General features: G+C 44.8%; 1 protein-coding gene and 1 non-coding gene across 2 annotated transcripts; both read left to right on the top strand.

The window, feature by feature from the left end:
* Positions 1 to 6,827: 6,827 nt before the first annotated feature.
* Positions 6,828 to 6,912, top strand: LOC130153318 (small nucleolar RNA SNORD45). Its single transcript, XR_008823322.1, has one exon. It is a non-coding gene; the product is annotated as a small nucleolar RNA SNORD45 (small nucleolar RNA).
* Positions 6,913 to 13,507: 6,595 nt separating this feature from the next.
* LOC130152367 (aprataxin and PNK-like factor) lies at positions 13,508 to 34,094 on the top strand. The gene is given in 10 exon segments (XM_056345847.1): positions 13,508 to 13,650; positions 13,652 to 13,734; positions 13,737 to 13,809; positions 13,811 to 13,906; positions 24,858 to 24,960; positions 24,962 to 24,984; positions 27,566 to 27,612; positions 28,909 to 28,926; positions 28,929 to 28,946; positions 33,671 to 34,094. Coding segments are annotated over 10 exon segments (795 nt in total). The 3' UTR covers positions 33,862 to 34,094.
* The last annotated feature ends 37,810 nt before the right edge of the window (positions 34,095 to 71,904 follow it).

Here is a 71,904-nt window from a genome sequence, read left to right as displayed (position 1 = left end):
ACTGCACCGCTTCACTGTGCTGCTGCTGGGCTGCGGATGCAATTGCACAACCATCGAAGGTGCATGGGGGTGTGAACAGGCTGGAATGGAGGTGATGAGGGGGATACTGGGTATTGCGAGAAAACAGGGGAATTCCCCACGGAGGGCTCCTGAGGCGGGCACTGTGTGAGGTGGGAGTAGGACCAGGCAGTGCAGTATCCCACTCTCCGTACATTTTAGCTGTGGGCTCCTGGGTAGCCCAGGTCCTGTGGCAGGATTTTGCTCTGTGATGTGGACTCACTTGCACAAGCTACTTCCTCACTGCAAACGGGGCAATTAGAGCCCCTCTGCCTCTGAGATGCACCCCTTCCCCCAGGCCTGGCTGGGTACCCCTGCTCCAGGCTGGTGCCTCGTGGCCATACGGCTGAGGTGGGAAGCAGGATCAGGAAAGCAATACACAGAGGAGGCAGAGACTTGCCTGGCCGACCCTGTCTGTAATGCGGTGGATGTCTCTGTCCTGCAGGGCAATGGGTGGGAGTGAGCCATCACCACCCCCCCGCCCCCGCCCCCATCCCCCCGGGCAGCAGGCAGTGAGCAGCAGGAGCAAAGGCATCTGGGGGGGCAGGAGAGGAGCGGCAGCAAACTGCTCTCCCTGCCTGAAATCCTGAGGCTGCAGAGCAGGCACAAAGGCTCTGCAGAAGAGTTTTACTGCAGGTCGATGTTTGAGCGTATTCAGGTGAGAGAGTGGCTGGGGAAATGGTAGGTGAAGAACTAATTGCTTAGTAAAAAGGCTGCTTATTCCGTCTGACGTGCGGAATTAAACTCCGTAACCCAGGGTAAGTTATAAAGCAGGTGTGTTTATTGCGGTGCCGGGTGCAAGGGGGTCGCTCCTCCTGACTTGCACACGTAGTTTTATTCACAATACATATTTACACAGTGAAGTTGGTTAGTTCTGCCCAAAGTCTACACCTACGAGCTAATTATTGGTTAGTTGCATTCTCGCTTCAATTTAAAGGTAGAGTTCATTTTAAATTTTCTCCCCGTGCTCCCCAAGCGGGGGGATTCACTCTCTTCGGGGGGCCCATTTGAGTAGGAGGTCGGGATCTCCCCCTACCACAGTGATTTTACCCTGGTGTCCTTGAGCCTTACCTCTTCAGCAGCCTGTTTTCTTTCAGCAGCTAGCAGGCCCTTGCCAGCAGGCTCTGTATTTTCACGCCGGTGGGGCTCAGCTCCCCCTGCCCTGGCTGCCCCCCGAGGCGCTGAGCGGGCTGAGCCCCAGCCCTTCTCTGCAGGCAGGGAGGCTCCTGCCCGCCTGCCGACGGCTGCTGGCCCCGGGGCGGCTCCTGCCTGCAGCCCAGCTTTCGGGGGGCACCGCACTGTCTCGCATCAAGTCCCCCCCTTTTCTTTTCCCTTAGGAAATTCTTTTGCTTAAACAATACCATTCTTAGTATGGATTCTGGTAAAATATTTCCCATCTTCTAGCCTTTGTCTTAGCCCTTGTTTCTTCCATTCTTCATAACTGCTATTGTTATTTTTTTTTCACATGCACAGAAAGCATCGTAACGTAATACAAATCAATAATTCTAATACAATAATTATGATAACTACAACAAAGGGCTGCTTCAGCCACATAAAATGAGGTAGGCAAGAAGTAAACTTTTCCCAGAGGTCAGAAAATCCAAAGGAAGTGTCATCTAGGGATACTTGATGTAGTATTTTGGGGGTTATCCAAATTTGTTGCAAATCCATTGCAATACGTTTTTCTTGGTTAACATAGACACAGCAAGTTTGATTAATAACAATACATAATCCTCTTTCTTTTGCTAAAAGTCTCTTCAGACCCATTCAGTTTTGAAGTACTACATTTCTTAATGAAGAAACTTTGTTGGACTCCCTGTACAGCGCCTATGGTGAGTTTTTCCATTTGTTCTATTGTGGCATAAATATTTATTATTGCTTTTTCTAACTCACCCCTAATGAAGGAAGATGCCATCTTGCAAAACTATGGAATACTAGGGGGCTTTTGGGTCATCAGGGGGTTATTAGTTCCTCATTTAACCAATTTCCATGGGGATCTCAAAACACCCGGTGGAGGATGCGAATGATTAAATATCCTGCCTTGGGGAACTCGTATCCTACCCCAGATTCACCTTGCCGTCAGTTAGGTAGTCTTTTCCTGGCCCTGCCATCTCCACATAACCACCATAATACTTGATGTAAGCAACTATAGGTCTGATTAGCGAGCATATCTAGATGTACTTTCCCACATTTCGGGGTAATACTATATTTTCCTTTTGTATTAGTTGGTGTTAGAATTGGCGGGCCACATACACTCCAATTCAGAGCAGTATAGTTTAAACTGAGCCATCCTGTCAGTGGAGCATTCATTCCCATCATTCCCTCTAATTATTGTAGAATTTCCTGATTTCTGTACTTCATATCAGGGTCCTGCTGTACTATCTGGAGATTTGTAACAACCAAATCCTTTATGATTAAATGGCCAGCTCCAATTTGCCTGTGATACCATTACACCATACAATGGAAATTCTGTACTACCTCTGGAAAATGCTGAACATACCCAGCAATCTGCCAGATTCAAAGCATTCGTTACATTATGGGTTAATTGTACAAACAGATTCTGGTCCCAAGAATGAGTTCCTACTGTACAGAACATTGTTAATATACAAACAATCAATGGTCTTTTTGTTGGATCCGAAGCCGCAGAGGTCTGGTAGGTGTTGATTTCCATTGTGACTTAGGGGCTGCCTTCGCTCTGGTGTGGCGGATCCAGGATGCTTGTTCCTTAACTCTGACTGCGGTATGGGATGTAAGCAGTATTTGGAAAGGACCTTCCCACTTCTGTTCCAGAGGTGAACCTGAAAGAGGTCTGACACATACATAATCTCCTGGCTCCATGTTATGCACAGGTCCATCAAGACCTGGAGCTCCAGTTCCTAAAACTACGTCTCGAAGCTGTTTCTGCATGCTTCTTCCATAATCAGTAAGTACTTCATTCTCAACTCGGGCTGACGCTCTGCTCCTGTTTGTATAATAAAAGGTCTCCTATACAATATCTCAAAAGAATTTAGCCCTTCTTTAGCTCTGGGCTTGGTTCTAATTCTCAGGCGCGTCAGAGGCAATGACTGAGGCCAAGATAAACCAGCCTCCTGTCCAGGTTTTACAATTTGCGGCTTAATTAGGTGGTTCATTTTCCACTTGACCACTTGCTTGTGGATTATATGGGGTGTGTAACTGCCAGTCTATTCCAAAAAATTTAATAACTTGCAGAATGACTTTTTCAATGAAGTGTGGCCCCCAATCGGATGAGATTACTGCTGGAACCCCAAATCTCTGTACTCTTTCTTGTAATAGTACTTTGGTTACTTCTTTAGCTTTGTTGGTTCGGCAAGGGCGTGCTTCGGGCCACCCTGAAAAGGCATCCTCAATACCTCCTGCATGACCAGCAGGTATTAGGACCCCCCCTTTTTGGGTCGGTGAGCCTGGATTGCGATGACGGTGCCACCTTGTCCCGCGGCCCCACGGGGATTTCAGGAGTTCACCTGGCTCCCGGCTCCCCCTTCAGCTCAGCTGCCCCCTGCCCCGCACCCGCCCCAGCCCCTCCGCGCCCCGCTGGGGTCTCCTTCATGTGCCCACATGCCGGGGGCGTCCGTGCCCTGGGGAGCCCGTCTCGGCGCGGGCACGGAGGGGAGCGTCGCAGAGCCCCCCGGAACGGCGAGCGCGGCTCGGGGAACGCCGGCCGAGGCGTCCCGGGGCAGGGGGGGCGCGGGGGCCCCCAGCCCCGCAGCGGGCTCGCTCCCCGTGCCCCGAGTAACCCCCCGCCGCCCCCCCCCGGCGCCGGGCGAGGGGCTGCGAGGGAGCCCGGGGGACGGGTCGGGCCAGGGCCCCTTTCCCCGCGGGGCTCCGGCTGAGGGCCGGGGGACCCCGGGGCGGGCAGCGGGGCCGGCGGCGGCGGCCCCTCCCTGTAGCGGGGCGGCTGCCGGCGGCGGGGCCGGGGCGGGGAGCGGAGCGGCCGCTGAGCGCCGCCGGGCCGCGGCCGCGCCGGGGCAGGTGAGCGGCGGCCGGGGCGGCGAGCGGCGGGCGCGGGGGAGAGCGCCGGGGGGGCGGCGGGGCCCGGGCCGGGGCGGGGAGCGGGGCCGGGGGGGCCGGAGCCGCGCTGGGGGGCGCGGGGCTGCGCGGGGGGCCGGGGGCTGCGCTGCCGGGGGGCGGCCACGCTTGTGCCGAGAGCGCCGGGCGGTGCCGGCTGCCGGCACTCGGCTGCGGCCGCGCGGCCCGGGCCGTGCCGGGGGCTGGCGGCGCTGCGGGCCGGAACGGCGGGGCCCGGGCTGCCGGCGCGGCGCGGGGGGCGCTTTGCTGCGGGGGGCGAGCCCGGCGGGGGGGGCCGGGGGCGCAGGGGAGGGGAGCGGACCCTGCGGGGGAAGTGGGGGTGTCTCCTGCCCGCTGGCCGCCTCGGGGGGCGGCACGGGGGACTCCAGCCGCCCGCGAGCCGGGTGCGGGAGCGCCGGAGGGTCCGGGGGCTGAGGGGGGGAGGCGGGGAAGCAGGAGGCCGCCCCCCGGGCGCCGGCGCCTCCCCAGCTCGCCAGACCCCCGAGCCTGCCGCGGCCCCGCTCGCCCCGCACCGCTGCCCCCGCTGCAGCATCTCCCCCGCAGCCGGGCCCCAGCCCCAGGTGCCCCCGGCGCTGCCGTGGCGGCGGCCAGCCGGCCCCCCGCTGCCGCTCGGGAAGGGCCTGCGGCAGGAGCGGCTCCGGGCGGGGCCGAGCGGCGCCGGTCACGGCCCCCTGCGCTTCTGTCCCTCTGCCGGGGGCCGCGCCGCCTCGGGCTGGCGGGGGTTGTCCCTGCCAGGCCTCGCCCCCCGCGGCGCGGGTGCGGGAGGGCAGCGGGGGCACGGCCCGGTGTGGGCAGGAGCCGGGCCGGCCGGGGAGAGGCGAAGGAGAAGGAACCCGAGGGCAGGCGGGCAGCAGCCGCCTCCTGCTGCGGGCACAGAGGGCCTGGCCCTGCGGTGGGGGGGGACCAGCCCCGCAGCAGCCGGGTGCCAGCGTGCACAGCGGGGTCCGTGTGTCACCCGCGGGGTCCGTGTGTCACCCACAGCCTGGGGCGGCCCCCGGTGCGCGAGGGAGCGACGCGTGGTGTCCGGCAGGCCGCGTCTTGCGAGGAAGAGCTGTGAGACACCCGGGGGTTACCGGGGGTGGGGGAGCCGAGCGGCCGGCGTTCTGTGGGAGGGAGGGAGGGAGGGGAGAGGGGGAAAGGCGCATCTGAACTGGCACATTTTCGCAGCGGTACCAAAAGCAAGAGCTGTGGTGAGTCCTGGTCCGTGGGACCCTGTCTCCCCTCTTGTGTGCCCCAGGCGCCCCCTGCCCCTCCTCTGCCCCCCCTCCCCTTCCCTGTGCCGCTGTGATTTTGTGGGGGGGTGGGGGTGGGGGGGGGTGTGACCCGGGCTGGACCGAAGCTGCTCTTACCGCTCCCCCTCCTCCGCTGGACAGGGGGGACAGAATATAACAAAAAGCTCACGAGTGGGCACAAGGATGGGGAGGTCACTCTGCCATTACCTCCGTGGGCGAAACAGACTGAACCTGGGGAAATCAGCGCGATTGATTAGCAGTCAAGTCAGAGCAGGAGAATGCGCAGGAAAAGCAAATCTTCAGAACACCTTCCTTCCAGCCCCCATTTCTACTGGGCTTAACTTTACTCCCGATTTCCCTGTGTCCTCCCCGCAGGGGGATGGGGAACGGCAGCTGTGGTCAGTTTGATCACATGTTGTTTCTTCTTCTTTCTCCTCCTTTTCCTCCTCCTCCCCAAACCTTGCCATACAAACCCATCATGTTTTGATTCCCTGTAGCTCTCCATCCTATTCTTCTGTCCTGCTCCCTCTTCCCTTCGGTCTTTCTCTCTCATTCTGCTGCTCCCTTCTCTTTTACTCTCTCTGCTTGTGTCCCACTCCCTCTCCTTCTCCCCTTTTCTTCATCCTCCACCTCTGTCCTGCAGCCCAGGGCTGGTTTTCCTTTTACATCTCTGTCCTCATCTGTATCCGTCTCTTTTTAGGTTTTCTTCTTCTCTTCCCCACCGCCCCCCCCCCCCCCCCCCCCCCCCCCCCGCCTTTCCCTAATGTCTCTGGTCTTTTCCCTGATGTTCTTTTCCTCCTTGCACCTGTACATGCCACTCGGGGTCCAGGGAGTTGTCTGGAGGCGGGGAGCACCTCAGGAAAGTCTGTGTCCAAAGAGGCACTTACTACTGTGGAATTCCTGACTCCCCCCAGGCATGGGAATCTCCCAAGCCAACACCACAACTGACCTTTTCTTGGTGTTTTTTAAAGGTGATGCCATGAAAGGATGGGGTAAGAAAACCTGATGCCCTAAGCATGTCATTTCCAGAGAAACATGTTGCTTATATGCCTTCATCTGGGAGGAGGACAGGTGAGTACATTGTGTTGACTTGTTTCAGCACAGCTGTGCTTTTATTAAGAGGAATAACCTTCTTTTTCTTGTTAAGAGTTAGGGGTTGCTTTTTCTGAGAATTCTGCCCGTCTGTTCAACAATCGCTGATCTGTTGCGTGCTTTTCCCTCGAAAAGGACCCTGTCTCAGTCTTGTTTATTCACCATTGCTCGCTCTGTTGTAGAAAAAATTTCTCACCATAAGGCTACAGCGCTTCCAAACGGCAGCTTGGTGGTCTGCATAATGTATCTGTAGTCCCCTCTCAAGGAATGCGTTAATGGTGTTACGAATTATAAATTTGTAAAAAATTAAAAAGTAAAAAATTAAAAGCTTTCTGCCATAGGAAGACAGTGTGTTGGGTTTGAAACCTTTGGGTAGGACAGAAGGGGGTTGCCACCCTGGGTCAGTGGTGAGTGCTGGCATGTATCGTCTGATCTAGAGCTGATGTCTGTCACCACTTTAGCTCTAGAATTACTCTGAGACGCAGGGAACTCCAGTTCCCTTCAGCTGCAGCCTTGGAGCTTTTCCAAGCAGTGGGATGAAATTCCTGTCACAAGCTGTAACCCAGCTTAAGGAGAAGGGGGCACAGTTTGAGTTTTCTTCCACGTAGGCATCAGGGAGGTACAGTTCTGAGCTTGATACTGCTACTAGGAGATGCTTTCAAGTGAACTGAGTGTGGCTCTGGCGACCCAAAGCTGGACAGGGTTGGCAAATGATCATGTAGAGGTTTGGTGGTAAACTTGACCAGCCTGTCTTAACAAGCAGGCATGTTCTTTGTTTGCAAGCACTGTTTAGTCCTGCCTAGGCATCCCGAAAGTTTGAAGGGCTGTGGTCACATCATCCCTTGGTCACACACAATGAACAGTTGCCTGTGCAGAGTTGCTTTTTAAGGAGCATGCTTGGTTATATTTTCTCTGTTTGGCTTTGCATTTGGGAAATAATGTAACAGTTACAGCTCAACTGAAGGAGCACGATACCTGACGTGGCAGAGACGGAGGTGTGTTTTACTAATTTTTTGGTGTGCATCAGTTTGACCCCAAAATGACATTGTGTCAAAGCTTGTGGCCAGGTTCCGCTGTAGATGTTGACTTGGGGTATGAATGGCTCCAGGTGTGCTTTAGGAGAGCTCTGTTGGTGTAGATGTGCTGAGCAATTGCTCTGCTGTGTGTGCAGCTGTTCTGGTTTGGCTTGCGGGTGTGAGCATGCAAAAGAAAACTCGCAAGTGTGGTCAGCCTTGCTAGAAAGTCAGAACGGTTTCTACTGCTGAGAGCCTCCTGAACATTTCAGGCTGGCCAAGTGTTGTGCCCCGGTGTTTCTGAAAGTCCACAGCTCTGCAGTTCTCTAGGAGGGTGATGCCAAAACGGCACAGAGTAACTGCTCAGAGATGAATTTTGTCTTTAAGCAGCAAAGGTATTTATTTCGTGCAATGCTGGGGAGCTAGCTGGTTCGCACCAGACAAACTAGCCCCAAAGTTTTCAGTGAAAGGTCAGGTAATTTATACAGTTTTCACGAGAGGTTACAACATCTTTACATACATATTCATTTGATTTCATCATCTAATCATCATATTCATAATAGATGGGGTTTAGGCGGAGCTTGAGGTGGAGTCTTCTAGAATTGTCTTTTGGGGAGACTTTTGGGTGGTCGTTCCGTTCTTTGGCTGGAGCTTGCCTCCTGACTCATGGCCTTCTCATCTCCTTCAAATGCCCACCTTATCTTTATTTATGACTGCTAGATTGCTCAGAGTACATTTCTCCTGTCTCTTACATCAGTAGCATCAGCGGAACAGAACAGGCCGTGCCGTCTCTGTTACATCTCAACATAAACAGAGCATCCCCCAGAGCATGGTACCAAACTCATCCCAAATAATCTTTCAAGACTTTGCTCTGTTTCATTCCCCCCTTTTCTTAGGACTTGGGAAGTCTTTTGTCAAGTTCTGAAGACAAAGGGTTTTGGTAGACATGCATCATTGATCACATTATTTGTGTTCTTCTGACTATGATACTTAGTTTATACCACAGACAGACGTTTAAGAGAGATAACAGGATCATTCCTTCCAACATGACTTAACATGGGATGTATTAAATAGTAGAATACTTGTGTTGCTTTGGGGGAATGGCCTGCAAAGGTGTCCCACCAGTGATGTTCTCCAACTTGTTCTGCATCGGCTAAAGATGGATTTTATATTTTCAGAGTCACGTTTCTCCTGTCGAAGCATGTGTTGGGCCGTTCTGTTTATTTCTTGGACCAGTCTTTCTATGTTGGGGTGTCTAAGCATTGCTTTGAAGAGGCTAATGTTCATGCCTATTTGTAATTTAGGTATATCATGATACAGGGTATAATCAGTTCCAATTAACTGTCTGGTAGTTACAGGAACAACATAATCAAAGTCACAGCCTACAATTCTAGTAAAATTACACATACAAAATTTAGTACCATTTGCCATTTCATGACAATTATCAATACTCTTGTTACCAGAAGAAGTTGTAACACATGTTCATCCATTTCCTACATAAAATACTTGTGGCTGGGCTTTAATATGTGGAAACCTTTCAAAAGCACGCATAGCCTTTTTGATATCTAAACACAGATCTTCATTCTCTATTACTGCGTTTTCACAGATGTATCCCAGTTGTTCCCTGGGGATATATACTTCCATGTTCATTGACTGCCACTTGCCTTTGGTCTGACCATAACTTGCCCAAACATTATGGCCTAGGGGTCTGACAGTGACTTTCTACGTGTATGGCTCCTAGTGTCGCAACGGGAAAGATTGCCTGTTCTTTTGCTGCACTAATTGGGAGCACATATGCTTCAGTTTGCTCCTGTTGTGGGTTGTAGGTGAAGTTTACTAGTTGTCACCAAGCCTGGTGATGTTTTTCAAACTGAGTGGTGAGGCTGGTTTTGCCTATTATTTCCCTTATTTCTTGAGATAGTATTCCTGATGTTCCTTCCCTTAACATTCCTGCGGCTACGGATTGTACCCACTGCTGAGTATTGGATAGCAAGTGCAACCTTTTTTGCTAATGCCCCCAGTCTGATGAGATTACTGCTGGAACCCCAAATCATGGTACTATTTCTTATAATAGTGCTTTGGTTACTACTTTAGCTTTATTGGTTCAGCAAGGGTGTGTTTCTGGCCACCCTAAAAAGGCATCCGTCATGACCAGCAGGTATCAAGACCCCCCTTTTCTTGGGAGTTCTGAGAAATCAGTTTGTCACTGTTGCCCTGGATAATTTCCTTCTCCAATTGTCCCCATTTGATTCATGTTCTCGCTACAATTTTGTCAGTCTAAATATTTATACTATGAGTCAGTGCCCCAATGGGTCTTATGATATTCTTCCTTCCTGGGTGACCCTCTTATAACAGCGGGGGCCATTCCTCACATCAAGGTCTGGCATGGCACATGTTCCCACCACTCGGCACCTACTGGCTTGCAGCCGAAAGCAGAATTTAAGATTCTTCTTGGTGGCCAACACAGAGGCCAACCCAGTCGTGCCCTTGACTAACGGTAGGAGGCACCTGACCAACCTTATTCCTTGTACTTCGTTGTCAATGCAGAGTTTCATCTGCGCACCCCATAACAGGTCGCTGCCATGGCAAAACACACAGATTTACATTGGTAGTAGAACTACTACACAGTGCGTTTTATTTCAGTTTTTGTGCCAATATCCCCCACAGCCCTGCTGACCAAGGGATATTGTTTTACCCAAACTGGGCAGGCCCCCCTTTTCATTTCTGCTGTAACAGGTAAAGCATTTTTCGCCTTACCTGGAATTTACTCCCAGATATACCTGGTTAAAGATTTTGGTGAAATGGCATTCTGATTTTTTTTTTTTTCTTAATTTGTACTTCAGACGTTTCACAATGCTTTTTCCTGGCGGCCAGTAGCTCCCACAACTGTAACAAATTCTTTTCTCGCTGAAGTTTAACACCAAATAAGTTGGTTTTGTATTCACTAAAAATCCCACCTCCTTTTTCTCTAGTCCCCAGCTTTAATTTAACCAGTGGATCCGCTAGGGCGGATTCCCCAGGCCTCTCAGTCTGGTTCTGATGCAGTCACTGGAACCCCCTGATGGTTCTTCAGCTTTGGGCAATCTGGCTGCCTGTGCCCACTTCCCTACGATGTGCCCACTGATCCGGGCCCGCAGGGCTGGGTTCGCTCTTTCACCTCTGCCAGGCATCCCTCCTCTGCCTCTGCCTCTGCCTCGTCTTCTCACCTTAGTCCCTCGCCAGTTTTCACTTTTCCCGAAGCCGCCGCCGTAGCTGTGACTACAGCACGACCCAGCTTTTCTTCTCTGACCTGCTGTGCACGTCCATGCTGCTTCTGTCAGCTTCTCTACATGGCGATTACCCAGTAACAATCAACTCAACCCTTTTTCTACTCCTGTTGGGTCATCCTGCTAGTCTTTCACAACCGACTTCCAAGCATCTAAATCTCCCATCACAGATTCGCCTTTATTCCCGCCCGCCCCCCGCCCCCACTGCGTGCCCTGAAGGGGCCAGTTCCCGGGTCCGTCGTGCTGCAAATGCTGCGGCCCTTGGGGTGACATTGTCAGGTCCTTCAGCTCTGGTGTCAGCAACAGCGACCCCCGCCTCCTAGCACTGGAAGGATTTGGGGCAGGAGAGCGCTCCTCGATCTGCAGCAGGTACAAGTGCCTGCCTCTGCAACAGCACCTCTGCTTTAACCCTTTCGAACCCTGAACGCAAATCTGCTCCGTGCTGCTTTAAGTCTGTGTCCTTACCTGTGGTGCCTTTGCCAGCAACCAGCAAACAGCCTGCCATGCATCCAGCCTGGCTCAGCCGCACCTCGCAGCGGTGTGGGGGTTTGTGCAAACTCACCCCAAGACTTTAACCCTTCCCTGGGGTCCTTGACTCCCCCTGCCTCAGGTCCTACATTAGTGCAAGTTTTTATCTCCCAATACGCTTCACCCCAGGAGGAGCCTCAGCCTGAGGCTCTGTCTTTGCAAAACACAGCAATCCTATATTACACAAAAAACTTCAACAAGAACATCTTTCTAGTTTAGGTCTCAGTTTTTCCTTGTCCTTTTCTAGAGCCAAAGTCAAAGGATCAGGTGGTGCTATATTAATCCCACGCTCCTTCTGCCACACTCTGTATGGCTTCTCAATGTGAAAAACAAATCTGCATGCGTCGTCCCATTTCCCTTGTCATCTTAAAAATAACATTAACTGTAGCGAGGTGTTACAATTTCCTGATCTTCTAAGATATATAAAGGCCACCATTGATTATAATATTTTATCAATGTTTGCTTGATGTGTGGAATCAGACTCCACAATCTTTATCAGATTGTAAAGTAGGTATGTTTATTCAGCGCTGGGCAGCACCAGGGGTAGTCCCACCAAAGCCGTGTGCGCCAGGGGCAACAACTTGTCTCAATTTATATAATCAAATGTTGCATATACATAAGATTTCCAAATATACCTATACATATTCATAACCTAGCCCTGCTTCATATTAAAATTAGTTCCAAGAAGTCATTTCCATATGTCCCTCCCAACTGCGTTTGCGTAATGCCTCTTGCTGGTCATGGGGGTCATGGGGATGAAGGCTTGGTAGTCTTCCTCACTCTGAACCTTCTCTCTTTGCCAGACTCAGTTGCTCCTTGGTCTTTGTCCAGACTATAGAGTTGGTTTTAGCTAGTTCTCATCACAAACTGTCCTTCAGGAGGAGCTGTAGACTCCTTGCTTCAGTTAATTTACACAATAGTTAGTAAAACAAAGCATTATTTATCAACAACAATCTAGGTAATCGTTAAGCAATTAGACCTACTAAAACTTCTTTAACCCTTTCCCTCACACTCCCACCCTGTGGTCCTCCTGTATTCTTCCAGTGAGCCAAAATACAACCCAAAGGGCTCATGTTCACTCTTTCCCCACTCTGTTGACCTCCCATTTCACCTTTATGCAATACAGTAAATAATAAAAATTATCACAAGTTGCAGGTTTCAGCACTCGCTTTGTAGCTGAGCTATGTCTCAGTTGCACAAAACACTCGCTCAAAAGGGCTTGTTACACACTCACTCTGCTACTCGGATAGATAGCAACAATACCATTTTATGACGGACATTCCAACCTCAAACACCGTTATGCCACCCCAGAACGTCAAATACCAACAAGAGGTCTCAACTAATACACGGTACCGAATTTTACAACAGATGACAAAATGGCCAAAAGACATTCTTGAAGAGAACCCAAATTGGCCAAAACACACCACTAGGGAGAAAACCTGTTACCCCTCGAGAGGCCCCTTCCTGCTACTGCAGCGAGGAGAGCACCCAAATTCCCACCCCCAGCCTTTCCAGGGGCAAGCACCAGTGCTCTTTACCTCACGTAGGACGTCTCCTCATAACTTACAGGTATCCCCAACCCAACTGCAACATACCTGGTCCACCGATGATGGTCCCTGTCTGTCCTCGCAGTCATCTAGGTGAGTAGGGGAGTCCTCCTGAGAAACCTTGGGGGCACCCAGAGGAGTCCTGTCCTCAGCAGGTCCTACAGCCGGACAGAGAGGGTCTCACCTGGGTCGCCAAACTGACATGCGGAATCGAACTGTACAACTCGAGGGCAGTTACAAAGAGGTATGTTTATTGCAGCGTCGGGTGCAAGGGGGATCGCTACTCCTAACTTGCACGCTGTTTCAACAAGCCAACGGATATTTATTATACAAAGTCATGCAAATACGTAAGGTTTCCAAAAATTCATTATCATAACCTCCTCCCTCTGGCGCCTCTTCAGGATGTACTTTTCATCTTATTGGGCAGTTACCTAAATTTCCTGCTTACCTTTGCATACATTAGCAGTCTGTTGTTTAGTTTCTGTTACCTACTAGAGTTCTTTACACTTCCATCATCTAACCTTTTGTTCAAGTGTAACACATCTGCTGGCTAACGATGAGCCCCAAGCTAATATGTGCCCACGGGGCTGGTTTTAATCTCTATCAAGGTCCTTTCCAGCCTGGGCTCTACTATGATTCTCTCACTTTGAAAACAGGAATGATGAGGCAGAGTTTGACCTTAAAGCTTTTAGTTCTGAAGAATATACATTTTCAGGTCCTTCAAAATGGAACCTTGTTCCACAGAATGCTCTGGATTTCCTCTTGAGAATACCATGAGAAACATGGCAGGGAATGGCAAGACTGGAACAAAATCCCCTGGAAGTTCTCTGGGAAGAAAAGATAGGCAGCGGCATAGTAAATTGTCTAAAAGGTCAGATCTCCAGTAAAGGAAATAGAAGTGAGGAAACAGTAAACAAAGAGCAGATGACTGGTTCTGCAAGCCAACAGGCTCACTGGGCAGGACTTCCTGATCTTTTGGTGCCCAGGAAGGGACTCTTGAGCCTGATGCAAATCTGGATTACAAGACAGATTTCTGATTCAACCAGAAGTGCAGATACTTCAGAAAGCTCCAAACAGAACAAGCGTAAGAGGACACCTTGCGTGTATGGAACGGGCTGTTACAGGTGAAGCAAAAATAAACCCAGCTTAAGCTAGCTTGTTATTAAGAAGTACTGTATTAGCTACCGAAAACAGTAAAGTCGTTACAAGCTTTGATTTGAAAGAAATCTTTTGGTAAATGGGGACTGATGAGAAACCAATGGCATAGCAAGAATTTTAAAAGTATAAAAGGAGGAGCCAGGATGTCTTGCTAACTTCCAATATAACCTAAACAAGGGATGATGTACTTCAGCAGATTAAACGATGCAGAGTTCTAGGAAATAAGAAACAAAGGTCCACTTTAAAAAGGAAAGAAATAAACCCCCCTGTGTGTACAGTACATGTACCGGCAGGGAGAAGAGATGTAAATGACTGAAATGCCCAACATAGACTCCGTAGGCTTGTTTTATTTGCAGCTGAAACTTTTATGAAAGATGAAGTTATTGTATGCTTTGTGATCTGACTATTTAAAATGCTTATTATTTGTTATCCCTAAATAATGGGGAATTACTTCTGTTGTAACTTGGCCAATCTGCACCATTTTTTTTTTATATTTTTTTTTTTTTAAGCATTCAGTCCCCTCTTAAAACCAGAACAAGTCACACTTATAAACTCCTTGTGAACCCTTATCTGGTCAGTGTCTTTGGTGATACTTCAATTGAGGGATGATTTTTATTTTTTTTTCTGCTACTCATATCCTCTCAATTCACAATCTGTCATACAAATGTTTTGTGCGATACAAATGTTCCAGCAAGATGCCAAAAACCCCAGTGCTGAGTGCCTGGTCTCCTGCTAGTTCTTTCTGCCCAGAAAAGATTTGTAATGCCATGTGTTAATATATTGAAGAGAAGATAGGCGTCTAGAGGTGTTCCTGAGGGTAGCAAGTGACCAGTGACCTGAGAACTGCCTTTAGGAGATTTTAAGCACTACATAAATCTATGTACATTGTAAGCACAAAAGATAAGGCTAATCCAGGAAACAGGAGGTCCTGTGATTTTTAATTTTTTTTTTAAATATTATCACTGTTACTACTTTTGTATTTTTTACCTCTTCCCCCAAGGGGCTTGAGTGACAGTAAAAACTTAGGTTGTTCAGCAAACAAGCAAGCACAAGTAAATGGGTTCTTGTGTATGTTTGGTGTGCCTGTTGCTGCAGATAACTGCGTAAAGCTGTTGTGTTCATGAGTACATCAGACTTCCAGTTTTCATGTAGCATTCCTTCGCATATCTCAGGTTTTGCCCTTCATGATTATGAGGAGGACATGGTTCATTAGGCAGCCAAGCTGATCCAGTAGTACAAATGCAGCCTTTAGTTTGCTCCAGCTACTTTTCATTTTGCTCAGACAAGTTTTCCCCTCTGTGGGGGTGAAGCTGATTCAATGCTCTGACACGCTGAAGGATTCCTAATGTTTTGGAAGGCAAGTTTTAGTTACAGGTAACATGCAATAGGAGTCTGCATGTGCACGTTTCTTCTTGGGTCTTTATTCTAAAACATTTGCGGCAGTACTTTTGGGAAGTGTTGCTTTATAAGAAGAAAAGAATGCTCTGAAATAGCACGTAACAAAATCTTACTTTGTTGGAGAAATTTGTAAATAGGAAGTATCAAAACCACCAGCTTTGGTCTTCAGGAAATGTGATGAGACTAAACCTGCTTGTTTGCAAAGAAAGGTGCTTTATCGTCTGTCCTGTATGTGCTTTTAATGCAAGACCACCAAGTAGTCATTCTGCATCAATGAGATAGCTATGTTGCAGTAAAGCAAGCCATTGCAGTTACCCATATTCTTGACAGAAGTGTACATAAGTGTGATGTGAATGGACGCTTTGAAGGAACGCATTGATAGCGTATTCAGTTTTTGATTGTGTAGTGTTTTCCTTGAGCAAAACCTGTTTTTTAGAGTTGCTAAGGAAGAGGAGCTGCTTTGAGTGCTCTTTTGAGTATGATGAGTAGCTGGTTTTTGTCTCCTTCCATTAATCTTATGAAAGGTGTCTTCTAGCACAATGTGCTGTAGGAGTCAACGTCTTAAATGAGGACTGCTTTGGTAACCATAACATTTCCTTACAGTGTTCTTTCTAGGTGAGGTTTCATATAAAATGTCATTTTTCCAATAACTGAATGCTCTTCAGTTTTCTAATCCGTATTTTATAAACTCCTAGTAAGAGATACTTGTCTTCTGCATATGACAGGCACCTTTGGTGGGTGCGTGGTTGAACAGCACAAATGGAAAAGATGAAATGTTAGTTTAGTTGATTTTATTAGATGTCTCTAACACATAGCTGAAATGTTTAGGAAATAACTTTGTAACCCATAGCTCAGTTTCTTCATTTATGAATTTGAAAACACTGCTTTTTGAAAGAGTCAAGCTTGATTCACACTTCTCTCTGCAGAGATTCTTCTTCTTATCCTCCGTCAGTGTGGGATTCTCTTCCTGTGGCAGTCTGAAGCTTTTTCCAAATCGAAAGAAACTGCTGTTACCACTAGGAGGCAAGTGCTCTGTCTGTGTTATATCTGACTATATTTGTTGTCAAGGAACTTACTCTTTGAATACTGTCTTGTGTTCATTTTCTTGTCTGCTGCTCGCTTTTCAGAAGTTAAAAGAATAGGGATTTAAAAATAAAAACAAATCCAAACCCAACCCCCATTTCGAGTTGCGTAGTAGGGGTGTGGTACAGCTGAACTCTCATCTCTGAAATTGTAATTTCACAATTTTTGTCCACAATTCTATCCTTTGGCTAGCCTGTGGTACAGTTCTGTGCTGACTGGGTGTGTGTGAATCTTTCCTATAACTGTCAAAGCAGGGCATGCTCAACCAGCCTTTGGATTTGTATGTGCATTCTTCTAAATACTGAGCTCTTTGTTTATGAAAAGAAGTATTTTTCATTTCACCTTCAGCTTGTAAATCTGGCAGCTACAGACTTGCATCTGTCTTTTTATGAGACCTGTTTTCTAGTAAGACTTACAGTTTAGAACTTATAAACATCTTACACGCACTTGTGGCATTAACTTCAGGCTTGAATACTATGGCTTTATAACTAGTGCTGGTGAGTCATTGCAGGAGCGGGCTGGAAACTAGGACCATGCGTGGCATGCGCGCAGCTTCTGAAAGTGTATAAAAACTCGTGCTTCTGTACAGTAAATTGACATTTGCTTGCATCAAGCTGCGTCCCGTCTCTTCATTCGCCGCAAATTGGTGACCCCGACGTGATGCGTTTAAGGATCTAACGCGAAGGGCTCTCGAATCGCCTAACTGAGTGACATGCAGCGAATCCCACAGAACTTTGAATGATCTGCTGAAAGGAAGCAGGAGCCGGCCTGAAATCCCTCCGGAGTTGAGAGGTGAGCTGTGGGAAATCCGTAATGGGGAATCAGGCTTCGTCCCCAGAAAGAGACGTATATGGACTCATGAAGGGTCTTCTAGTCAGATCAGGGAGTCCGTGCCTCAATCTCCTCAAATGGTGACCCCTATGGTGGTGTTCCGAAGCCTTGGAAGAATAAGGACGGAAAAAAGACAGCTCGTGGAAGAGGGCTGCGTTCCGGAGGAGACGGCTTGGCTGAACGATCGTCTTGCTGTCTGGACCAGGCGGACAACCTAAACCCCGAGGATAACGCCTGTATGCATCGAGACAGGTGAGCAGCCAAGAAACTTTAGAGACTTTGAAAGAATGAAAGTGTGTACAGACAGCAGCCAATTGTATGATGCTGCCGTGGAGGGGAACTCCGTGTCGGGAATGCATTTAGCATCTTGGTGGCAAATTCTGACTACTCTTTGCCAAGTGTGGACTAATTCTACTAACGTTGCTAAACCAGAGGAAGCTGTAAATTCCACCGACAGCGTGACTCTTCTCAAGACACCGTCAGTGATGGTGATTCTGTCCACACCTCCTCTGCCCCCAAAGCTTCTGTCACTGACTGCAGCGACCCTCACAACACAGGACCAAGCACGGGAACAGGACAACTCGGACAATGATTTTATTGATACTGATAAACCTTTTGATGCAGGTCCTATAGATCTGGAAAAGGAGCTAGACCTTTCCCCCACCCCCTTGTCTCTCCTGATGCATTGATTGTATTTTTGGGGAGGGTGAAAGGGGGTCTGAGGGATTGGTGGCAGGAATGCAAGTGGGAAACACTTAAGTGATGGGTTTTGGGAGTCGCTAGGGCATGTTCAGTATTTTGTCAGACAAATCAACCTGCAGAGTGGCAGCCTGTGCAATACGAGGCTGTTAAAGGGTTAAGCAAAGCAGTGCGGGAAGGGAGGATTCATAGCACATTTGCTATGTCCCTTCTTGAAGTGATGGCAGAGCCTTATACACTCACACTGCATGATTGGAAGTTACTGCTTTGTATGGTACTAACTGATACAGTATATGATGTGGTTATCTGATTTTTGTGAGCTATGTGTAGTGGCCTTGACTGAAAACCTTAATCGGGGAATTGCTGTTAACTATGAGCAGTTGGCTGGAGCAATTAACTGTGCCGATTCTGTGACTCAGGCAAGGTATGCCAGGGACAACTGTTTGCAAATGAATGAGATGGCTATTAAGGCAGTCAGGATGCGGGAGTCTTGCCACAGTCTTGCAGGGTCCTAGAGAGTCACTAACTTTAATACTAACGTGATTGATTGGCTTCAGAATATTTTGCAACAAGTCGAACATCAGGAAGCTCAAGGGTTGCTTTTAAAACAACTAGCTGTGATAATGTCAATGAAAATTGTAAACTGGCAACTTTCACAATCGCAACCCCAACATGTGTCAAATGATTGTAACGCAGAACTCACAGCAGACTGTAATTCTCAGGCTGAGTTCTGGAATGCAGCATAACAGATTTTTGCTTCTCTAATCTCTTCTGTAAGAATAGTACACGCTTTTAACTTGCTTAGTAAATTAGGCTGCTAGCTTGCTGAACAAAGTAATACTACAAATACTATTTTTTTTTTCTGGCTTATTAACAGATGTTGATTCTGTCCATCACGTGTTGCTACAGAACCGAGTTGCTGTTGATTTTTATTATTAGCACAGGGACACAAGTGTGAAGACTTTGATAGGATGTGTTACGTGAATCTGAGTGACCGCTGTGAATTAATTTACAAAAGTATACAAAACTCAAAAGCCTTAAAACAAAGATCTGCAACAGAGCCAGGGGCGGGATGCCTTTGGTCTCTTCTCATGGCTGGGAAACTTTGGGCCATGACTCAAAAGTATTACAGGATTTATTATAATTATCTTTAACCACCTTATTGATGTTTGCCTTATGTCTCCCATACCTTTTTTTCCTGTATTTAGTTGATTGTAACATAAATCAGGTCATGGTCACCCAGCTACACACAACCTTTGCATTGTCGCAATTAAAAAGCAAAAAAGAGGAGGACAGAGAATGTCTGAAGAGAGATGTAGGAGAGGAAGCTGGAGAATATTTGACCTAACAAGAGATGAGAAAACAACTAGGTATTTTGAAGGAGAATAGGAAAGATAAACATGGTTGTTTAGTGTTTAATAGGTGTCTGCACGCTTGTAGAGATATATAGCTATGTAACTACATGAATGATTTCTGCCCTGAGCCTGGTGGAGCATACAGCTGCAGTTTGTGTCCGGGCTCAGATGTAAATAGGGGCTTCTCTGTTATGGTAAAAGTGTTTCTCTTTGCATAAAAAAGAGAGGGAATGAAGGGAATGACCCCAGAGGTATGTTCAGAGAAGGCATGCGATGTTTCGAACTTTTTGACTGAACCAGTTCTTGTTTGGTGTGCCCTTCCACCTATGTATAATGTTAATCCAAAAGAAGCTGGTATTGTTTACACTTTGAATGTCAGTAATTGTCTTTCTGTAGATGCTAATGTAGTAGGAGGCTATGATGGGAACGTGTCGCAGCGGTTCTTCTCTTATCCAGAGTAACAGCAGGGAAAGCATTAAAGAGTTAAATCACCTTGTTTGATAAGCAGTTAAGAATGTGAGTCAAAATTGCCACTGCTTTTTGTTGTTGGTTCAAGGACATGGCTGTGAGGATTTTGATGGTATGTGCTGCGTGGATTTTAGGCACCCCATTGCAGCAACATGTTAACAAAATCTGAGAAAATTTCAGCCTTTTTGGCATCCATTCACTCAATTGGCAGTATTGTTTGTTTGCTATTACCTTGGTTGCAGTCATGTTTGCAAGGGCCCTGCAGAACATGGCAAACCTGGTACTAGCTGTTCAAAAACAAAAAGGGGAAATTGTAAAATTGTACAGAACAGAGACAGTGGGTTATTTTGACATTGTTAATATGTCTCAGTTGGTTTTTTATTTGTTCTATTACTTGTGCCTTGTTTTTGCTCGATTTCAGGGGTTCTTTTTGTGCAACAGGAAGGGGGAGATGCAGGAGCGGGCTGGAAACTAGGACCATGCATGGCAATCAGTTAGCTGAGAGGAATGTGCTCGGGCTTGTCTGGACAACAATTAACGTGATGAGGCATGTTTGCAGAGCACAGGGGAGTGGGAGACGGATGGCGCCAAGGATGGCGCCAAGGAAAGGTAACACCTTGCTGTTAATTGCTGGTAGTTAACCACCAATCAGGGATTGCCTAGTATGCAATGCTTAGCTTCAAGAACCAATCTGTTTAAAACGTGCAGCTTCTGAAAGTGTATAGAAACTCGTGCTTCTGTACAATAAATTGACATTTGCTTGCATCAAGCTCCGTCCCGTCTCTTCATTCGCCGCACGTCATTACGTTTTACTTACCAGTTTCTTTAGTAGGCTGAGAAAATAAGCCCTTGAGATGGCAGGGGTCTCCTGCATGTGTTTAAGAAGAGCCAGGGATTCTGACCTTACCACTTAAATTTGTTTTAGAAAAAGCTTTTAAGATGCTTTTGGGAGCTGCATAGATGAAAACTGTCTTGAATATTTCACTGAGCAATGCTCAGCTCGTGCTGGAGATGACTGCATTGATTCTGAAGAACTTTGTAAGTGTTACTTGCATAATTTTTTTTTGCATAATTTTCTTTCAGAAATTCAGAGCTTCTGTGTATGAGAAGGCAACTCTCCTAAAACTTTATTCTTAAAATAGGCTTTTAATTGGTTATTTTTTGTGCGATTAAAGCTTAATGATTTAGTTTTGATCAAATTAATAACGTATTCCTGTGCAGCAAGGTTTTTTTGTAAAACTAACTTTGGAGTGCAGCTTCCAGCATGAAAGGTGCTGTGCTCTTACAACTCAGATCTCTTGTATTCATAAAAACCCGAACAAACCCTCAAACAAACCAAACTCTTAATAAAAGGAAGAAGATTTTTGCAAGAAGGGATAATGTGTACTTAATATTAGCTGTGCATTTCTCTGCTTCTATTTATTTTGCTGGATATCGTTGCACAACATCTAGAAATGGTGTAAGTATAAATTATCCACATAAAGGTAAGATAAACTATGATGTTACTAGTCCTGAGCATCTGAAATAGGACGTGTTTGAGGTGCTTCACAGGTGATGTATAATTTGAGGAGCATCATCCACTGGCCCAAAGAATCCTGAGGCCCAGTGATAGGGTGCGTACATCAAGACCCTTCCCTTTTTCTTGCTTCCTCCTATACAATTTTTTTTTCTTTTTTCTCTCCTGCAATAAAGGCTCTTTGGTATTGGCCAAATAGCTTTTGAAGTAAATTCATGAAAGGAACTGGCTATCACCTAAAACAGAATAGGTTAGCTAACTGGCAGCTCTTAGGCCTTTTTTCCTTCATGACTATGATGCTGCATGTATCTTATTGTAGGAATAAGTGATATGGAGAAATAGTGTGAAATGGGGACAATGGACACCGACTGTGATTGTATATGTCTGCTCGGGAATGTGGGTATGGTGACTGGTCATGGGTGCGGTGTCTGGTCACATAGGCACACAGTTTTGAGGAGACACCTGCCCTTCTTCCTTTAACAAAGGGGCTATTTAAAAAAGAATGAGAAAAGGATGAGAGATATTCCAATGCTGTCTAGAGGGAGGGAGTGCTAAGTCTCCTTGCTGGAGGAGATCGGATGGTCACAAGGACATGAATCACCTTTCCTTGCTGAAGAAGATCGGATGGTCACAAGAACATCAATCACCTACAAACCTGCAAGACCACCACATTCCAGGAAACGGACTGATAAGCTAATTAACATACAAAGCGGGGTTTAGGTAACGAGTATGTATAGGCGTTAATTGAATATTCATTTGTTTTATTGTATAAATGTGAGATGGTTCGTCACTTCGGGTATGCACGCTTGTGGAGGAGCGTCACTTTGGGTATGCACGCTTGTGGAGGAGCCATCCCCCGTGCATCTGCGCGCAATAAACATACCTACTTTATAACTTTCGAGTTACAGAGTCTAATTCCGCACATCATAAGTATTAAAATGATTTCACAGAGCATTAGCTGCTTCTGTGTCCCTTTGAGAAGATGAATTGTGTTTCAAATGACTGAACTCAAATTCTGGCTAATATTGCTGGTACGTTAGCTCTGTGCATTTAGAAAACAATGCAAGTAGCCTCTAAAATGACTTGGTTTCATCCCATTTATTTTTAAATGGCAAAAGAAGTAGGCAGCCAGCCTGAATGTGGCGTTAGAAGTGATGTTTTCTGAGAACTTGTAGAATAAAAGACTGGTAAATGCAGCCTTGCAATGATATCTAGCGAAACAGTATTTACTTACCCTACAGTCTGCAGAAATCAACAGAAAAGACCAGAACGAGGCGTCTGTCACCTGTGTAAATAGGACTAAGGGACACTGGATCTCTGATAAGTAGCTCCTGGAAGAGTTTATCTGTAGCTTGCTTGCTGAGTTTCCCGAGTGAAAGATACCAAGCAGACGGCGATGTAAAAGTATTAATACTAAATATCTAATCTGTTTTCAGTGCCTGAAAGGAGGCCTGAATGGTTAGTAGGGCTCATGGTGCTTAAGTAATCATTTTGCAAAAGCTGTAACAAAAGCTTTTTCTCTTACGGTGTTGGTTGAAATGCTGAAAATAATACTGACTGTTCCCTAGAAAGTTCATAAGAGCCCGTTGTGGTCAGTGAGGAAGCTGCTGTGTATGTCGCTAGCTGCATACGTGCTTCTGGCTTGGTGTTTCTAAATGCAGCTGTAACAAGTGCAAATGACAGCAGTAATCCCTCTGCAGTTTCAAGTTATCATTGCTCTTGCTTGAGGCAAGCAGTTCACTTTTACAGTTTGCACAAAGATGTTGATTATGTACACTGGGAATTAGTGGTAAATCACTGAAGTATTTTGTGTATATCTTTTGGAAAATCATTTATTAAAACATCTCACTTTTCTTGCTTTCAAATATGCTTGAAAAAAAGTGTCTCTAAAAGAAATCAGAGGGAAAAAGTAGATTTGCTTTTAGTACAGTATGTTCATTATGACATAATTTTTTGTAGTGTCTTTTGATCTGCCCCATGAATTTCTCCTGAAGTCATAATGTATTTTTCTGTGTTCTTTTTAACATCACTTCTTCACAAAGTGATGTTGTTTGTAGCTGCCTTGTCTTGTACGGTGCTCTCATCACTAACATCGGTGTGGCTCAGCTACACACAGAGTTATGTCTTACGGTACAACTTCATGTCATCGTTGTGATTTGGTATTTCAAATAAAATGCCACGGTAGCCAAGGCAAACCTGAGAGCATAATCAATGTAATGTCCAGGAGACTGCTCCATTGTTTTGCCAATTGATGGGGTCAATAGATAGCACACAGACACCAATACAGAAGATACCCTTGATGCACTGTTTGTTTCAAATTAATGCAGAAAATAAGGCAATATGCACATACAGAAGGATTAGCCTACGATACCCTGATTCAAACAATAAAACAGATAAGCAAGGCAATGCACCTAATCGTTACTATTCACAGCTAGCTGTAGTGGTTCAGAAAGATACATCACCTGTTGCCCTAACAGGTTGCCATCCTCCAGCTCTGCAGTCGCTGGGGAGCCCCTGTTGCACGAGGGTCTGGAGAGCCTGTCCCGGCAGCTGGGAAGTCCTGCGCAGGGCATCTCCTGGTAGGTGAGGTCTGCAATGTCGCTGCAAGAGGGTTCAGCTTTTATACTATTAACAAACAAGCTCACGTAATTCCAAACGTGGAAACATCTGGTTTCACTCTCCTGTCAGATGCCACCAAAGCCTGGCCAGGGGTTGGGAGGAACCGAGGGAGTTCCTGTTATCAACTGGATTTTAACCACCGGTTTCCAGACAAGGCCAAACAGCTGGATTCATGGCTTTGGCCGCCCGCCTCTAAGCAAGGAAGGATGCGCTGTCTCTTCTCTCATGATTATAGTTTATCCAAGGAGCATCTTTTGCTAATGGCCGTACATGGTTCACTAATGACCGTGCATATTTCGCTAATGATTGGATACTAAATACATATATTTAAGGTTGGGTTGGCGGGTTCTTTTGGAGGTCAGCTTTGGCTCAGGGCCTGCTGCTCAGGCCCCAGCACTTCATCCCTCTGGAATAATACACTGGCATTTGAAGTGTTCAAGTGAGTAGTAACTTGCATACGGAACAGAAGTAATGATTGAGACATACTGCCTGAAGCTCACAGGTGATCACCCAAGAGCGTGGGAAGGCTTCAGGACTGCAGTTGCTCAGCTGCCATGGGTTGGCCCTCGCAGCTTGAGCTCAGACTTTGCGAGAGGTTTGTGTAGCACTTGGTAACTCCAGAGGGAGTCATGACGGAGCAAGCCACGGAGCGAGATTCATGCTATGGGACTACATCAGTAGATTGTGTATGTGTTGGAGGCCTGAAACGTAAAGCTGATGATGGCAAATAGGAGAATTCATGTTTTAACCTCTTGCAGCCTCTGCTGAAACAAAACTTTTCTTCAATTATCCTGAAAGCAGGTCTTACATTCTGCATCAAGTTAAACATTAAAAGCTTCTCTTTCTGTAACCACTGAAAATGTCACTGATTCAGTAACACCTTTCTTACCTCCACTTCTCCTGTTTAAATGGAATAGTCAGTTCTTGATCTATATTTGTCTTTTGCAGGAAGAATCCCATTCACTTTCAGCAGTTTAGTCACCCTAATGACGATGACAATCATGAAACAGAGATCGTAACTCAGGATAACAATGATAACCGGCCTGAATGGAACGTATGGAACGGCTTGTTATAGGTAAGAAGCACTGTACAAAATGGCTTTTCTTGTTTTACAGGTTAAGAATGTTCTCCCCTGGAGTTGCAAATTGACAGTAGGATAGTGATGTTAAATCTTGACTGTGGCTTTCCAAATTTACTGACGCCAGACTGCTACCTTTATGCCACCAAGGTCTGTGCAAAGTATTTGTGATTTCAGCTGGTGAACATGAAGCCTTGACTTTTGGAACCTGTTCAGTGGCCTAGAGATCAAAACTTTCTCATTTTTCAACCTGTAGTAAACTGTTCTTGTATAGAAACAATAATTTATTGTTACATGTTCTTCTTGATATGTAACTTTTAGTTCAGATTTTCACAAAATATTTGTTAAGATTTTGTACAAAACCTCTATTTTAGTTAGTATTTGATTTGTTAGAAAGCATAATTTAGGTACCAGCAAGAAAATCCACTTTATGGCTGACTGCTGTTTCTTTTAGCAGCTGTTGATTTTCTTCAAAAGATCCTTTTGTTCCATTTGTTTCTCAATATCTAGGTTTTACACTTGTATTTAGCAGAGTGTAATGACTGCTTTGTAATTGATGCAATGGACAAAAGGATATATTTTGAGACAACAGCCCTTTTGTGGGGGCATATTGAAACTAACAGCTGCTGTTAAAGATTGTGCTTGAGCAGAAACATTTTCTCTCTCCCTGGAAGCGTGATGATCCTAAAGAGCGTGTTCTTTATAAAGTGTAACAAAATGGGAGTAACTTTTAAGGAAAAGCCATCTTATGTTCAACTAATGCAGAAGTGTTTCTTTTCTCAAAAAACATCTGTGAGATGAATTTCTCACCTCAGGATGAGAAATCTAGGTTTATACCGCTCCTGAAATTGCCAACATACTTTTCAGGAGTACAATGGACACTGTCCAAAACTAAAACTGTCTCTCCTTGCAGATAAGTCAACTCCTGTGCTTTATTGGTTGATCATTTCTTAAACAGTGTTTCATTCTTTTTGGGGTAGAAGAAAGGAGGCACCCACAAAGCAATGATAATTCTTTCCACAAAGCAACAGGTGTCATTTGAAGCATTTTGATGTTATTTTTGTTGTCTTTATCTGTTGGCTACTACTGGAATACATAATTGAGTTATCTAAATGGTGTGCCTTGAGTTGGGATCAAATGCTCTGATGCTACCAACACTTGCAAAACACTGGATTAAGTAACTGTTCTGTTTCAGTACGGTATTTAATAGAAAGCTGTACTTGCATGTTTTTATTCAGATAACTATCCCTTCTAATGCACATGAAATGCACTTTGGGATAGCAGTAGCTATAAAACTGTAAATCAACTTCAAGTATGTGAATGTGTAACAATTTATTTGATGTAAAAATAAGATTTTCTTACTGAAGAGTATTCTATTTTTGAAGAATAAGAAAACATAAACAACTAGTTTTACAAGGCAGTCTTCACAGCAAGGGTATTTTGTAAAATATCAAAAAAATTCTGCAGTTATAGAAATTAATCTTGTGTTTCAAGCAATGTCAAATGGTAGTTTTACAAGGCAGTCTTCACAGCAAGGGTATTTTGTAAAATATCAAAAAAATTCTGCAGTTATAGAAATTAATCTTGTGTTTCAAGCAATGTCAAATGGTATGCCATTCTTAAATAGTGGGCTTTAATTGTTGATTCTTTTTCAGAAGGAGAAATTAGGACAACTGAACCAGTTTTCTTCCAAAGTTAGAATTTTTTTTAATTTTAATTTTCTGCACAGAAGTAAATTGAGCTGAAACAATTTTAACGTGCGGCTCTAATACACTAAGACAACAGATCAGCACGGTGTAAGTGGGACCAAGTTAAAACATTAGAACAGCATTGGATAACTGCTTTGGGGGGTGGGATAAATCAGTGTGTTCATGACCTGGATCGCAGCCTGAATGAGGGGAGCATTTATTGCAGATCAAAGAGTAAGTTGACTTTAAATTTTTAATTTTCATTGCATTGATGCTGTTTTTTAATAGAAGACATATACACTTGTATATTGAACTTCCCAGATTGCAGCAGCATATTGCAGAAATTAGTAAACTCTCTTAACAGTCCTTCTTTGGCCTTTCCCTGTGATACTTTGAGACAGGCAATTCTTTTCAATTTCTTTAATTTTCCCAAACTATTTGATTTTTAGCCTTATGTTGCAGAATATGGAAGTTACGGCTGGGTATCTCAGACTTGTGATGCACTGTGTGTGCATTGCACTTTATGCACCAGAGGTTATGTTCTGGTTTTGGTTTTAGTGAGAGTAAATAATTGGATCAGTTCTTATTATGCTGAGCAAATGCATCTCATCTTACAAGTTTGGAAACTATCTCATCCCTTGGTTTTGATCAGCTGTCTTTTTTAATTTTTTTTAAAAGGCTGAAACAAAAGGAACTCTTATGGAACCCTTTTTTTCTTCCACCCTACATTACGTAAGCTGAGACACTGCAGTAAGGCACTGGTCACAGAATTTTATTTTAAAAAGAAGTGAAAATTATTCACAAAATACAAAGGAGTTCTGGGAACTTGTTAGGTTCTTGTTAGGTGTGGAACAAGGTGGCAAATCAAGCTTTTACTGTTTTCTTTGCAGGAAGAATCCACAGCATAAACTAGAATACAAGCACAGTGCACCTCCAGGTAAGCCAAGTTGTTCAGTATAGCTCAAAGTGGGGGGAAAAAACCCCCAAACCCAGTAATGGATGCCAACACCTTGGAATAAAATGCTTTAAGTGAGAAAGTAATATTGCATTTGCAGCTTGCTCTGTATTGCCCTGCACCCTTGCTCTTCTTGAGCATGTGGTGTTGCCGTTGTCTGTGATAAGGAAGGTAAGGCTGCTTGGCCGCTGCACACTTACATTCACTTTTTCAAATGTTTTTCAACTGAAACAAGATGGTCTGGGTCAGACACCACTGACATAGTTTGTATGCTTTATATCTTAGGATTTGACAAAAATGCCAGATGGCAAGTGGCTGTTTTCATGAGTTTAACAGGTTTTATTGAAAACTAAGCATGGTATAGCATGGTCTTACCAGATCTCTCTATTCTGCTTCCTCCATTTGGAGCTGGAGTGTTACAGTGAAAACAGGGAATATACTGAAGTATTTCTCAACATTTCAAATGGATACTGCAGTAATTTTTTTCTGTAGCTTTTTTTCCCATCCCCACAGCAAAATGTGTGTATCCCTATAGCATGTATGTTCTGTTGAGGCTTGGAGGGAATATAATTAAAACTGAATCTGAGATTCTATTCTAAAAGTCTTTTTGTATTCCAGTAACTAGACTTGTTGAAAAACACAGGGGAATATACTGTTTATATTTTGTCTGTTCTTAGAGAATTCAAAGATGTACTTTGCATTCTTTTTGTGCTTTTTCTTAATTATTGGACTTGGAGGTTTTTTTTTTTCCAATTTAATTCCCAATGCAAAAAGACAATACTTTAGAGCAGAACAGTTAGGGAAATGTAATGATAATGCATTTTACTTCAAAAAATCAGGATTATGACATTACCCCTGCCCATGGCAGGAGGGGTGGAACTAGATGACCTTTAAGGTCCCTTCCAACCCAAACCATTCTATGATTCTATGGTTATTAAGGAGAAATTGCATTTATGGAAACAATGGTGTAAAATATTTAAGTGCTTTGAAATACTGCAATTGTCTGCTGTAAAAACCCCAGCCAGTACTGATGATGTTTGTCTACAGACGGCATAGTTCATAATTGTAAGAACAGTTCATCTGGGTAATCTTTAAAGAATCATTTAATACAAAAAAAAAGGTTTTTGGGGGCAGCAGAGTAGTTTTTATACTTGTAAATACAGCACAACCATTGCAGCATTTCTTTTAATAAGCCAGTCTTCTGTTGTAGCAACCTCTCCAAATAACCCTTATTGCTAGGTTGTACTCTGTCCTGGCTAATAAAATTTCTTTCTTTAGTAACTGAAAGAAGAACACGACAAAAACTTCAAAAAATGGTATGTTCTGATGTTTTGAATGGGCCCATCAGCATGGGATGCAACTGATCTGCTTTGGGTTTTGGGGCATTTAGTGGTGCTGGAGATGCTTGATAATACTTACCTGAGAAGAAGGTAGTCATTATTTTAGTAAAACTCTGCTTCCTTTTTTGCAAGTAATAGTGCTGGAATTGAATTCCTGTGTGCTGAGCACACCTGTCCTTCCCTGGAAGCAGGCAGCGAAACAAACAAATGTTTTGAGAGACATGTGTGACCAAGTCAATTCTTCCTTCCTTGAACAGGGTTCATAACAGGATGAAAGGAGCCAATAGTTCATCCACAGCTAGTTAAGGTTACCCCATGAAGACTGATTGCTCTTGAAACATTGAGATACTCCTGCATTGCATTGACCTCTAAATAAATGTCAAAAGATATCTCTGGATGTGGTGATGAGCTTTTCTTATATTTACTCTGAGGTACTGATGTTACAGGCTTGTTAGGACTGAAGTGTCGAAGAAGGGTAATGCCTTTCAGCTGGGGGCAGTGTTCGCTATGAACTACATACGTATCCTTCGAACTTTAGTTTCTAGACATCAGTGAGGATTATGTAGTATCACAGGCAAGCTGTAGTCTCTCTTGATAATGTAACCTGTAATACTATGTATGAGTATCTCCTCCATTTACCAGTAGTACACCTAGCTTGCTTTGCTGCTGCCAATAATATTAACTTACATGTTGCAGGTGCATGGGCTCCAGTTTTAAATATCCTTTAGCTCTGTTTCAAGGCATCTCTTGTATCTCAGTTTGGCTTCCAAATGTGAAGCTTCCTGTTATTTCTAAAATAATTTACAAGTGAGCGTTGAAGAGGAGTCTGAAAGCCTGATGATATGCCATCTTTACTTTCACTGGCCTGAACAAGGCATGAGGATGTGGAACTGCTGCATCTCGAGTGGAGGTGGGAACTGACTTGTCTTCTTTGAGATCACCAAGGTGTGGCTGGGCATTTCCTACAGAAATCTTCAAAACAGAGATCTGCCTTCTAGAGAAAGTAAAGTGCAGATAGCTGTAGTTTTCTAGACAAAGTGTTTTGGCCTCCATTCTGTTCTGCGACCTACTTTCCACTCAGGAATGTCTTTCCCATCCCATTTCCTTATCATGTATGTGTGTACTTCTGCTGTCACTGAATGCTTGATATGGGTGTATCTGTGCACTAGCATATTTTGAGGCATATTTGTTAGCTGTACGCTTTGCCACATCCCATGGTGCAAGTATGAGCCCCATCTTGATCACCGCTCCCTTGCAGAGATGTGCATTAAAGAGTGGCAAGAATTGTAAGCAGCGTTGTAAGTGCAGCGAGCGGTTAAGATTTTAATAATGAAGCAAGCTGGACTGTGTGCATATCTGAAGTTTAAAGCTAATCTTGAAGGTTTAAAATGTAGCTGTGTCTTTCATAAGAGGACCTTCCTTACCAGAATGGTAGATCCTGTGTGTGCAACTCATGGCAGGTGGTCAACCAGGCATGGCTATGGATGGAAAAGTGCTTCTCTTGTAAATGTGTAAATCTTTGACATGGAAGTGAAATTCAATCTGTTAAATTCAACTCCTCATCCTAAGAACGAACCAGGGAAAAATTGATATTCCATGCACAGTGGGAAGAAGGGAATTCATTAATTAAAGTTCTGTTCATATTTAATGATTGTTTAAATTTCTTTTTTCCCCTCAATATCTTGTTGACTGGCTTGCTTAGTTCTCTTGAGGGCAAAGCTTGTAAAAGGTTGCACTCAGCAAGCTCACATCTGAGGCGGTCGTACCGAGCCATGCAAGATCACACAGGCAAGGTTCCATTAGCCTTTATTTCGTGCTGTTTGGCACAACTGCACTGTTAAGCACAGCAGGATTAATTTCTGTTCAAGCGCACTGAAACTCCACCAGCCAAGAAAAGAAGGGTGCTATCTACGTGACATTTGCCATGTTTAGTTTTTAACATCGATAGTCTAATTGCTGCGAGATGGATTACAAATTGCCAATAGAGAATGTGGTCTATGTTCTGAGAAACAGTCTAAGGCTAATTACTGGGGAAATAGCTGTAAGGGAGGAAGGAAAAAAAAAAAAGAGAAAGGCTGGAGTGTGTGTTGTCATTAAATTGTCACTAGTGAATGGCTTCACTGCCTTGTTGCTACTTGGATGAATGACCTGCTGTGGCTATGGAGTCTGCAGAATTCTCCTGCACACTTCTGTGTATGTTTTCTAGCAAGCTGATCGGCTCACTTCCAAACATAACCCTTTGTAAAGGGGTGGTCAGCAAGCTTTTTCTCCCCATGTGAAGGAGATAATTTCAGGGAATGTTTCAAGGTCATATTTATAAATATGGTACTAGGGGAAAGGGAGAATTGTGCTTAATGAGCAGCTTCAGGGGCTGTGGAGCTGTATTAAACTATAGCAGAAAGAGAGGAGTGGGAAGACATGGAAGGAAGTGCATCATTCACTGCTGAAATCTAAAAACACTGGTGGATGAAAACCAACATCGTATGCTCCTCATACATTTGTAGGAAAAATATGGAAGTAATCAGTATTTTTCCAGAATTCCTGTTTCTGTTGTAAAATACCACCTGCAGTGCTGTGAAAGGGAAAAGCAGTTTTTCTTTGTTAATCTGGTCTTGGGCTTGTTATTCTCACAGGCTTAGGCTGAGAAGAGAGATTTTGTTCTTAATTTAGCATCTTTGTTTCGACTTCTCCCTCCAAGACATAATTCCTTCTGCACAACTATAGTCTGTGATTCTTAGAAAAAATTCTGCTGTTATGGGTAAACATGGGCATAATTACTTTCCTCTAAAGTCTGGTAAACAGTAAACTAGCAAGCATCATATGGGATGGGATTACAGCCGAAATTGACAGCTGACATTTTCAGGATTTTCTGCTAGGTGCTATATAGGTTGCTAGCCATAGGATATTTCTCGGTTGTAGTATTGGCTGCGTCACGCATGGCTGACTTTATTCTAGGAAGTCATTGGGTGCCTCTGTAGCACAGCTCACCCATAAAATTGTGTACCTTTGAGGGAATTGACTGCTGCTGTAAGTGCTTTTGAAAACCTTGCTATAGAGTATAAAATGTTAATCAGACCATAAGATAATTCTGGAATAGTAACATTCCACTAGCAGAAAAATGTAACTGACAGAGGATGTGATCTGACTACACCAGGTGCTGGTGTTCTTGCTTGTTCACCACACGCACAGCTTGAGTGTCTGGAGCTCTGACCTGAGGTTTCAAGAAGCTGCTAAGAAATACCTGAGGTTAATATAAACATGGATTATTTGGACTGGGTTGTGTAGCTGAGAAGACACATTTCTAGTTTCATATATAAGATGATAAGAACTGCTCAACAGATAAATCATTATGAGATCATTGACAGGTTATCTCCAGATGAGGTAAGAATGCAGAAACTGGAGGCTGGGAAGAAAAGGAACAAATACAGCTTTATTCAGGGGTGTGACTTAAGGGCAGCATACCATGACTGGAATATTAACAGTCTGTGGCTAGTTAGGAATTGTGGGCCTGTAAGAAAAAGGGAGGTAGCGTAGGCTGGTAGAGCAATGGTCGTGCACATCTGCCAAAGTCCAAAAGCAGTGGAAATAAACTTGTTAAAGGTTCACAGCTACCGATAAGTAAAAGGAGAAGGCAATGCTGCTATGGCAGCAGCTTTGCATCGATGCTACCAAGTCAGGTAGATAAGGCTTCTTCAAAAATCAGGCTTGCCCTGTCTCTGGGAACTGGTTTATATATGTCAACATATCTGAGCACTTAAAAGACTACTGCAAGACAAGCTGCCTAAAAAAGTTTAGGAACATGCAGCGAGCAGCATCCATTTCTTGTGAATAGAGGTTTCCAAGTTTTGATTCCTGCCAATGTAGAGTATTGTGACATACTGGGAAGACAGAAGGCAATTTAATCACAAAGTGTGAGCTGTGCAGAAGATGGATAGGCAGCAGATTGGACAGCAGCGCGATAGAATAGACTGAACTGGGAAGGCGGTAGGCTGCATCCAGCTCAGGAAAGAAGTGTTCAGCATTTGTTGTTTCCTTAACCTGTGTTCAGAAAGGAAGTACAGACTACACAGCACAGATCCAAGTTGAGAACGTAGGAGGTGAGTGATCTAGCAGATTTCTTTGCTCACCTGAAGCTCAGGAAAGAAGTGAACGGGAATTCAAAGCCATGTCAGATTCCAAAGAGCAAGAGTATAAAGTAGCCCTAAGTAAATATGGATGGGTGAAGGCAGAAAATTTATAGAGTCAGAATAGCTGTCTAGCAAGAGCTAGGGGCTAAATGGCAAGAAAGATGCCTTGTTTAGGTATAGAAGTAGCAGGAAGATGACCAGGAAAATTGTGTATGCCACTCCTTCAGGAAAGGAGAGTTGTCAGAAGACGTTATCTGATACCATTTTCTTCTGATATCAGAAGATGTTATCAGAAGAGGCCTGGCAACTGTTTTCCAAGTGCTGGAAGAAAAGCCACTAAGGAGAGCTTTCTTAATTGATCAGACTGGTAAGCCCTGCAGTAGTGGTCAGAGAGGGATGGTACAGCTTTACATGAGAGTCTTGAAAATCAAACACAAAATTGTCAGCATTGGATAGAGTGCTTTAGTTGAGCCTTTCTCCTGCTGAGGAGAGAGGCTAACTAGATGGCCCCTGCAAGGTCTCTTTAGTTCTGTATTTATTATTCATGAATATATGGCATTTTTGTCCCTACAGGAGAAAGGGCTGTGGAGAAAGATGAACCACATGAGTATGATCTTAATGGCAGCTTTAGAGATGATGAGGAAGAGGTGTGCGAACCTACCGATGAAGACTTTGACTGGGAACCAAGTTCAGAAGACAAGGATAACAAAGATGTTGAAATGCTTTTGCAAGAAGTGTCTAGATTTGTTAGAACCAAAAAGTAGCCATAGGGGGACAACATTACAAATGCCCAAGCTGGTTATGTTAAAACATGAATGTGTAAGGAGGGGAATTGCTTTGAAAGCTATTTTTTCCTCAGTGATGTAGGCACTGCAGGAGGATTTTAGTCAGCGAGGGGATTCAGCGGTGTCTTTCTTTTCCATATGTTTTTTTTTGTTTTATTGAGTGGTGGAGCCAGAGAACTGAGCTCTGAAAGTTTTTCGTGTTTCCTGCCCCCCCCCCCCCCCCCCCCCATCTATTTCTTATGTTCTTATGCAACACCATTGGTATTTCATAGTTTGAAACACAGTTTTAAAGGTTGTTAATGCTTCATCTTCCTGTGCTTGAAAGAAATACTGGCATTAGGAAAGCCTTTTCTTTTGCTGAAGCACAGTATATACTGTGTTGGATGAAGGGGAGTTACACTGCCCACCTGCCGTATCACAGACTAATTCTTGGCCATCACTGGGGAGTCTGTCTAAATTTTGTTAACGTTCTTTTGAGTTAGTGCAGTGCTACTGGCTTTCCTCTTTGGTGTCATTTCTTTGGTTCTCCTGATTAATACAGATTAAATACAGATTAATACAGTTAAATACAGAATGTGTAAATCACTTGAGAACAGTGTATCAGTGTATCGAACCGCATGGTTGTCTAAACAGTGACTATGGTGTATTTGTTGTTAATTACAGTAGGACCTCTTTCCATGCCTGTACCTCACTGGAATTACATTCAGTTTACAACAAAGCTTAAGTCTTGATGATTGTATTTTTGCACAATTAAACTTGTATCATACTGCGGGAAAAACGTTTGCCTGTGTCTCTGTGATTTCTAAAGACTGTTGAAGAATCTTGCCTTCTGTGTGTTTGCAGCACGCCTGAGCTTTCAAGAAAGTAAAAGTTTTAGTGTGTTTCAGTGCAGGTGACTGGAGCCATGTGAATTTGGCACCTTTTTGGACACAATCTGGAAATTCTGCAGGGGAATTATTCTTGTGTGGCTCTGGCTCCCCTGGGAGTTGGAGACAGACATCCAAATACACTCAAGCTTTTCAGCTGTGTGGCTCAATGTGCTCTGCTTAAAATGAAATGGCTGTTGCTGCAAGCTGGCATTGGGTGCTTTTGGATGTGGGGACCATCTTCTGCCAATTGTGTGTCAGAAGCTTCTCTCAAAAATTGTAGATGTCAAAAATACAAACATTTATGATGGGGAACTCTTGTGAATTTGGAGAACATCAGCTTCTGTTGGCCAACAGCTTACTGTTTGCTCAAGTTACTCCATACAGAAAGAATCCATTTGGTGTTTTGTACAGTGATTTCTGTGACCATAACCTTCCTCAAGCTAAAGCATTCTGTATCACAGCGTTAGTCTGTGAATGGCTATTTAAGCTGCTCACAGGAGCTACTAGCCTTTACTTTGAAAGCAGAAATAGCTTTTTATTGCTGGAGGCTCCCAGTCAGATCTGTAATCACAAAAGCACATTTGGAAGTAAATTTTGATGTTGCATGATAGATCAAGTTTTATTACTGATACATCGGGACTGAAAAACTTGTGTATGACCAAAGCAGCACACTGGGACAGTCCAAGCCGTCGTTGAGCTGCTCTGTGCTGGTAGGTTGAAGTTCTCTCTGTTGAAGTGCATTTCCCTGTTCTTGTATTCTTTCCTTAACAGCAGGATGCATTTTTATTCTTCTGGCAGGATGAAGTGGTAACTCCAGGATACTGGAATACTGATCGAAACTACTCTGTTGGAGATACAGATGAGAGTACCCGGGCACTCAGGAGACCCTGAAAATTTTCAGGTTACCCAGAAAGGCAGAGGGTAACATTTCACCACGTAGACTCTGCATCACATTACCCTGTAATACACTCTTATTTGCTCTGAAAAAAAGCAACTGGTGAAATCTTTACCCCCCTGCCTCCTCCCCAGAAAATCCATTTTGAAATACTGTACTTCAAATGAAGTGAGTAAGAAGTGCTTCTCTCCAGCTGCCACCTGAGAGGGTACCCATCTGTTTGAATAATATGGCTAAGATGTGTAAGCCTCTGTTCCTTGTGTGATGGGGCGCAGACCGTAACTCCTCCCTCCTTTTATCTTGTGGTGCTACAGACTGCTCTCAAACTGCCCCCAAATTCTCCTTCTGTAACACTTCAAATGCATTTCCTTTGCTTCATTGAAAGCCTGGACAACACGGAGTGCCCTCAACCCAGAGCATGGGGAGAAGTTAATTACCTTTTGATTTGTAGCATCCTTTTAAATATTTAAAGGCCTTTAGACAGCTCTTCTGTTAAGAAGATGCTGATGTTAAACAAGTCCATTCACCCTATGATTAATCCTGTGAGACCCTGTTTCCTGAAGCCCTGATCCTTCTTAACCATAGCCTCTTGGCTGCTTTCTCCTTGGCTTATGTCTTTCTGGAAGAGTGATCCTCAGAAACAGACACTGTTTCAGGTGAGAATGACAGGAGACCCCAGCCCAGGCATGATCCTGGGAGGGGTTTTCCACCGATGGTCAGTGATTGCAGAGACAAACCTCTGCTGGCCTGTTCATGGGCACGGCAGGTGAGGGGGCACGGAGGCCGTCTGGGGTCCGTGCCCAGGTACCTGCCTTTGACAGGGGCTTAGAGGAGGGAGCTGCTCTGCTGCTCCTGTCGCACAGTCCTCTCTTTATTGCCGTTTTTTGTTGTGGTTGCCTGAATACACATAACTCTTGGATAATGACTTAATCTTGGAGTGGGACCTGAAAAGGAGTTCTTTAGTTAAACTAATGTGATTTCATTTTTAAACTAAAGGAATTTATTTTCAATTGAATTTGATTTTTCTCTGCTTTTCTTGCCTCTTAGTTCTTTACCATCCTGCCGTGACATCTGGCAGACAGCAAGGGAGTACGAGCTTTCCATAGGCTCAGCCGTGGATTCTGACAAAGTTTGTTGCAGGTTTCTTCCAAGTTTGTCCCCCAATAGTAATATCGATTTGTTAATAAGTTAAGATTGATTGACTTTATTTGATTGATTAATTGATTTTATAAAATCATTTAATAAAATTAAAATATAGAAGGATAAGAAAAAAAAAATTATAAGAAACTTATAGCTACACAGTAAAAGTTGTTATGAGATCTTCTGTACGTCTTGTACCAAGGCTAGAAGAAGGGCCTGGAACTATTGTTAAAACATAGGTAATAACTCTAGGGTTGAAAGGTTCCTTTGTATTTAACCAGTCTTCTGTATGCAGAGGCGTATTGAAATGTCAGAATATGAGATTAATGGGAACTGGGGAGAGTCGACTGGAACAGCTTGTAGGTGCCTGCCAAGAAACCGTGAACTTTAGTAAAAGGTAATTCCGGCAGGGGGAGATCGCGACCACCGACTCATATACCACCTACCCAAATCGTACCCTAGACCCATTTCTAGACCTTTCTAAGCTTTACTGCGCATAATCGGATATAGGAGGAGAGTATGCAAATGATTTACGGGAAATGTTATGATTATGCATGAATAATTAATGAATATGTATGAATAAGTTCTATATATGGAATCTGATTTTGGGACCCGGTGTGCGTTGATCGTGAGAGGACTCGCTCACGCACCCGGCCGTCAATAAAGAAGTGTCTGCTTATCTACATCACATTGGTGTCGATAAGTTCTTCATTCCGAGATTTCGGTAACAGTTTTGGCGACCCAGATGGGACCTCGCTGAAGGAGACCAGAGGAGTCGGGGACCTAATCGGTTCCAGCCGGCACCGAGGATTTCTCGGGGATACCCATCGATCCCCGATCCATAAGGCTCTTCGCGACGTTCCCTGGATTTTTGGGTAAGACACTTCTTTTTTTTAATTGTAGTAAGTAAGTGCACTAGAGGAAGTGGGTAGGAGTCCCACTATAATAAGTGTATGGTAAGGAGTGGGATGGAGTCCCACCAGTGGGTTGGAGTCCCACTGAGTAAGTCTACCTGTCAGACGCGGTGAAAGAGCTGCGCAGGGTAGGACTAGGAGTCTGCCCGTAAGACATAAGCGAAAGCTGTTGCAGGGTTGGACTAAAAGGATCCTTGTGGAACTGGAAGCCTAGGCGTCTGCCTGTAAGACATAAGCGAAAGCTATTGCAGGGTTGGACAAAAGTGTAGACAAGAGAAACTATATGCTGTAGTGTTCTCTAAGGTAGTGCCTCTAACAAGAAGTTAGAAGTTTTTGGTGTTCTTTGTTGTTTTGTGAGTTTGTGTATTAAGAAAATTAAGAGATATAATATTGTGTTATATGTTTGTTTTCTTTGTTGTTTTGTGAGTTTGTGTATTAAGAAGAAAATTAAGAGGTATAATATTGTGTTATATATTTGTTTAAAGTAACTGTGGGAAAGTGTGAGTGTGGCTGTAAGGGTGAGACGTGTAATTGAGAACGAAAGCGAGTGTGGAGTGTGGATCCGCGGATCGGAGTGACAGAGTTGAATAATTGTGTATTGTACTGTGAGTAATTACACCATGGCAACTAAGTTAACTCGGTTGTTTAAAAGTAAAAGCATGGGTAATCTTGCTGTAAATGACAAAATCCTGAAAAATTCTTTGTTGGGATGTTTATTGGCACATTGGGGAAATTTACAGGATGATCTGCAAAAGAGCCAGATGATTGAGTATTGTAATAATTTGAGTATTGTAATAATTGGTGGCCTTTGTATATATTGGATGATCAGGAAAAGTGGCCCACGAATGGGACACCGAATTATAACACTATTTTGCAGTTAATGCTGTATTGTAAAAGAGAAGGGAAATGGAATAAAATGCCAGATGTGGATTTGTTTTTTTTACTTAAGACAAAGAAAGGATTGGCAGGATGAATGTAAGCTAACTATTAGAGATAATTTGGTAATAGCTATAACTTCTGATAATAAGAAAGTGGAAAAAAAATGTTGTTTAAATTGTGAGGTTGGGAGTGGATACAGGAGCAACATTTTTTTATTAAATACCTGTAAAGGAAAAACTGGAACAAAAACAGGCCATTCCTGCAACCCCTGGATTTGAAATTTGGAAATAAGATAATTACACATGAATTTTTGTATGTACCAGAATGTCCAATACCCTTCTTAGGAAGAGATTTGTTATCCAAATTAAATGCACAGATTGTTTTGACGAAGGAGAACTTTTCTTGAAAATACCTGAGTCAAAAACGGGAGAAATCCTGATGATACAAGAAAAGGTAAAGGACCAAGAAATTCCACTGGAGGTGGATTTGGCAGTGATCCCTACTGTATGGGAAACAAATAATCCTGGTAAATTGAAACTAGCAGAACCTGTTAAAATAGATTTGAAGGAAGGCGCAGGAACAGTGAGAATTAAACAATATCCAATCAAACCGGAAGTGAGACAGGAATTGAAGAAATTGATTGATAAATTTTTGGAGTATAAAATTTTGGAAGAATGTGAATCTGAGTATAATACTCCCATTTTACCAGTCAGAAAACCTTTGGGTGAATATAGACTGGTACAAGACTTGAGAGCAGTAAATCAAATAGTTAAGGACATTTATCCTGTAGTAGCAAACCCTTATATATTGTTAACAGCATTGAGGGAGAATTATCAGTGGTTTACAGTGCTTGATTTAAAAGATGCTTTCTTTTGTATACCTTTGGAAAAGGAAGCCAGAAAACTGTTTGCTTTTGAATGGGAAAATCCTCAAACCAGGCAAAAGATGCAGCTGACATGGACTAGATTACCCCAAGGATTTAAAAACAGTCCAACTATTTTTGGAAATCATTTAGCAAAGGAATTTGAAATCTGGAAACAGGACAAACCAAGACCTGGACATTTATTTTTACAATATGTGGATGATATATTGATTGCTACAGAAGAAAGATTTATTTGTATACAGGTGACTATTGACCTTTTGAATTTCCTGGGACTAAATGGGTATAAGGTATCCAGGAAGAAAGCCCAAATAGCCTGCCAGACTGTGATATATCTCGGCTTTGAGATTTTAAAAGGACAACGACAATTAGGAAAAAATCGCAAAGAAGCTATTTGTGGTATACCTGAGCCGAGAAATATTCATGAACTCAGAGCATTTTTGGGAATGACCGGGTGGTGTCGCCTTTGGATCATGAACTATGGGCTAATAGCTAAACCGCTGTACGAGGCCCAAAAGAACTCTCCCTTTGTATGGGGCCCACAACAACAAAAGGCTTTTGTGGAGTTGAAACGTGCCTTAATGTCTGCACCTGCCTTGGGACTGCCGGATCTAACCAAAGATTTCCAGCTGTGTGTACATGAAAGACAGCACCTTGCACTGGGCGTGTTAACCCAGAGGATAGGAAGCTGGAAACAACCAGTCGGATATTTCTCTAAACAACTGGACACAGTGAGTAAAGGGTGGCCAAACTGCCTTCGAGCAGTGGCCGCAACAGTGATGCTCATACAAGAAGCTCGGAAATTGACTTTGGGAAGAACAATAACAGTCTATGTTCCACACATGGTGATAACTGTCCTAGAACAGAAGGGGGGACATTGGCTGTCCCACAGCCGAATGATGAAATACCAGGTGGTATTGACTGAACAAGATGATGTGATTCTAAAGACAACTAACCTGGTAGATCCTGCAGTATTTTTAAGTTCCATACAGGAAGAAGGACGACTGGAACATGATTGCTTGGCTACCATCGAGTATGTTTATTCCAGTCGTGAAGATCTGAAGGATGTGCCATTGGAGCGACCAGACTGGGAATTGTATACTGATGGAAGCAGCTTTATGGAACAAGGAGTTCAATACGCCGGATATGCGGTAACAACAGAGACTACAGTTATAGAAGCAGGAGCATTGGCGAGTACCACATTGGCCCAAAAGGCAGAACTCATCGCTTTAATTCGAGCCTTAGAATTAAGCAAAGACAAGAGAGTAAATATCTGGACTGATTCAAAATATGCCTTTGGGGTAGTGCATGTCCATGGAGCTTTGTGGAAAGAGAGGGGGTTATTGTCCTCTCAAGGATCAAACATTAAGCATCAAACAGAAATTTTATGATTATTGCAAGCAGTTCAAAAGCCAGATCAAGTAGCAATCATGCACTGTAAGGCACACCAGACTGGGAATACAAAAATAATAGCTGGGAATAATTTAGCTGATAGAACATTAAAAAAAAAAAAAAAAATGTAGCAAAGAAACAAGCATTGCAAATGGCAATAATTCCTTCTAAAACAGTAACCCTTCCTAGGGAAAAACCGAGATATTCAGAGGAAGATGACAAATTGGGTCAGTTATTAAATGCTAAGAAAAACTTAGCTGGATGGTGGATAACTCCTAACGGGCAAGTAGTAATTCCACCTCTTTTGATGAGAGAGATAATTCAAATGAGACACCAAGAATGTCATTGGGGGGCAGAAGCCTTAGTAACATTTTTACGAAAGCAAGTAATACCAGTTAAGATGTTAGGAATAGCTAAAATGGTAACTGCAAAGTGTGAAGTATGTTTGAAAAATAATCCAGCGATTAAGAAAAAGGTTCAAATGGGTAGACTGAAATCTGGTACAGAACCTGGAGATTATTGGCAAGTAGATTTTTCAGAGTTACTTAGACAAAATGGGTACCGGTACATCCTGGTAAGGGTTTATACTTTTACAAGATGGCCAGAAGCCCTTCCCTGTTGCACCACACTAGCAAAAAGAGGTTGTGAAGTGGTTATTACAAGAAATAATTCCAAGATTTGGAGTTCCTATTGGAAATCCTCTGTAGAGGTCCACACTTTGTTGCTGAAGTAGTCCAAAGTGTTAGCAAAGTATTGGGTATTAATTGGGATTTGCATGCGTCTTGGAGACCACAATTTAGTGGAAAAGTGGAGAGGATGAATCAAACTTTGAAACGACAAATAAGTAAAATTTGTCAAGAAACCAGTCTAAAGTGGCCTCAGGCACTTTCATTGGCATTATTATGAATCAGGGTACAGCCAAAGAGTGGAACCTCAGTCAGTCCTTATGAATTATTATATGGAAAACCATATGAGTCTCTAGAACCAAATCTAAACATACATGTAAAAGGAAAACAAGATGTCTATAACTATTTGCTTTTTCTAAGGAAAACTTTGGCTGTGATTTGGAGTGTAGTAATTTGAAATAGACCTTTACCCCTGGAAAATTCAGTGCATGATTTCCAACCAGGAGACTATGTCTATGTGAAGACTTGGACCTCCGAACCTTTGCAGGAGCACTGGAGAGGACCTTTCCAGATACTGTTAACCACTTTTACAGCTATCAAAATTGCAGAATCGGATGCTTGGATACATTATACTCGAGTGAAGAAAGCACCGTGAAGAAAGCATCTACTCCGTGGAAGATTGTGAATCGTGACCCAGAGACTTAAAAATTGACTTTGAAACATGTCTAATTTTTCATATCAGGTTATGATTGGTTTTTGGATTTTCTTTTGGTTGGTAGTGTTGGTGGGATCATGGGCTGACTTGGTGGACAGGAACAAAAGACAAATAGAAACAGAACAAGTGATTGACATTCCCAAACAAATGGCTGAGGAAAATTTGATGGTAGGATTGATTAAAGAATTTGCCAATTTACAAAACGTCATGCAGATCACTGCTTGTTTGCCAATACCGAGGGCAGTAGGTGAATCTATTCCATGGGGAATTTTAACTATGAATCTGACTAATCTGGAACATAAAAATGAAACCACCTATTGTGAACAAAGGCCAGTAACTCAATGGTATGAACAAGTAAAGGTTATTAGAAAACAGTGGAAGTCACCAGGTAAAGAAACAGATTGTAAAAAAAAAAAAAAACAAACCCCAAACTATTGAATTATGATTTTATAACAGGATCCCGACCTAGTGCCATAGCTTGAGTTCTTCTTCCTGGGGGTCCAAATCTCCAGTTAGGATGGTGTTCTTATGATGAACAACTTAAAACCAATGTGAGCAGAAGTATCATGAAATGGAAGTGTAATAAAACTGGCCAAGGTACCCAATTAGTAGAACAACGGGACTCTATATGGTCTATGTCCATATTTTCTCATTTTCAGTATATGACAAGAACTTCTTGGTGTTTTACCTGGGATGGGAAAGTTTTTTTCAGTATTACCTTGGGTCAATGATAGGTCAACTTCATCGGGAGAGAAGGAAAATAAAATAGTGCCATAGTGGAAATGTGAAAAAGTGTATGATTGCAGTAATGCAGACTTAGTAATCCAAAGAATTCCTCCGTAGGCCACTGTTTTAAAATATGGTTATTTTTGTCGAGGTCTTAAGAACACTCTCAATTTAACCAGCACTTTTACAGTTAGGAAAGGAACTTTGTTTAGTTGTAGTAAAACTACTATTTGAAGTCCAGGACATTTAGTTTGGGCATTAAGTGATGGAACCTGGACCACACATTTACCATTAGATGGTTAAGGTGAAACAAATTACTTTAGGCATGCCAACATTGTGTCCAATTTGAAAGAAATCATCATTTAAAGGATCCTTAGAGAATTTAGAATTGAAACGAATAAAGAGATCAGGGATAAATGATGATATTTGGAATGAACCATCTACAGGAGTGAAAATTAGCTGGGCACTGGAATCACTTTTAAATCCTATAGCTTCATATAGAAACAGAGCATGGCTCTATCAGTTAACTGGTCAAGTGGAAAAATTAGCAAACGTTAACAAAAAGGGGTTTAAGGAATTGAATATATAATTACAGGCGACCTCCAGAATGACTTTACAAATAGAATGGCACTAGATATGCTCCTACTTAAAGAACATGGAGTATGTGGGTATCTCAAGGATAAATTGGACCACTGTTGTATCCACATTCCAAATGTCACTCAGGATGTGGAACATGATCTAGACCTATTAGGAAAAATTGAAAAAGAAACTGAAGCAATTCAAAAGGATATGTCAGAAGATTGGCTTGGGAAAATTTTTAACAAACTGGGATGGAATTTGAGCTCTTGGATACAATCTATAATTAAAACTTTGTTTCTGTTATTAATTGTCTTTTTGATGAGCATGCTAGAATATGCATGTTTGAAGAAACAGTTTACCAATAGAATTGCAGTCAATCGTATGATTATGAGAGAAGTACCAACTATTTTATCAAGACATGATCCATCGCCAAAATATGTTGAAACAAAAGATATATGAATAATGTGAAAGTATTGAAATAATGATTTTCAACACTTTCAAAGGGGGGAAATGTTATCGATTTGTTAATAAGTTAAGATTGATTGACTTTATTTGATTGATTAATTGATTTTATAAAATCATTTAATAAAATTAAAATATAGAAGGATAAGAAAAAAAAATTATAAGAAACTTATAGCTACACAGTAAAAGTTGTTATGAGATCTTCTGTACGTCTTGTACCAAGGCTAGAAGAAGGGCCTGGAACTATTGTTAAAACATAGGTAATAACTCTAGGGTTGAAAGGTTCCTTTGTATTTAACCAGTCTTCTGTATGCAGAGGCGTATTGAAATGTCAGAATATGAGATTAATGGGAACTGGGGAGAGTCGACTGGAACAGCTTGTAGGTGCCTGCCAAGAAACCGTGAACTTTAGTAAAAGGTAATTCCGGCAGGGGGAGATCGCGACCACCGACTCATATACCACCTACCCAAATCGTACCCTAGACCCATTTCTAGACCTTTCTAAGCTTTACTGCGCATAATCGGATATAGGAGGAGAGTATGCAAATGATTTACGGGAAATGTTATGATTATGCATGAATAATTAATGAATATGTATGAATAAGTTCTATATATGGAATCTGATTTTGGGACCTGGTGTGCGTTGATCGTGAGAGGACTCACTCACGCACCCGGCCATCAATAAAGAAGTGTCTGCTTATCTACATCACATTGGTGTCGATAAGTTCTTCATTCCGAGATTTCGGTAACAATAGTTTTGCTCAAGGGAGTCACCGTGAGCGGTGTTGATGCTGACAGGGAAGCACATTACAGGGCTTGGCCGAGTCCCCTCTCCCTGCAGTGGGGTGAAGGCCCGCTGTCCTCCCTGTGGCCGCCTGAGGAGGCCTTTGTGGACACGGTGCCCTCTGCAACACCCCTGCTGTGTTCTTTGACCAGCTCGTGTGGCCGTCCCCTTGTGACCAGGCTCCTCTCGGGGAGGGAGTCGAGGGGGACTCAAACCGGGCCCTGAGGGGGCCCCTCCGCTCGGAGCTGTGTGCGGCCTCCGCAGCCCCGAGCCTGCCGTGCCCCACGCTGGGCCTGTGCTGGGCCTGGCCGGGCCCGGGGGCTGCCAGCGGGCGGGAGGGCGGGTGGGGGGGGGCCAGGGCACTCGCCATTGGCTGGGCCCAGAGGCGTTGAGGCCGCCGGCCAATGGGGTGGCGCCTTGTCATAGGAGAGGGAATCTGAGGGGTTCCGCTGCCGCCGCCGCTGTGGCCAAGCTGCCCCCGCCCCCGCGGGGAACTGCTGCGGCCAGAGCTCTTGCCGCAGCAAGGCATCGGAGCCGGGCAGTGTCGGGACAGAGCCGCCTCAGCGAGTCCTCCCCGGGAGAGGCAGGAGCTGGTCTGCGGCTTGGGACTGGGGCTCGCCCCAGGCTTGGCTTCAGGTGGGGTTCGGCCGGGGCCGGGGCTGAGGTGTGGGGTTACGGGGGCTGGGTAGGAGCGGGCGGGCGAGCCCTGCCCTGCCAGGCGGGCTCTGCCGCGGGCGCCGCTGTCTCTCCTCTCCCTCGGCCCACCAGAGCTGCGGGCGGGCTGCTCTGGCCTCCGGCCGGGGCTGTCGGCACCCGCTCCCCTCCGCTCCGGCCCAGACCGCCCCGCACCGCCCCTCCCCGCCCGGGCTGCCCCTCCCCTCCCCCTCCCCTCCCCCTCCCCTCCCCTCCCCTCCCCTCCCCTCCCCCTCCCCTCCCATTGGTGGGTGCGGAGCACGCGCGGCTTCGGGAAACTTCGGGCGGTACCGGCCGGTGCGAGGAGCTGCCGTTTGGACGCGGCTGCGGCGCCCTGATGTGGCAGCGCCCTGAGGCGGCGGTGGCAGTTTCGGGGAGGACGGCCGGGTGAGCCAACACCTTGTCCGGCGGGACTGGCAGGGGAGAAAGGCACTTTTCTCCCGGAGCGGGCAGCCTGCCTGCGCGTCTGGAGCCTGTGCCCGGCCCTGCCGTGAGGAGCCGGCGCGGTGACAGGTCCCGAGTGTGCGCCGGGCTGTGGCGCTGTGTCACGCCGGGTGGTTTAGCATCAGGCCCCGTGGTTCAGAGTCTGAGCACTGGAGATAGGGACCGAGGACCTCTGTTGCTGCCAGTTTCCACCTCAAAAGAGGCCGTTGAACACACACACCCCCTGGCATTTGAAAACTAAACGGAGCTGGTTATGGATGTGCTGTTGACGTGAGGGGCAGCTAAGATGGTTCATGGGTGCCAGCCCATTCAGAACCTGTTCTTCCGGCAGTTCTTCATGTGGAATAAATGAAGCCTGGCCCATGCCCTGCGCTACACCCTGGGGTGCATGTAGAAACGATACCAGGGTTTTGTGCTCAGGGAGCTCCAGTCTTCCTGTGCTGGCTGTGGGGAGAAGGGTATGTGGATCACCCCCGAGGCAAGCAGGAGCTGCCTGAGCAGGCTGAATTTAGTGCTGCCCAGCTTTGTGGTGCTCCGTGTGTGTGAGTAGGTGGTGTGGAGTGGTCTTTTCCAAGCAGTGTCAGAAACATGTCTTTGCTTATGGTGTGAGTGCTTGTCGCTTTTCTGTCCCTGCTGCTGGCAGGGGGAGGAGGTAACTCGCTTCCAGGGAGACCCCCCTGCCCTTGTATGCATGAAGGTGTTGCAGGATCGTGTCTAAAGTGCACTGGCTTGCTCACTGCTTTCCCTTTAAGTCTGCATTTACAGGATATGCTGGATTGTGGTGTTTGGGCCCAGAAATTAATCTCGCTACTTTGTTTTTCTTCTGGAACAGACTGTTAAATGCCATGCAGGGACAAGCCCTTCCTCCCATAGCCTTGAGAATGTCTATGTTCCCTGTAAAGGTAGTATATATTTAACATAAAGACTGAAGAGGATAGCTTCTTCTCAGCTCTGTTGGCCACAAAGTTGACTGATCCCTGTGCAACAGCAGTGGTCCGGGAAGAGATGCGGCATTAGTGTCCCTGTGAGGTGTAGCCTGGCTAAACACAGGCAGCATTTCCATTCTGGGAATGGTGTAGTGCAGTTCTTTAGCACAGTAAAACCAGTGAGAAATGAGGAATTTCACAGGAAGGCCTAGGAGGTGATGAATTTGGATGCATTCAGGAACTTTCCTGCAGCTTCCTAGGAATTATCTCTGTACGGTTGTTGGCTGGGTATTTCTGACTGAGGATAAGAATAGCTATTTCAGTGCTGTTTTCTAGAATCGCTCACAAGGGTTTTGAAGCATGTGAGGTGTGCGTCAGCATGAGGCCCTGGAGGATGCTTGAATGCCCAGCTAGTCCTTCACAGAGTGGCTTTGTTGGGTTCCTCCACTGCCTGGCTTTCCTGGGGAGTTCACCACCTGGATTTTCTGGGGAGCTTCGTTCACTGTGTATCTGTTTAGTAGTGCTTCATCATCCAGCTTTTATTAGAGTGCATCACCACACAACGCTGGTGAGGGGCTTCGCTGCATGGCCCCGGAGGAGCCGTTCTCTTCCTGGTTTCTTTGGCGTGATTCCCCAGTTGGTGTTTTTTGACAGTTCCATTGTGTTTCTTGGTGGTCTTGGAGCCCTTCAGCATACTGTGCCAGAGGTATTGGGTGTGGTATGGCATATGGTATGGAACTGGCTGTGGTACTGTGTTCTATGCATTACTTTAGATTGACCGTTGTGTTGCATTTTGTATTGCCTTTAGTGTATGTATGGTGTTTTGGTTTGGATGATAAGGTGTATTTTGTATGGTATAGTATGTGTGGTATGGTATTGTGCCTATGGTAGGTTATGCTATTGTATAGTGTTTAGGGTATGGTGTTTAGTTATATGGTATGTACTACATGGTATGCATTGTATTGTACAGCATGTGTAGTATTGTTTGGCATGTATTGTATGGAATATATTATATGTCTTGCATGTATGGTATCCATTATATGGTATGGTATAGTGCGGTATGGTATTTTCTATTGTATGTATTGTATTTTCTATTCTATGGTATGGTATTTATATTTTGTATTGCACTGTATGTATTCCGTGCTTTGGTTTTATGTACTGTGTTGTGTGTATCTGTATGTATTGTATGTGTAGGATCATATTGGATTGTATGTACTCTTTTTATGATATTTTTTCTGTTAGTGTGTTAGTGCATTGTGTTGTGTAGTACTTCTGCTGTATGTGTTGTATATTTATTGTATGCATTGTGTGGGAATTTTATTATTAGATGTACTGTACTCTCTTGTGTGTTCTATTGTATTTTGTGTTCTATTGTATACTACTTTTCCCATTCTGTGTTGTGTTTTGTATTCTGTGTTTTCTTGTATTGTGTATTGTGTTGCATGATATGTACGGTGTAGTAGATACTGTATGGTCTGTCTCACAGGGTATGTACCATATTGTACTACAGGTTGTTTTGGATTGTATATTGTATTGTGTATTGCCTGGGTTGTGCAGAGTTCTATGCATTGTGTTGTGTGGCATAGTATTACACGCACAGTAATATGTATGTATTGTTTCTTGTGGTCTGTATTTTATTGCGTGGTATGGGTTGTATTTTGTATTGGACTGTATTTTGTGTTGCATGCGTTTCCTGTTGTACGGTTTGGTATTGCATAGATTGTATTTTGTGTTGTGTATCATGCACTTCTGTGTGTATTGTGTGTATGGTATGTATAGTATTGTCTTGTATTCTGGGGTATGCCCTGTATTTTCTGTTGATTGGTTTGTAATGCCCTGTCTGCATGGTATTTGACGCTTAGTATTTCCCGTCTCCTCTGTGTAGTGTTGTATTCTCTCTGTATTGTGATGTGTTTTTTAGGATGACGCGTATTGTGTTGTGGTTTGTATGGTGTGGTTTGTCATAAATTGTGTGGTATGTGTGGTGCTGTATGATTTCCTGTGTTGTTTGGTATGTTTTGTATGTACTGTATTTTATGTAGGGCTCTTGCATTGTCTCATATGTATTGTATTGTGCTTCAGTTTGTGCCATCTTGTGTGCTGTTATTTGTGTTGTAGCGTGTATTTTCTGTATTGTATGGTATTTATGTATGTGATCTGTTGGCTTTCTTGTATTCTATAGGTTGTATGGGATTTATTATGTTTATTCTAGGAATTGTACTGTATGTTTTGTATGTCGGGTATGGTACGGAATGTCTGGTGTGTATCTTGTTTTGTTTTGTATTGTATCTGGGGTGTGTATTGCAAGTTGTCTGAGGAGCAGCAGAGGGAAGTGAGGTTATATAGCTCGGTGGAACCCCTCCTCATGTGACCCTGGAGGAGCCCTTCATCGCTTGGTAGCGAAGGAGCTGGTTCTTGCACCCCCCCAGAGGAGCCATTCATGGTGGCGTGCCAGAAGAGCCCTTCATTGCAGCGCCCTTGAGGAGGCCTTTATTAGCTTTGCATGGGAGGAGCCCCTCCTTGCGCCACCCCAGAGGAGATCTTCATCACACTGCCGTGGAGGAGCCCGTTGTTGCCCCATGCCTGAGGAGCCCTATATTTTGCCTCCTTCTCAGAGCTGTTCATCATGCCGCCCAGGCCTCCTTGCAGCCCTTCGCTGTGCTGCCCCAGAAGCATTGGCTGTAGTGTGGGATGTGGTTTGGCATTGGGTATGGTATTGTGTGGTCTGCGTTGTTTTACGTTAAGCGTGATATTGCATTTTGTGTTGCCTTTCCTGTATTTGCAGTATGGTATGTATAGTGGTGTGTTTTTTTAGTATGGGAAGGTATATTTTTTTATGGTGTAGTATGGCATGGTATGCTATTACAGGCTATTTCTGGTATGCTGTGGTATTTGGGCGATGGTGCTTGGGGAACGGTCTGGTATGTATTGCATGATATGCATTGTAATGTATGGTGTGCATGCCTTTTTTAGCAGGTGTGGTATAATTTAGCATGTATTGTGTGGTATGTAATCTAAGTCTGGTATCTATGGTATCATAATGATAAGGTATTGCATTTTGTATGTATTGTATTTTCTATTGTATTTATATTTTGTATTGTAGTGGATGTCTTATGTGTATTGTACTGTAGTTTTTGTACTGCATGTACTATGTTGTATCCATGAAATGGAAAGGATTGTGTTTTCTGTAGAGAATTTTTTATGCAATTTATTTCCTGTGTTCTATGTGTCCTTTGTAGTGTGGGGTGGGTTTTATTGTATGCTCTGTGTAATACGGTATTTACTGTGCAATAATGTGTTCTATCCTAACGATTTAGAACAGTGTCTTGTCTTATGCAATGTGTAGTATTTCGTATTGCATTCTGTATTTAGTATTTTATTTTGAAAGCTGTAGTGTATGTCCTGTATTATATCTTCCATCATATGTCATGTAGTGTAGTGTAGTTTTTGTATGGTGTATTGCGTGTATTCTACAAAATGTGTTGTGTTCTTGGGTATGTATTCCATGACCTTGTCAGGATTGTATATTGTGCTGTATTGTTTTGGTTTTGTGTGGTTTAGTGCTTATTGTACTGAGAGTCTCTTGAGTTGTATCTTGTATTTACTGCCTAGTGGGTATGGTGTGCGTAGGGTTGTATTTTGTACCCTATGGTACGTCTTGTGTTTTCTGCTGGGCTGTTTGTAATACACGGTATGACGTATTGTATTTCAAGTCTGTTCTTTCCAGCGTGGTATGAGTTGTGTTGCATTGCGCTCACACCACCCCAGAGGAGATGCTGATAGTGTTGTTCCTGGAGAGCCCCCAGTGGCGCCGCCCCGGAGCAGCCCTGTAGTGCAGCGCCCCAGGGGAGCAATTGGTGGCAAAGCGCCTCGGGAGCCCCTCATCATGCCGCAGTGGAGCAGCCCTTTGTTACGCTGCCGAGGAGGAGCCGATGGTGGCAGCGCCCTGGAGGAGCCATTTGTTGCTTTGCGCTGGAGAAGCCCATGCTTGTGCCGTCACGCAGGAGTCCTTGTTGTCACCCCATCGGAGGAGCGTGTCTTGGCGCCTCCCCAGAGGTTGGCTTTGTGCCGCCACGGCAGAGCAGTGGTTAGCAGGGAGTGCCAGAGGAGCAGTTTGATGCCCAGCTCTTCTTGGAGCCCCTTTGCTGCAGTGGAGCAGCTGTTGGTGGTGCCATGCTGGTGGGGCCTTTGGTGGTGCAGCATTGGAGGAGCCCCTGATCGCTTGGCGGCAGAGGAGCCCTTTTGTCTTTCCGCTCTGGAGGAGTTCTTGGTTGCGCAGCCCTGGAGGAGCCTTTCTTTGTGCCGCCCCGCAGGAGCCACTTCTCGTGCTGCCTGCTAGGGCACCTGTGTCAACTTATGTTGGAGGAGCCCTGACTGTCACAGCCCCAGAGGAGCCCTGCATTGCAGTGCCCCACGGGAGATCTTCCTGATGCTGGTGATTTGGTACGTACTCTACGGTAGGTATTGTGGGTCTGGTCCCTGCCTATGGTATCTCCTGTCTGGTCTGGGATGGTGTTGCATTGTAGTTGGCCTGTATTTTTCTACTGTGGTACTTGTATTTTGTGTTGTAGCATATGTATTGTGTGTATGGAGTCATAGTTCTTGTACAGTGTGTGCTGTATGGTATACATTGCATGGAATGGATTTTGTTTTCTGTAGAGTATTTTTTATTGCCTGTTCAGTATTCTGTGTATTCTTTGTGCTGTCTTTTATTGTGCAGGATGGTTTTGATGGTATGTATTTGTGTTTGTTTTCTGTTGTATGTTATATGTATTGCATAGTACCTTCTGTTGTGTGTCTTTTACTGGGTTTTGCCTTGTTTCGCCTGTATTTTCTGGTACGTATTGTCTTTTGAGGTATTTTCCCCCCAGGTTCTGTTTCCTGTCTTGTATTTTGCATCTGGTTTTGCGCGCTGTTTCTGGAAGTGTCTTGTGACATGCGCTATGGTTTGTAATGTACTGGCTCTTGCGATTTCTTCCGTGGTGTGTGTCTTGAGGAGAGGCTGAGGGAGCTGGGGTTGTTTAGCCTGGGGAGCCCTGCATTGTGCCAGCCCCAGAGGACATGTTCATCACACAGCCCAGGCCGTCTCTGTGGAGCCTTTCGTCGCCCCGCGCTGAAGGAGCCCTGAATGGCGGCACCCTGGAGGAGCCCTTTACCAGATGTCACCGGAGGAGCCTGTCATCGCTGCATCATTGTGTTTGCTCTTTTATATGGCATTTGGTTTGGTGTATTTGATTGTACGGCATCTTCTGTGTCTCTTAAGTGGTCTGTACAATGTCCTTTGTCGGGGATGGGTTGTAGCAAGGGCGGGGGGTACATGGTGGAGCGGACTGTAGTTGGTTTTGTGTTCCATATTGCATAATTTATGTATTGCATAGTCCTGTGTCTACTGAGTATTGCATGATCTGATCTGGACTGTATTTTGTGCTGTATGTATTGTTTTGGTTTTGTGTGGTTTAGTGCTTATTGTACTGAGAGTCTCTTGAGTTGTATCTTGTATTTACTGCCTAGTGGGTATGGTGTGCGTAGGGTTGTATTTTGTACCCTATGGTACGTCTTGTGTTTTCTGCTGGGCTGTTTGTAATACACGGTATGACGTATTGTATTTCAAGTCTGTTCTTTCCAGCGTGGTATGAGTTGTGTTGCATTGTGCTCACACCACCCCAGAGGAGATGCTGATAGTGTTGTTCCTGGAGAACCCCCAGTGGCGCCGCCCCGGAGCAGCCCTGTAGTGCAGCGCCCCAGGGGAGCAATTGGTGGCAAAGCGCCTCGGGAGCCCCTCGTCGTGCCGCAGTGGAGCAGCCCTTTGTTACACTGCCGAGGAGGAGCCGATGGTGGCAGCGCCCTGGAGGAGCCTTGCTTGTGCCGTCACGCAGGCGTCCTTGTTGTCGTCACATTGGAGGAGCGTGTCTTGGCGCCTCCCCAGAGGTTGGCTTTGTGCCGCCGCAGCAGAGCAGTGGTTAGCAGGGAGCACCGGAGGAGCAGTTTGTTTGATGCCCAGCTCTTCTTGGAGCCCCTTTGCTGCAGTGGAGCAGCTGTTGGTGGTGCCATGCTGGTGGGGCCCTTGGTGGTGCAGCATTGGAGGAGCCCCTGATGGCTCGATCGCGGAGGAGCCCTTTGTTGTGCCGCACCGGAGGAGCCATTAGCTGCACCGTCCCGCAGGAGCCGCTTCTCGTGCTGCCTGCTAGGGCACCTGTGTCTTATTATGTTGGAGGAGCCCTGCATCGTGCTCCCCTGGAGGAGCTCTTCATTGCCGTGTGTTGGAGGGCCCTTCATCGCACCACTGCAGAGGAGCCCTAGATGGCTTTGTTCTGGAGGAGCTGTTGGTCGCACCGTTCCCTGGGAGCCGTTGTCCTCGTCCCTGTAGGAGCCTTGTGTTGTTCCACGTTGGAGCACGGTAGGTAGTGCGTTGTGCTGTGGTTTGTTTTGTATTGTATTGTATATTGTATTGTCTGTGTTGTCTTTTGTTTTACGCATTGTGTGTATAGTGGGTCTGGTCTGTATAGTCTTGTGTGTGCTGCAGTATAACTTGCATTTTCTGTTGTCTTGTTGGTAATGCATTGTTTGTGTGGTATTTTAAATCTGTTGTGTTCTGTATTGTATTTCAAGCATGGTATTAATTGTGCTTTATTGTCATCGAGCCATCCTGGAGAGCCCCCGGTAGCGCAGTGCCCCAGGGGAGCGATTGGTGGCAAAGCGCCTCGGGAGCCCCTCGTCATGCCGCAGTGGAGCAGCCCTTTGTTACGCTGCCGAGGAGGAGCCGATGGTAGCAGTGCCCTGGAGGAGCCATTTGTTGCTTTGCACTGGAGGAGCCCATGCTTGTGCCGTCGCGCAGGAGTCCTTGTTGTCGCCACGCTGGAGGATCATGAAAATTCCTTCAGTATCACAGTCATTTCTTGGGATGCAGCCAATGGAAGACCTGTTTCATATAGTTTTCTAAGCAATAGTGAAATATACCTTTCGTTAAAAGTACCTGAAAAATAAATGCAACAGTGTGTACAAAATCCACCTTTTTGTGTTCCATTTTGGCCAGAAAAAATTAACTCCAAATTACATTAAAGCAATTTTTTTTCTTGCTTGCCACTGAACTGCCCCACTGAAATGCTGCATATTTGCACAATCTGTACATGTCTCTGACCTTTTCACCCACTGGCAACAGCTGTGTCACTTGTCCAGTTGCCGAGTCCTTTCAAACCTTGGTTGGATTTGGCCCTTAGTCACTGACCCTCAATGGCTTCACTCCAGCTGGTGGCCTAGAAAAGGACACCTGCTAAGCTCCTTTGATATGTTGAGCCTTTTGGACACAAAATTTGGGGGGGCGCAGCAAAGGTTCCTGCTTACCCTGTCTTCTCTTTCAAATACTTTGTTGAGGTAAATATTAACTAAGCTTGATTAATTCAATGGTATATCCTGTTAATTTGGGTTTTTTACAGATTTGTTTGGGGGGATTTTTCCCCAGGTGCTTCTGAATTTTCTAACTGATGTTTTGACATTGGATCTGTGTGAATCTCGGCGTTGGACCTGATAGCTTTACATTCTCACATCAGAGCCAGTTTTGCTCTGCTGTAACGTTTGGTTTCCCTCACGCTGGCATTCCCACTTTCCCGGCTGCACTGACACTGAAGTGCTGGTTGTCTGCAGAGCCACACTGATGATAACAAGGAGGGGCTTTTTCATTTTGTACTAATGTCATGTTTACATTGGTAGCAGGAACATGGCCAGTCCAAACCTGTTACACTGACAAAGCAGGTTGCAGTAACACAAAATGTCTGGAATTTGTAAGTTTGCTGTGCATCTAGGAGACCGTAAGGCTGCTATGATGATACGCCAAAACTACACCTTGCCTTTTTTGCAGAAGAGGAAGATCAGGACTCATGTGCTGCTGCTCTCCTAGAAGAACCCTCTGAGGCCAAGCCTTGCACATCTGGCCTCCCGGGAAACATAAATATGAGGTCCCGAAGAGCAGTCAGAAAGCTTTAACCAAAATACAATACAATGCAAGAAGTCTTGGCAGGGCAGGCAAGTGACAGGGAAGCCACCTGAGCCGTGCCAGCAGCAGCTGCTCAAGGTAGCCCCAGAGGCTGCTCTGGAAACCATGGCCCCAGCATGGTGGGAGACAGCCACGAGGCCCACTGTCCCGGTGGGTGGTGTCTGTGCTGAAGTTGGAGTTATGGGATAGCATTTTTAAGCTGGCACTGTGGTGATTCCCCACTATTGGAGAAAGTCTCGCCACCAACTGTCCTCAAGGGTAGCACAGACCTTATCTCAGATAAAACATAATGTAAGAAAAGGATTCTGTAATACTTCTTATGGAGGATCAACATTTTAACAACTTCTTTCTCCTAGTTGTCATTTTTTTTACTGGCTTTTCATTTTCTTCATGTAAGTAGAACAGTAACAACCCCACCAAGTTCTGCTGGTCCATAGGTGCTGGTGATGATTTGTACAGAGCTCTCTTGCTTTAGATGGCTTTTGTTTCAAGTAGTAGGAGCTGGTGATCTGGGTGGGTGCTTTCCTTCTGCAAGCCCCATCTCCAATATCTCCCCGTGCAGACACCTTCAAGGGCCACAGTCCTGGCAGTCTGTCAAGAATGCTTCTTAAAATTGCTCCAGTGAGTTAACAGACGGCATGGGCAGATGCGGTGATATTCCCCAAAAGGGGAAACCTTGTGCCTGTAAGACGGCTGGTTTGGGAATCTGTGTGAAGGGCTAGGGTCTTTTTTAACATACCAGGCTATATTCATCCACATCTTTTTTTTTTAAAAAAACACACCACTTTTTATTAATTAATAATAGTAATAAAAATTCCAGCGAGCAGCAACAAAACAATCCACTGCGTTTTATTCTGAGCCTAATGCAGCTGGTTAGGGCTGGGGACTCTGCAATCCTGGCACACAGCACCCTGTGCATTACTCAGCAGAGTACAGAGCTGACAGTTTAGAGGAGCCCAGCCTTGCGTGCCTGGCTTCTTCTCATAACACAGTAAGAAAGATTCCAATATCGCCTGGGCCTCCTTAGGCACCTAAGGATCTCAACTCAGCTCAGTTAATCACACCATTCACAGCAAAACTTTCCAGAAAGTGTCTCCCTTGGATCTGGGAGAAATAATCCCCAAATGGCAGTGTGTAAAGGATTAATTTAAATTCCAGATTCCAGTTTCCTTGCATTAGCAAAAATAAAGCTTTTGTGTTATTTCTCTTAACAGTTAAAAATTAGATGCAGGAAAAATAAAGAGAAACGTTAAGCTCTGAATTTTATTTTTTTTCCCCATTTACATTTTAGAAAGACAGAACTAATTTGCTCTCCTATCTGCTGTGCATCCTGTGGCTGAACTAATCTTTTCTATGCCCTAGATTGTTTTTAGCCTTGCTTGCTTATTGCCGAAAGATTTACTTTCTAGGACTCCTTTTAATTCCATTTGCTACTACACTGCCTTTTCTCTTAAATGTTGTTTTTTTGTAGTGTCCTTTAAAGATTCTTGGCCTTTTCTAACCTGAGACAAATTTATAGTAGCCTAATCTAGTTTTCCTAACCATTAATGATCTTCCCAGCAGGATATGTTCTTTGTCTTCTTCCTAACATGATTCAGGACACATTCAGATTTAAAGTGCCCTTACGCTCTCACCTATTGCAGAAAAGCTGAGCACAGCCCTTGGCTGACGCCCAGCAGCTTGTGCTCCCTGCTGTGCCCCTCTGAATTTTTTGGTTGATCGTCATTTCATGGAGAGCTCTATTGTCCCCCCAGCCAGGGATACTGCAGCAATAGCAAACCAGGGCTTCTAGTTACTCCCCGACGCCTGCCTTCCTCCCCCCTCTGCATCTCCACAGCTCTCACAGAGGGTTGCCAGTGGTACCTTCTTCAGGCAGGGCACATCTGCAGCTTCCCATTGAATAGCCTCCTTTCCTTTGAAAGCCCTGCCTTGTAGGACAAGGCCTCAAGGACAAGAGTCCAAGTACTGATAGCCTGATGAATAGAGACTTGTTAGAACTTGTAGGGCACAAGCCCTGGGAGCAAAGGAACAAGCTAACTGCAGACCCCTGAGCCCTTACAGTTGAGGAGGCAACCAGACGGACAGAGAAACAAGTAGCCAGATAAGGGAACGGATGGCGCCGATATGTAATTAAGAAAGCTGCGTAGAAAGAAACTCCCTAACCTTGGAATAGAAATTATTGCTATGTCAAGATAAACTAGTAAGTTCCTATTGTTCTAACAGTGTGCCTTAAATATCAACCAATCAGTGTTTTTTACGCTTAAGATTTAACCAATCAGTGTGTAATATGTAGAAGGTAGAAACATATATAATTGTAAGAAAATCACTAATAAATGGACACTTCCTTGCATCAAGCTGCGTCCCGTCTCCTCATTCGCCACAAATTGGTGACCCCGACGTGATACGTTTAAGGATCTAACGCGAAGGGCTCTCGAATCGCCTATCTGAGCGACATGCAGCGAATCCCACAGAACTTTGAATGATCTGCTGAAAGGAAGCAGGAGCCGGCCGGCCATAAATCCCTCCGGAGTTGAGAGGTGAGCTGTGGGAAATCTGTGACGGGGAATCAGGCTTCGTCCCCAGAAAGAGATGTATATGGACTCATAAAGGGTCTTCTAGTCAGATCAGGGAGTCCGTGCCTCAATCTCCTCAAATGGTGACCCCTATGGTGGTGTTCCGAAGCCTTGGAAGAATAAGGACGGAAAAAAGACAGCTCGTGGAAGAGGGCTGCATTCCAGAGGAGACGGCTTGGCTGAACGATCATCTTGCTGTCTGGACCAGGCGGACAACCTAAACCCCGAGGATAACGCCTGTATGCATTGAGACAGGTGAGCAGCCAAGAAACCTTAGAGATTTTAAATATTTGAAGAAATTTTAAGAAGCTTTAGAAACCTGTACTCATTGAGACAGGCGAGCAGTCAAGAAACTTTAGAGACTTTGAAAGAAATTAAAGCGGTCAGCAGACAATTGTGTGATGCTGCCGCGGAGGGGAACTCCGCGTCGGGAATGCATTTAGCACCTTGGTGGCAAATTCTGACTACTCTTTGCCAAGTATGGACTAATTCTACTAGCGGTGCTAAACCAGAGGAAGCTGTAAATTCCACCGACAGCGCGACTCTTCTCAAGACACCGTCAGCGATGGCGATTCCGTCCACACCTCCTCTGCCCCCAAAGCTTCTGTCACTGATTGCAGCGACCCTCACAGCACAGGATCAAGCACGGGAACAGGTCAACTCGGACAATGATTTTATTGACACTGATAAACCTTTTGATGCAGGTCCTATAGATCTGGAAAAGGAGCTAGACCTTTCCCCCACCCCCTTGTCTCTCCTGATGCATTGATTGTATTTTGGGGGAGGGTGAAAGGGGGTCTGAGGGATTGGTGGCAGGAATGCAAGTGGGAAACACTTAAGTGATGGGTTTTGGGAGTCGCTAGGGCATGTTCAGTATTTTGTCAGACAAATCAACCTGCAGAGTGGCAGCCTGTGCAATACGAGGCTGTTAAAGGGTTAAGCAAAGCAGTGCGGGAAGGGAGGATTCATAGCACATTTGCTATGTCCCTTCTTGAAGTGATGGCAGAGCCTTATACACTCACACTGCATGATTGGAAGTTACTGCTTTGTATGGTACTAACTGATACAGTATATGATGTGGTTATCTGATTTTTGTGAGCTATGTGTAGTGGCCTTGACTGAAAACCTTAATCGGGGAATTGCTGTTAACTATGAGCAGTTGGCTGGAGCAATTAACTGTGCCGATTCTGTGACTCAGGCAAGGTATGCCAGGGACAACTGTTTGCAAATGAATGAGATGGCTATTAAGGCAGTCAGGATGCGGGAGTCTTGCCACAGTCTTGCAGGGTCCTAGAGAGTCACTAACTTTAATACCAACTTGATTGATTGGCTTCAGAATATTTTGCAACAAGTCAAACATCAGGAAGCTCAAGGGTTGCTTTTAAAACAACTAGCTGTGATAATGAAAATTGTAAACGGGCAACTTTCACAATCGCAACCCCAACATGTGTCAAATGATTGTAACGCAGAACTCACAGCAGACTGTAATTCTCAGGCTGAGTTCTGGAATGCAGCATAACAGATTTTTGCTTCTCTAATCTCTTCTGTAAGAATAGTACACGCTTTTAACTTGCTTAGTAAATTAGGCTGCTAGCTTGCTGAACAAAGTAATACTACAAATACTATTTTTTTTTTCTGGCTTATTAACAGATGTTGATTCTGTCCATCACGTGTTGCTACAGAACCGAGTTGCTGTTGATTTTTATTATTAGCACAGGGACACAAGTGTGAAGACTTTGATAGGATGTGTTACGTGAATCTGAGTGACCACTGTGAATTAATTTACAAAAGTATACAAAACTCAAAAGCCTTAAAACAAAGATCGGCAACAGAGCCAGGGGCGGGATGCCTTTGGTCTCTTCTCACGGCTGGGAAACTTTGGGCCATGACTCAAAAGTATTACAGGATTTATTATAATTATCTTTAACCACCTTATTGATGTTTGCCTTATGTCTCCCATGCTTTTTTTTTTTTTCTCTGTATTCAGTGTTTAGTTGATTGTAACTTAAAGCAGGTTATGGTCATCCAGCTACACACACCCTTTGCCTCCTCGCAATTAAAAGCAAAAAAGGGGAGGATAGAGAATGTCTGAAGAGAAAGATAGGAGAGGAAACTGGAGAATTATTTGACCTAACAAGAGATGAGAGAACAGCTGGGTATTGTGAAGGAGACTAGGAAAGATAAACATGGTTATCTAGTGTTTAATAGGTGTCTGCATGCTTGTAGTGATACATAGCTATGTAACTACATGAATGATTCCTGCCCTGAGCCTGGTGGCGCATACAGCTGCGGTTTGTGTCCGGGCTCAGAGATGTAAATAGGGGCTTCTCTGTTATGGTAAAAGTGTTTCTCTTTGCATAAAAAAGAGAGGGAATGAAGGGAATGACCCCAGAGGTATGTTCAGAGAAGGCATGCGATGTTTGGAACTTTTTGACTGAACCAGTTCTTGTTTGGTGTGCCCTTCCACCTATGTATAATGTTAATCCAAAAGAAGCTGGTATTGTTTACACTTTGAATGTCAATAATTGTCTTTCTGTAGATACTAATGTAGTAGGAGGCTATGATGGGAACGTGTCGCAGCGGTTCTTCTCTTATCCAGAGTAACAGCAGGGAAAGCATTAAAGAGTTAAATCACCTTGTTTGGTAGGCAGTTAAGAATGTGAGTCAAAATTGCCACTGCTTTTTGTTGTTGGTTCAGGGACGTGGCTGTGAGGATTTTGATGGTATGTGCTGCGTGGATTTTAGGCACCCCATTGCAGCAACATGTTATCAAAATCTGAGAAAATTTCAGCCTTTTTGGCATCCATTCACTCAATTGGCAGTATTGTTTGTTTGCTATTACCTTGGTTGCAGTCATGTTTGCAAGGGCCCTGCAGAACATGGCAAGCCTGGTACTAGCTGTTCAAAAACAAAAAGGGGAAATTGTAAAATTGTACGGAACAAAGACATTGGGTTATTTTGACATTGTTAATATGTCTCAGTTGGTTTTTTATTTGTTCTATTATTTGTGCCTTGTTTTTGCTGGATTTCAGGGGTTCTTTTTGTGCAACAGGAAGGGGGAGATGTAGGACAAGGCCTCAAGGACAAGAGTCCAAGTACTGATAGCCTGATGAATAGAGACTTGTTAGAACTTGTAGGGCACAAGCCCTGGGAGCAAAGGAACAAGCTAACTGCAGACCCCTGAGCCCTTACAGTTGAGGAGGCAACCAGACGGACAGAGAAACAAGTAGCCAGATAAGGGAACGGATGGCGCCGATATGTAATTAAGAAAGCTGCGTAGAAAGAAACTCCCTAACCTTGGAATAGAAATTATTGCTATGTCAAGATAAACTAGTAAGTTCCTATTGTTCTAACAGTGTGCCTTAAATATCAACCAATCAGTGTTTTTTATGCTTAAGATTTAACCAATCAGTGTGTAATATGTAGAAGGTAGAAACATATATAATTGTAAGAAAATCACTAATAAATGGACACTTCCTTGCATCAAGCTGCGTCCCGTCTCCTCATTTGCCGCACTGCCTCTTTCTGGCGGGTGGGGTTTGCTCATTTCCATGAGCGCTTTTGCAGGTGGTGGTGACATGGGAAGGAAAGGGACATACAGTGCTGGAGGTAAAGAGCCGCTCTGCTTCTGTTTACACCGTGCTTGTACAGCTGAGGTGGATACAAACCAGGGTCGGCTTTGCTGGAGAACTTTGCCAGGGATCTAACTGACTGCCTGTTTGGGAGTCCCAGAGCAGCACGTTCGGTAACAGGAGACTGCTGCACTGCCTGCCCTTGCCCTTGCTCTTGTGCATGCGGCAGTAAATACCTCCTCTGCACAAACACTCCTGGGATGGGAGTGCAAATACAAACTGAGATGGTGACAGTTTGATGTCATTCGTGTACAGCTGCCCAGTGTTAGATGTACTGTGTAACACCAATGGTACCCTGGCGCTGGCTGCAGTGTGGTCCTCACTGGCATGTGGGTCAGGCAGCTGTGTTGGACAGACACACGGCATCCCAGCCTGTGCCCCAGAGTGCCTGCTGCCCTGCGTGCCACCGTGCGGTTTGGTTTGGCTCTTCAGTGGCAGGGCATTGAAGAGCTCTTGCTGGATTCTACCTATTTTAATTGCTGTGCCTTGTAGTTGTTACTGATTTGCAGTTTGTAAAATGTGCAGCAGAAAGGCTTCATGTAACTGGGCTGTTTGTCCCAGACAACCTACTGTTTTCTGTTAGTGCATTGATTTTCAAAGATGTGTTAGAGGGTGCTGTCAAATAGGGTTCTGTGTTCTAAACCAGAATTTTCAAATCTCTCTAATGCTTTTGAAAGCATTCAGAAAGCACACTGTTTTACTGTAGTCACCATTTAGTTTAATATCAGATAGCTGTTTTTTTCTTTGGTTACATGGTTGAACGGATTTGGAGGCTCGGCTGTCTCCGAGGGGGTGAGGCAGCTCTTCCAGCAGAGCAGAGCATGAAAGCCAAACTCATTACAAAGCGGTCACGTGTGCCAGTGCATCCCAATCTCCCTCGTATCTCCTTGCAGCAAAGGGCAAAATTGCCAAGTGAAGGCTGTGATCCTGGCTTGCCAGCGTTTCTCACTTGAGCTGCTCACCTCAAGCTGTTTGGTGTGCCAGCGTACTGAACTTCTGCCACTAGAGCCTCCTCTTGATTTTACTTTGTCAAGCCTTCAAAATCCCACCTGAGGTTCTTCTTACAGCCAGAAATGACCATGACACAGATTAAGTGAGTTGAACAAGCCTATAGGGTAAGTCAGAGGTGAAGCTGGAATGAATACCCAAGAGATCTGCTTCCCAGTGCCAAGTATACTATCTCCTGTGAAAAACTGCAGACCGAGAGGTCACACTGGAATGTTAGAAAGAGTCATTTAGGATGCGGGTATGAAACACACAGAAGACAGAAAAATCCCTGCAGACCATATGGAATTGGCTTTATAGTTAAATAACCTGCCAAAGATGGTGGCAGTAAAAGGAAACCCCTTCACCTTCTGAAGGTGTTGGAGTTGAGCATAATCATTCCTTTGGGGTGCTGCTCAGCTGAGAAGCAATTAGTGTCTGAATAAAGACTTAAGCAAGGGTGAGGTAAAGAACATGGCAATGCTCATGAGGTTTCAGCACACAGACATCATGGACAAGGAGATCATGCTCTGGGAAAAGTCAGGTGATAGTCCCTATCCCATTGGTAGCCCGTTGAGTCAGCCCCTCCTTTCCCTGCTCTTTCATGCAGTACAGCAGCAGGCTGAGGCCCCATTGTTTTGCAAAGGGTTCTTCACCACTGGGTTGTCTCCCGCATCATTATGAAAAACAGTTTGGATAATTTTACATTTCATGTTAAATGCCTGCCTTTCATTCTAAGAGCATGCTTTCTCCAGTACAGCTGGAAATTTTGGCTCGGGTGGGTCATCTAACACATATGTTTGACAGTTAAATACAGTGAAATAACCTTTATTCCAGTCGAGACATGCTCAGCTGCAGTAACTTTCTACCATTATTTAACATGAGAGTGAGAAATAAAAGCTGTTTAAAGTCAAGTCAATTTGCAACAAACAACTGTTTCATTGTAAAAGTAAAATAGTTTGATCCTCTGCGTTGCCAGATATCACAGATAATGTGTTGAATGTAGGGAAGAAGATCACTGTGATTATAAAACCCAGAAAAGCAAACTTATGAATTGTACTTGGAAACTGCTCTGGACCACTGACTTAAACAGATTAACCGTTTCTTACTGGATTTTCTTTAATGAAACATGTCAAAGCACCATCATGAGGGATCTTGCTTTGCCTTTAGCCAAGTCTAGTAACAAACAATGTACTGAAGGAGTCCCAAAGCTAGCAGGGGCACAGGAACACAGGCTGCCCACAGCCCTCTTCCAACCGCATTCCCTGCTCCCATGATGGGTGTGTGCCGTGTGCTGTGTGGTTCAGTTTGTTGGGCAGTTTGTGGCAGCAGGACCTCTCTCAGCCTCCAATGTGAGATTGGAAAAAGGTTTTGTGGCTTCACTATTATCTTTCGTACTTTCACACCAACCTGAAAACTCTGGTGTCTACACTCAAAAAAGTGCTGTCCTATCTTTCATCAGCTTACTGGGTGTGGACTAAAAATGCATGATTCCAGAGGACTCAGGAATTTGGGTATTGATGACTGTGTAGGATACTCTTTTTCAAGTAAAAGTGTGATATATTGCAACTTCGTTTACCTACCCACTGATAACAATTCCAATTTTTCTCTAGAAATAAGTATTTCACAACTGTGAATAATTTATAGGCACTTTTCATGGAAGTTAATCCAAGACCTTACAATAAAGATCATTGCAGCAAAGTGCCGTGCAAACAAAACCAAGGATGGCTCGGAACTCTGTTTGTTTATCTGACCATCAGAGGGAGTCAGGTCATTAATATAATTTAGATTAATGAATTGTTGATATTTATGAACATATCATAAATGGTTTCTTTGCTTAAGGGCTTTTTGGCTTTTTGCTTTCTTATGTGCCTCTTTTATCACCATTAAGTTAAAAGAACAAAACCGCTACCAGTGTTGACTACAGACTACCACTCAAGGCTTCAGCATGCCTGTTCCATAATAAATAGAAACGGCTCAGGTGCTGGAAGTGTCGGTGTCACACTCAGTAGATTCCTTTACTGTTTCCACCTCACTGGAGCTCTTAAGTAAGCGGCCTGTCAATGTGCCACAAGATGTCTAATTGTGCATCCATGTCTCCATTCATTGTCATTGGAACAGATGCAGAAGATCATATCTCCACGTAGAGCTGCAATGTTATGGTTGGAAACTAACCACAGAACCATTATGGAAGAACTGCTGGAGGAGAGAGCCTGCAAGATTCAAAGGAAGCCAAAGACAACCCAATGGCTACAGAGCTGTTCCAGAGCAGGAATTCGTGCTCTAGATTGTGTGAGCTTGGATTGTCTTCTTCCAGAATAGATGATACAGAAAATCTGTGTTGGTCTAGTGCTTTCATGGGGGGTGGACCACCAGGTTCACACCAGGTTCACGCTAGGGATGGAGGAGAGGTACGTGCAGCATGTACAGCATCTGACTTGGAGCTGAGACTACCTGAGAGATCTTTGGGCCAAAGATAAGGCTTTCTCCATGGAACACTAAACCTGGAGTCCAAACTCCACCTCATTTCACACACAGACTTTTCTCAAGAGCCTTATCCTTGGGTCCTCAGGAGGCTGGAGCTCACTGAACGTCTCTGAATTTAGGTGCTTAAATGCCTGCTACACTGCTTCTAAAACCAAGACTCATTGTTTTCAGTAGCTAAAGTCTGGCCATGCTGATAGATCAAAGCTAGTGCAAATCTGCCCCTCAGCACTGCTGTCTTTATTTTGTGTAACGTTTTTCCGTGGGATTTGATGCTGCAGACAGAGCTGTTTCCTCCCTACCAGTTCAGTATCTAAATACATGTCTTTGTACATGCTTTAGCTGTCGTTTAACAGTTACCTGTACGGTGTGTCTTTTTTGCTTTACACATAAGTTTAAGGGTCTAATTTTTAAATAGCTTTATTAGGTTTTCCCACAACATTCCCTAAATCGAGCCATACTGCTTAGCTTTGCACTGTGTTAATTAGAGACACAGTCTGGAGCATAACGTGAACTAAGAACAGTTTATTCCCCTCTCCTGTAGGCAGAGATGGTATCTAGCATACCATTTCTAAATCAACATACACAGTTTTGCAAATAATAAAAGGCTCCTCTTCCCTGCTTGAGGATATCCTTGCCTTTCCATTTGTGTTGGTGTTCTCTGATGATAAAACTTGGCTGTGGGTTAGCAAGGGTCTGGTGGCCGGTTTGTGCTCCCTGGTCCAGGCGTGGCTATGAAATGCCCTCCTGTGCATGGAGAAGGCGCTGCAGCAGCTGCGGGCTAGTGCGCTGTAAAGAGAGCGCTAGAGCATGAGTGTTATTGCTGCTGTTATTGTGGCTAGTGAGCAATGGTCAGAAGGCGGAACCCCATGGGACTGAGGGTAAAGACACCAAAAATAGAGTGTCTGTATCCTAAAAAGCTAGGTGCTGCTGCTGTGCTGAGTGACAGTTTGATGTCACTGGTTTAGAGATCAAACTTTATTCCACTTTGGTTATTAAACTTTTGGTTGTTACTGAGTCCAGGGTGAGTTGTCCTAGCAGTGAAACCTTTGATCATGTAATATAAATGGAGGACTTTTTTGCCTTCAGACTCTGTCTCACTAATGGAATGAATCTCCCAGGTCATCTGCCACAGCTCCTGGAGAAGCACTGTCATCTGCATTTTTGCATCCTGAGTTGCTGGCCCCCATCTCACCCTCCCCAAAGAACTTGCAACCCAAGCTTTTAAATATATCTAATTCAAAAATTTAAAAATCTTTGATTTGGGGATACTCACCCTGAGCTGGGTCAAAGTGACCCTTTTCAGATCAGAGCCCTGGGAGCCAGGAATTCTGTGCAGTTCTGAAAAATCAGAATCTGGTCACATAGATATAGAGATACCTGCAACCAGTGAAAGATGAGGAAATCCTGATCCTCTAAGGAATTCACCTAAGGTCGCAGAGCATATTACTATCAGTTTCCAACTCGGCCTCCATGCCCTAGAACTGCATCGTGAATTGCGCTTGGCTCACAGTGTCTGCACTCTCGGACCGTGGTTTGCTGGGCTTCACCTAGCAGTGTCATGTCTGTGCATCTTCCCCAGAACTGAATGCTGCTCACCATCTGGAAAAGGCACAATTAGAAGAGAATTTTGAAAAACTGCCGCTGTCACTCCAGGTCAGCAGTTTCATTGTTTCCCACTCCTGTAATGATGTGGTGGAGCAGCTGCCGGGGCAGTCCCAGCCCCCTCACCAGCTGCCAGCACACCAGGCTATTGCTTCTTACCAGCTATAGTACCCCTTGTCCTCTGCCTGTCCAAACTGGGATCCAGCAGCAAAGGTGCCCCCTCGGTCTTTTGCCTTTCCCCTTGGCTGGTTCAGCAAGATACTGTCTGAAAGAGAAGAGAGGGCAAACCTAAAGCGATGAAAAGGCAGCTGGATAAAGCAAGGAAATGTCCTTTTGACCCTGCTGGTTGCTGGCCCAGCCCAAGGAGCACAGTTGAGCTCTTCCCTGCGTGGTGGGGAGGGCTCTGGCACCTGCAGTGGCTGTGAGTGTCACCTTGTCTGCACGGTACCTTCCGGCAGGGACCCCAAGGCTCAGGAATGGTGACCTCTCCCTGCCTGGCCCTGTGCCTGTGCTTTAAACTCTTCCCTGCTGCCTGAGTGTGCGGGAGCTGGTCCCACATTGTGGAGACATCTCCACTCCCGCTGGAGAGCAATGCAGTCACTGATGAGGGATGTCCCAGGGCTGGCCCTGCTGTGCAGTCAGGCTGTGGCCAGCCAGGGTCAGCCTGCCACATCGTGTCCCCCATTCCGCTATTTAACACCAAGCTCATCTTGGCTTTTTCAGTTCTGCTGATAACTCCATGCTGTTTGCACTCTCTAGATGAAGAATTCCCAAGAAGTGGAGAGCAGAAGCATGCCCCTGGGGTTCACACCAAGTTTGAAAATCTCGTGTGAACAAGTAAAGGTGCTGCAGCAAATAATGCAACTCTGTTTGATTTCATAGGCAGACATTAATTACAGTTTTTAAAAGCCCTGACTAGCACATACTGTTGCACGCAGCAACTGTCACTGCCTTCCTCATGCTGCTGTGACAGCTCAGGGCATGTCAGCAGTTTTGCAGTAGGCACTGATGTAATGTTACAGCCAAGAAATGACATACATGAAAGATAAGAATATCAGTTCCACAGCAACTGTGTGTTTACAGGTGTTGTATAGAGAGAGTTAACAGGAATGCCTTTGATCGTAACAGAAATAGGACTGCTTAAAATAATGCGTTGTTTCTGTGTGTAACTCTGAGATGAACCAACAGTCATTTGAAGTCCACACCGCTAACTCATTGTTGCTTGTCACCATGTTAGAAGCCTAGAAAGGTGAAGGAGGCAGGGACGGGATATCTGCCACCTCATTCAGACTCTAGGGACCACACAAGTAATCTCTTTCATGCCTCTGTTACAAACGCCAGCTTCCTAAGGAAGGGCATGGTTGTATCTCATCCAGCCGAAGGTGCTGGGGTGATTTAGCATCAAAGACATTTCATGAACTAGTGCCAGCCAGCGTGTCGTGGTTTAACCCCAGCCAGCAACTAAGCCCCACACAACCGTTTGCTCACTACCCCCCAGTGGGATGGGAGAGAGAGACGGAAGAGTAAAAGTGAGAAAACTGGTGGGCTGAGATAAAGACAGTTTAATACGTAAAGTAGAAGCCACACACGCAAGCAAAGCAAAACAAGGAATCCATTCGCTACTTCCCATCAGCAGGCAGGCGTTCAGCCATCTCCACGAAAGCAGGGCTCAGTCATGCATAATGGTTACTAATGGTTACTCGGGAGAACAAATGCCATAATGCCAAATGTCTCCCGCTTCTTCTTCCCCCAGCTTATATACTCAGCATGACGTTCGATGGCATGGAATATTCCTTTGGCCAGTTCAGGTCACCTGTGCTGGCTGTGTCCCTCCCAATTTCTTGTGCCCCTCCAGCCTTCTTGCTGACAGGGCCTGAAAAACTGACAAGTCCTTGACTTGGTATAAACATTACCTAGGAACACCTAAAACCATCAGCGTGTTGTCAACATGGTTCTCACACCACATCCAGAACACAAGCCTGCACCAGCCACTGAGAAAATTAACTCTGTCCCAGCTGAAACCAGGACACAGTGCCAGCCAGCTGCAGGCATTACAGGGATTTGAGATTCCCTGAGGCACTGGATTATCAAAACACTGGGTGTTCCAGTGGCCTTCTGTAACAACACACCACCTTGCAGGGATTTCTAAGCCTTGTTCAGCTCCCCTGGTGGTTTCTCAGCGCAGATTGACTTGTATGAGTGTAAGAGGGGCGATAGCATGGCTGGTGTGTTCATTGGTGTGTCTCCCCTCCAGGACCAGACAGACACCCTCACCCTTCAGAACCAACCTCCTAAGGCCAAAGCAGAGCGATCTGAAGAGGCTCTGAAGGAAAAAAAAAAGGAACAACTGCAGGTAAATGGCAACTGTAACTCTACAGTCATCAAGATCCATCACTAAGTATGACTCCCATCACACAATTCAGTGGATAGCAATAGGATCCCACCCCAGATCTTGAACTCTGAGGAGGAGTCAGAAATCTTAGGCTATCGTTTTCTGATTTTATTTCTTTTTCTTTATTCTTTCATCCAGCATTTGTAGCTCTGTTTCCAAAACATTTTGTTAACTCCATCTAGTATGACTTTACTGCTGTCTATTCTTCTTTCCTTTCTTCCTCTCTTTTTTCTTAATTTTTTTCACCTATAGATGTACCTTCTGAACCAAGTTCTTTGGTATCCCTGCGTTCTTTCATTTTTTCCTGAACTTGCAGGGAACAGCCCTGTCGTATGAAGTATATATTCAATTGTTGTCTGCTGGGGATGTGCTGATTTTTTACAGTGTGTAAGTAAACACACGCTGCAGTTATCTATCTGAAATGAAACAGCCCTGAAATGACCCCAAAAAAGTTTTCTTTTAACTCAGGGCATTTCATCTGGTTCACAGCACAACCCCATGGGCAGTTGTATCAACATGATCAAGGGGACAGAATGAGAACAGTGGGGTGAGCAAGGGACTCAGTGAGTTTTTAGGTGAGAGAACTCCTTAGGAAAGGAGTGCAAATCTCTGAAACAGGCCTGGCCATGGGAAACAAGTAGCAACAGTCCCTTTCACCCTCTGCCGCAGTATTTAATTTATGTGAAAGGACAAATTCTGCTGTGCCACGGTGATGTTAATGCCAAGTACCACCAGGCAGTTCACTGGAGTGAGTTACACCGGCAGAGTCCAAAGAGTTTAACTCAGCAACACTATTTCATCAGTCTAATTCAGAGAGCATCCTTGGCCCGTGAGTTGAACCCAAATATCCCCTGCATCTGAAGTTCTTGAGCAGAGGAGGAACTTCTTCCCAGCAGATCTGATCTCTGTTAACAGGCGCAGTGGTGCAGGGGTGCAGGCAAGGCACAACACTCATTTTCACCTCCGGCCCCCTCATCTGCTTTCCTTAGCTTTATGTTGGTACTTGTCCCAAGCCAAAATACCTGCACAAGCATAAAGCACCTCATGCTTTTCCCACGCTACGAGCAGGAATGAAGTTGCTGGACAACCTGGCATCCCATCTTTCTAGCCATGAGGCTGTCCAGCCAGAGGGGTGGTCTAGGAGAGAGTATCAGGGTTCAGATGGGCTGTGGAGGCCCACGTCCAGGTGGTGTTCACATCACTGGGACTCCTAAACCACTGGGTGCATTGAGGAAGATGTACCTTACGGCTGAAGACGCATTTATGGCTTACAGATACCCTAATTGCTGGTATATTTTCTAGATTGTACAAGCTCCATATCTGCACATAGAAAATGATTTGAAGAACTTAAAACATGTTCTGGAAATGAAGAACCAGCAGATTGACTGGCAGGAAAAGATGATCATGGAGCTAGAAACAAATGTGAGTTGTCATTTTCCCTCCAGAGGAGGCATCACAGAAGTAATAAAGTAAAAGTTTGGTTACAGCAGATGAACTTAAAAGAGGTGAGAAAACACAAGAGGCTGGGGCGAGACACAAAGAAGTTCATAAATGCCCACATATCGTGGTGTTCCACTGTCAGCCTACAGAGTTGCTTCTACTATACCATGTCTCAGATTTTCACTCAGAAATTGGGATCTTTTCCCATCCCTTCACCCACCCATGACACCCTTGCTTTCTCCCACACATCCATTGATCCGTGTTGCTTCTCCATGCAATACCTACTCAGCCTATGATGTTAGACAGTGACGCAAGTGGTGTAGGAAGAATGGAGGAAGGGGAACTTTGTGGTAGTCCAGGGCTTCATCTTGTACACCAGCCTGCACCGTACGTCCCTACGGGAGTCAGGTAGCCATTCAGGGCTGGAGAGGGCAACTGGAGGAAGGCTGAGCCATGTGTGTCTTGCTGCTGCTTGTGCAGGCATTTAGGGCGCTCCCAGCTGCAAGTATGAATTAGCAATATTCAGCAAGCAGTCCCTAGCAAGGCTTGTGCTAGGAAAGGTCTCTCTAACCCTAAAGTAATGCTTTGCTGCAGCCTATTCTGTTTTCTCATTCTTTGTGTGTGGGGGTCCATATCAAAGAACTCCCCAGTTCACCACCAATTACACTTTTTGTTGGAAAGGGGATTCATTTTGTAAGGCATAACCTACAGTGACAGCACATGCATAGTGTGGGGGCAGGATGAGGCAACACCGCAGCTGGTTCAGCACAGCATTCAGCAAGATTTGTTTCCATTTACGGGGAAATTTGAGAACTCTGATGATTATTTTGCTGAACAGATGCTTGGGTAGAGAAAAGTGTTTGTTTACAACCAAGGCTTGTTAACTGTGCTCCTTCCAGCATGCCGCTCCCGGAGCTAAGCCAGCTTCTGGAAACGTGAATCGTAGTGTTAGACTGGAAAAAACCCCACCCAAACAACAGCCTAAATAGTTCCTGGTCATTTAGCTGCTTTTGCTAATCAGCCACATATGAGCACACAGTCCTGCTCCTGCCCTTTATGGCAGTCAAACACTGAATTTACTGTGGTCCAAAGGCACAACAGCTTTCTGTTGAAAGATCTACCGTCGTAAGTGCCAGAACATCTACAGGGCATCTCCACATGCTCTGAAAGATGGAGTGCCTCATGAGGGAGGAGGAGGGCATTTCAAACACAGGGTCAGGCTTGGCTCCTTGTCTGCTGAAAGGGCGGCTGGAAATGCAGGTGGCAGGAGAGGAGTGGTATAGGGTGAGGGTTGCAGCAGAGAGGGAAGGAGATGCACAGGTCTTCTCCCATGCTTCTTGCTGTCATAGCTACTACTTGCTAAAACTATTAGGGAAGCAGGTGCCCATGACAGTGATTCCTCTCTCAGAGCATTTCAAAACAGGGCCAGAGTCCTTGTCCTGCTCCAACATAGTATACGGGGTTAGGCCAGAATGTCTGAGAATCGGGAGTATCCCTCATGGTTACATGCATGGACTGGAAGCCACTGCATAAACCTGATGCCTCTGCTGTAAGATGTGAGTTATTGCTAACTCCAATGCATAATATTTTGGTTCGTTATAAAAGATTGGGAAATTCAATAACCAAGCTCACACAGAGATAAGGGTACCCTGTGGTATCTTGTTTTCTTCCAAGTGTTGAATTCAGCAAAATTCAAACTGCTGGAAAACTAAGAACTAAGGTGATTAAGTATGTCACATTCAAAACTGGGAAAAACAGGGCATCTGAGGCTGTGGTACCTGCCTATAAACATCTTACTGATGTTTTAATACGCTGCTATCGACATCCGCAAACTGTGTCCTTGAACTGCCCTGAGTAAAAGCTACCTACAGTTGGGATAGGATTCACTTCACTTAATTGTAGCTTATAGTTAAATGTCTAGTTTAAGCCTGTCATTTAAGCCAACACTGTCAGCAGTGGAGAGGAGTGTCTCCAAAGCACAGACCACCTCATGTGAGT

Source organism: Falco biarmicus, chromosome 7, assembly GCF_023638135.1.
Source record: "Falco biarmicus isolate bFalBia1 chromosome 7, bFalBia1.pri, whole genome shotgun sequence".
Classification (NCBI taxonomy): domain Eukaryota; kingdom Metazoa; phylum Chordata; class Aves; order Falconiformes; family Falconidae; genus Falco; species Falco biarmicus.
This window is presented reverse-complemented; position numbering and strand designations above follow the sequence as displayed.